The 72,089-nt window shown below is 36.9% G+C and overlaps 1 protein-coding gene across 6 annotated transcripts; it reads right to left on the reverse strand.

The window, feature by feature from the left end:
• Positions 1-4,133: 4,133 nt before the first annotated feature.
• On the reverse strand, positions 4,134-32,907 carry LOC128998312 (uncharacterized). Of its 6 annotated transcripts, none has more exons than XM_054424395.1 (10): positions 32,729-32,907; positions 30,979-31,147; positions 21,760-21,856; positions 19,353-19,478; positions 17,163-17,321; positions 15,182-15,301; positions 13,245-13,379; positions 9,481-9,719; positions 7,210-7,343; positions 4,134-4,778 (listed from the first exon to the last, which is right to left on the reverse strand). In XM_054424395.1, exons 3-10 carry the CDS (start codon positions 21,847-21,849, stop codon positions 4,513-4,515), a joined length of 1,269 nt encoding a protein of 422 aa, XP_054280370.1. In that variant the 5' UTR covers positions 21,850-21,856; positions 30,979-31,147; positions 32,729-32,907; the 3' UTR covers positions 4,134-4,512. The 6 variants fall into 6 exon arrangements, with proteins under 6 accessions (XP_054280370.1, XP_054280371.1, XP_054280374.1 ...); XM_054424396.1 differs by having other exon boundaries at positions 32,724-32,907; XM_054424399.1 differs by lacking the exons at positions 30,979-31,147; positions 32,729-32,907 and adding an exon at positions 28,703-28,775.
• Positions 32,908-72,089: the final 39,182 nt, after the last annotated feature.

Here is a 72,089-nt window from a genome sequence, read left to right on the forward strand (position 1 = left end):
TGCAACTTAATCAATATTAATTTGACACAGAAAGAACGAACAAGCCACGCCATTACATTTGAGAACTATTTAATAAGTTCGTAGACAAAATGACAAAACATTTGTTAATTAACGCTCCAATCAGAATTCGTATTAGTGAAATTGGATTTAGAGTTTAATCTCTGTAGAATAGGCTACCTTATATATTTAACTTAAAGGTAATATTACAAATGTTTTAAAATTGTATTTTTACTATTTGTTTGGATCTACAATGTTGACTTATATGGCTGGATTCCGAGCCACTGCAGACCACAGACCTGTGTCAAAGTGGTAGCGATTGTCAGGGCACACCTTCCCCTCCAACGCCCCACCAACGTTATCCATACCCCTCCCCTTCACAACGGGACACCAACTGCACCGATTGATGGCCGACGTACAAACAAGTTATGGAGGGAGATGGATAGAGAGAGGCGCGAAGCCGACCAATGGTGTGCCGCGCCCGCTTGCAGCTCTGACAAACTGACATCGAGTCTCATTCTCATTCTCATTTGGCTGGCTTGTTGAAGCTATAGTTCTATCTACAGACTGCTTTCCGCAGTGCGGTGCGAAATTACGGCGACACTGGTTCAATGGAGTCCCTTGTGTCCAGGGCTACTGATACGCGTTTACAAAGTTGGTAGGTAGGCCTACACTGTTACTGGGAATAAAACACTATTTTACTACAACTTTAATGACCCTCTACCACTTCAGGTAGACGGCCCACAAGGAGTCAGAAGAAAATCATCAAATTAAAAGTCTTAATTATTAGAATGCAATGCCGCAAATTCAAACTTAAACGAGCAACCGAAACCGAGTCAAAAATGGCAGCCGTTCAAAGATATCTTGAATCTGCCATTTTGAACCTTTGAATGGCTGCCATTCTTTTACTTAAATTTGTGGCATCGTATTCTAATAATTAAGACCTTTAATTTGATGTGTATATGGACCTATGCATATGTGATTTTCTTCCGACTTATAGCAGGCGCCTCCCTGAGGAGGTAGTGTATAGCAATGCAAATTCAATCTTTGAATAGCTGTCATTTTTGACTCGGTTGTTTGAGTTTGGGTTTACGGTATTGTATTTTACTTAACAAAGACCTTTAATTTGAAGTGCATATCAACTTATGCTTCTATTTAAGATTTTCTTTTAACAGCCTTTTTAAAGGAATTTAATTACAAATCAATTGACACCTTATTTTTTAACATTGAACGAATTATTGCCTTAAAAAAGTTATCCTAGTAATTTTTGTAAAATCAACGGTTCAAGGGCTATTTAAGAAACAAAATTATACATGGCCGCCGTTTTGTTTTATGAATTTGGAAAATTGTCATAATTTTTGTAGCTTTGTCTAGTTGTCATAAATGTTTGTGCAAAGTTTCAATTTCATATGTTTAACCACTTTTCAGAAAGAAATTAATAAGTGAAAAACAAAATGGCGGCTGTGTGTGTAACTATGGACTCCTGGACAATTTAAATATGTTATTTAGATATGTCTTAACAATGCCCTAAAATATTGGTAGAGAGTTCTGTGACACCCTGTATATTTTCAGAAAGATCTTTAATTTTCTATTATGCAAGATCATACTTATTCACTGTTAGTGCATTACTGTTGATGTATTTCCAATATTCCAAAGAAAATTTGTAATTTTTCAAAAATAAATAAGTATGTAGAATTTATTTTTTTAATGAGTATTTTAAAAACATTGCGATTTCTAGGTAGGGAATTATATTTCACACAATCTTTACATTTAGATAAAATCGCAGGGCGTCCACATTCTGGAAAGTCAGGGATAGTCATGGAAAAAATTTTTGGTCATTGAAAGTCATGGAAATTGGCAAGAAGTCATGGAAATCTCCAATGATGGATGGATTTGAGGGGACCATCCAATGCTGTAGTTGGCCGTAACCACAGAAAACATACTACTATAACCTATTACCTTACCACAGAAAACGTAGAGCTTTGCCTGTGCCCACGGTAGATGTTTTTTTGCGCCGTAACCCCGACCGTTGTGGCATTTTTCAAGATTTTTCACAAATATTCAAAAAATTCAATTTATTACAGTTGTATTATTTTATGAGTTTTGAGTTTGTTTTAGTTCATTGTTGTAACTATTATACTCCATTGTTATTTGTTGTTACATATTTCAGTATTTTCTGTAAAATAACATGTCTAGGCAGTATTATTTGTGTGTGTATGTTATATTATAATTTTCGAGTAAAGTTCGTGAGTCATGGAAATCAATGGTAAACGGTCATGGAAATTAATGACAAATTTTCTGTGGACACCCTGAAATGTGTAAAAAATTATTTTGTGATTTTCTTGTGGATTGCTTTCAAAATTTATAATTTGCATAATCCGAAAATTTGCAAAATTTTTGATACTACAGCCAAACTTATTGCTAAAAATATATGTGATAATGATGTCATCTAACATTCTGAGGTATCCCAAAAATTGCTCACCCACAGCCATGGGCGTCCGTGGTGATGAGGGCGAACACGTGCTGCGCTGAGCTCTTGCCTCTGCTACTACTACCGGAGACTACTCAAAAATAATTATTGTGTTTGGACCCAAATCTACTGGCGGGAGGACTGTAGGTCATTGTAGTTGACCAAATTGTGGTTTCTCAAGTGCACTGTTCTATATACAGCAGTGCTTCATCTTATTGTGATGATGCAATGAATTTAACTATAGTCCCCGCTAGAAGTCGGAAGAAAATTACATATGCATAGGTCCATATACACATCAAATCAAAGGTCTTAATTATTAGAATATGATGCCACAATTTTGAGTAAAAGAATTGCAGCCGTTTGAAGGTTCAAAATGGCAGTTTCAAGATCTTTGAACGGCTGCCATTTTTGACTCGGTTGTTCGTTTAAGTTTGAATTTGCGGCATTGCATTCTAATAATTAAGACTTTTAATTTGATGTGCATATCAACCTATGCTTCTATTTAAGATTTTCTTCTGACTCCTTGTGGGCCGTCTACCTGAAGTGGTAGAGGTTCATTAAAGTTGTAGAAAATAGTGTTTTATACCCAGGAACAGTGTACCAACTTGTTTGTACACACCTGTTGTTACATGTGTAACGGTTAAGAAAATATGAAGCCGTCCCTGGACTTTTCACCACCCCTGTATTTACTATGATATTATGTTTGTTCTGTAATGAGAGTTTTTCAGAACAGTTGAGCTGATGAACACACTGGATGGCACAACACCAAAGATATAATGTACTACAAAGTTTAAGTTTACTTAACTGGACATTTTATTGCAATGGCGATAAGAAAACTTAACAATGAGTTTACAGGGAATGGCTAAAAAGAATAGTAATTTTTTGAGAGAATTTTACATTTGCCACTTCATGCGGTCAGTCCAATCATTGTTAACATTTGTTGTCCTACTTTTTAGGATTGACTTCTAAGATTCATAAAATATATATAGGTCGGAAGATCTGTATTTAGATATCCCGATCAATAGGCACATACTTGCAGCTAATTTTCCCTCTTTGAAAAACATGTGGCAAGTGAGATAAGTGTGTACAAGTGTACACATATTGAAACAGGGGTCCACTTAATAAGCCTCAATTCATTGACGGCGTTTCATAGGTTCTCTTTTAACATCATAAGAAAATCGCAATCACTGGAGATTATCACAGTATTACTGTTATGCAAGAGGAGCCTTGTAAGTTGCTTCTGTCTACCCCATGGTCTCTGAGCCTGCAATCAGGGTGATTGCCGGTGTCATCCTCGTCTTCCATCTCGCAAGGGAGCAACAGGCGATCTACCGCAGGAGATCTGGAGTAGACACAGAGACTACTGCCAGAGAAGAGCACGACTGCAGTTTCAACCGCTCAACCCCAATGAAGGTACAGTACAGATGTAGCTGGCTGGTTAGTCTAGTATCTCTAATAAGAATCTTCCTAGACTTCCGACACCAGAACTTTCTAAACCCGAAAAGGCCCCAGTCCCAATTAGTTTGGATCAGCGCAACTCTGGTGTTATTACTTTCCTGTAGGGAAATGCCCAAAAGGTCGGAAAAAAGCTACTGTATCTAATACAGAGTTTTGACCTTTATTTGGGTAACATACTTAATTAAAAAATAAAATAAATAACAAGACATACTTTAAACTTTAAAATATTTTTATTTTTGAAACATATAGCAGACAACAGCATGTTATAAAATACCACATACTACTTTAACATTATAAACATACTACTATAACCCAGAATGAAAACCGCATGGTAAAAAGCGTTAAGTACTTTGAGAGAGCTTTCCCTGTCAATTCGTAGGCAGCGCCACCAGCGTTGCTATGAACTCAGCATCTCTCTCAAAGTACATAACGCTTTTTACCATGCGGTTGGCATTCTGGGTTATAGTAGTATATTTTCTGTGAAAATACTGATAACTTCACTTAAATCCCTCTCTGATTTCATGTGAGAAACGGTTAGCAATACATCGGTTTATTTTTGCCCTTGGACTTGATTTATAACTATTTATTTATTTTGTTTTTAGCAAAAAACATATTTTCATAAAATGTTGGAAACCAATTTTGGTGAATAGGTTTTTTGAAGGTATGTTTTCTAGAAGAATTGTGGCAAATGGAATCCTTCCTTCTTTATGCAATTCATTGGAAAGATTCCTAACGACATGTTCAGCACACCCCTGGCCTCGAAACTCTGGATTACTGTACAGGACGAAAACCCCTCCTGAATGAAACGATAATGCAGAGCTAGCCAACTTGTTGTCACTTTTTCTGAACAAACCTAACAAACACAATAATGTAAAAATTGTTTGAAGCAACACATATAAGTAAATAATACATAAGTTAAGTTCAATAAAGGTAAATTTAAATATTAGGGTGGTCAGTAAATTAAGGTCTCTAACAAGCTGTAGTCGAAACTTGAAACTAAGCAAGCTAATTCAAATCTGACTCCAGCACCATCAGTTCTTTACTCCATCCACTTTCATCGACTTCTTTATCACGTTCAAAATTATTCCTTGAAACCTAAAAAATTGGTTTCAATGACCACCCGTGCACATACTTTTATGGGAATACGTTTATATGTAAGCTAAAGATTTATTGAACAGTCACAATGGCTACAGTAAGAGAAATGTCAGACACGCAAAACACCTTTTATGGCTTTATAATAGCCATTTAATGAAGTCTGTCAGAGTTAATCAAGTAGTCACGACAAAATATACTTATTTAAACCCAATCTTTTTATTGTTGGCTTTAACGGCTGTTTTAAACGACATTCACGGAAGGGCCACTTATTAAGGTCGTGATAGGAGATGATTATTCTGATATTTTGGAATTGTATGCTGGTGTTCCGCAGGGGTCCATTTTAGGACCTTTCATGTTTTTGATTTTTATTAAAGACTTTAGTTTTAATATCCCTACTCAATCAATACTTTATGCTGATGATACTACCCTGTTCTGTAAAGATAATAATATTTTAACAGTTGAGTACGATCTTAATCATGCCCTAAACTGTGCTAAATTCTGGTATACAATCAATAATTTGGCTATCAATGAGGAAAAAACAGAATACATCTACTTTTCACTAAAGATCAACCCACTGATGCTTATAAAACAGTCAAACTCTTAGGCATCCATCTTGACAACAGACTAAGCTGGGATAACCACATTACACAACTTTGTAAAAGATTGGCTAGAATAACCCATCTCTTGAGAAAACTTGGATCATGTGTGAGTTTTAACACTTTGATAATGACTTACTACGGTTTGTTTCACTCACAGCTGCTTTATGGTTTGCGTCTCTGGGGTGGTTCACATTTAGCTCAAGAAAGCATTTGTTTGGCAAAAGAAAGCTCTTAGAGCCATGCTAGGATTGCAAGATCATGAATCCTGTTGGGATCACTTTTCCGATTTAAATTTGCTTACACTGCCATCTATGTACATTCTTTTTAATTCAATTCATATAAAAAACAACCCCTTAAAATTTTCTAGCTATTCTCATCCATATAACACGAGGCACAAAAACAACCTAGTCACACCTCAAATCAGACTTTCAAAAACTTTAAATAGCCATTTTTACATCCAACATATTTTCTTCAACAAGCCACCCACTTGTTTTCGTGAACTACCTTTAAACCAATTTGAAAGATAAATTACTGAGATTTTAAAATCAAAAGCATTCTACACGCAGGAAGAATTTCTAAATAGTGACATATCATGTTTAGATTCTAAATGGGATATTGTATGTATTGAAATTTATAATTGATGTATGATATATTTTTAAGTACTATTGTAACAATGCCTATTACAAAATGTTATGTTTAAGGCTGCAATAAATTTTATTGAATATAATTAATTGAAGGAAAGTAACTGTGACCAGACTAGGGGCGAAAAATTATGTGGGCTTAGGGGCTCAAAAACGCTAAATCTGGCCCTGCTTCATCTTAATCGTAATAATCCACTAATGATATATATATATCACTAACCTGTCATCATCTAAGTATTCACTAATTTCATTATCTTGAAAAGAACATGATCTCCCAGAATGGTTACCCAAAAAACAAACTAGCAAACTACGTCATTGCAGAACGCACAACAAAACGTCAGCTGAGTTCTAAACATCACTGCAGCGATGTATGTCAAGCTAGCGCAAAACAAAATATACCACGAATAGATGGTACTAAACACAGTATATTATCTTCATCCTTACCAGCATTATCTTGGATCAATCTGAGTTTAGCATAAATTCAACTATCTTAAAATCTTCCTGCGGTCGTAGTTAGTGTGGTAAATTTAAGCTGTACGAGGCCAAATATTATTATAGCTGTGGAGGTACTGCATGGACAAGTAAACGCGGATGTGAGATTGAAGAGGTTAAATATCTGTTATATTTGCCATCTTGTAAATAAAAAGTCCATAAAAGCCTTTTTGGAGTAAATTTACATTAAAAATTTGATTAGACTTTTTTACAGTCTACAATTCACTCTAAAAGTATATTCTCTGCTGAGTGGAGAATAAACAACCCATAAAATATTGTTGCTCATTACTGAATAAGGTATGAACAATCCATTGTATGTTAACTGATTCATAGAGGGTACGTGGAAAACCACTGAATCAAAACTTCTAGTTAATCATGAACCATCACGTTGTGGTTTCTTAGTAAGTTTTGGTACTTGCTATTTACCTAACATAGAATGTTTTAGTAAACAATTTACCCAGACAATAGTTGTTGGTGATTTGTTGAGAAAGATAGACTTCCGAGCCAGGGAATTGATGTGGCCAATTGCTATTCACTTCAGTGACATGGCTCAGATTAAGCCTTTGCAGATACATGTCCTCAGGCACTGGGCTAGAATACATTGAAATAATGTCAAGTCAGCTAAATGGTAATACCCTATTGTAGCAAAATAAGCAAGCACAGTTTGTAGTTCAGTGGTAAACCAGATAGCAATTGACATTGTCTCATAACTGCTGTCACCTCTGGCTATGGTACTTCAATGTCTTTGGTAGTAAGCTGAAAGATTAGGTACAAGGAATTCAAATGTATGGTTGTAGAAGATAAGAGCTATAAGGAAATTGCACATATCATTCAAGAACTGATTTTAGAGAGTGTTTTTAGAACTATTAACACACATTTTAAATGTACTGGTACTAAATTAGTGGCGAATCCAACCATGAGGCGCAAGGAGCATGCACCCCGCCTTAGACAAAAAAATCTCATACTATCTTGTAATAGTATCAAACAGGCACACTCTAATGAGATAATTACTGAGCTGCAAGTAATTGTATCGCTATCTCTCCTACGATTGTGGCAAAGACTTAAAACCCTGCTATGTTAAACACATCTTAATCATACCCTGTGATTGTGGCGGAATTGACAGCATCTTCTGTGAACACGAAGACTAAGATGTCATCATTGCCTCCCGTGACAAAACTCCCCGCGAACACCAAGGCTCGTTACAGTCTCCTGCGATCTATACAAAATCCTGAACACCTCTGCTATTGTGAAGATAACATCATCATGTTCCACGATAACGGCAAAATCATTCTCGTCTCACACGATCACTGGGAGATTTTTTCCATGTTCAAGGTGAAATTATTGCCTACCGACCAATCAACAGATACGGTACCAACATTTTTTATCCATTTTGGTTTTTTTTTTAAGACCAGTAAACCGAACCCAACTTTAACAAAGTTTTAGTTTTGAAGTTAACTCCTTATAAAGTTCACTACTTTTTTGTTGATAAATAGGCAAAAATCTGTCCGCACAGGAAGTATGCCCCCCCCCTCAACAAACTCTTCGATACCCCTCTGTACTAAATGCAACAAAGAAACCATTTTTTTCAGGATAACCTAGAAAATTTAAAAAATAATGGCAATATGTTATAGAGCAGTTTTGTCCATACAACATAATTGAAAGGGGGGGGGGGAAGTAAAACTAATATCAGTGACCAACACCATGAACAGTTTCCTCACAAGTGTAGAAAAAAATACATGGTTTCCAAAAAAAGAATGCCAGGATTTCAAACGGCGGTTTCTTGGGGACTAGTAAAGATAATTAGATGATTTAAACATCAAATATAAGATAAAAGAATTGAGGTTTTTCATACCTAAAGCAATGTTTGTCATCAACCTCATTGGCCATATAACTGGCAGAGTCTATATGCTTAGAGCTATTGGCAGCTTTAATCTGATGCCTTAACTGAATTTTCAATCTTTTACGAATAACATCGTAGAGTGTCGATTTAGGTATGTTTAACTGAAGACTTCGTCGGGCAATCGTTTTTTTTTAGGCTTCTGATGCAGGATTGTCGGATTTCTTGGACTTTCTTATCACTTCTTTTGGCTGGCCAGGTGAATGTCCTTTAAAAACACTTCTTGTTTCACAAAACTGGTTAAACCAGCAGCGAATCGCTTTATCATTGCATCGGGTGAATTTTGCCCTCTATACGTAAAGCTGCCAACTAACAATCAATATAGTACACACCGTGCTTTGTATTTAGCAGTAAAAATCCTAACTGGTGTTCGGCGTCAGGTGTGTGGGTCGCAGAGGCGGCCAACCTGACATCTGTTTTGCGCATGCCAAGGTACTTAGTTATTTAAACTCCAATTTGACATTTAAATTGTTTAACTAACTAAATCATTTAGTCTGTTAAATTGTATCTTGAATAGTCCCCAAGCAATGACCATTTAAAATCCCGGCATTATTTTTCAGATACTCTCCTCTGTTGTTGGTAAAAAAAAAAACACAATATAAAAGATCCTTGCTCTTTTAAGTTCATTTCAGTTTCAGAACTCATAAATAAATTAAGTTTTATCCATTTCTTTAAACCCTACTTTAATGATACTTGAAAGAAACCGTGGTTTTATAGATAGACCTAACCCCAGGTGCTTAAGGAGAGCTGGTTTGCAATAGTAATTTTTCCTTGGTAGCCTAACTAAACTATAAATGTAAAGAAGGTTTGTTAACAATTCAAGTAACATACCTACAGTCAACTGGTTCTGGTAGCCACATCATGTAGTTTTTCTTCACGTCTAAGTCCAAACCTTTGATCTTAGCTACTTCGCTGACGACTGAAGCAAATCTTTCAAATGTGACTTCAAAAACAAACATTTCAGAATCGCTTGTCCAGGGGATTCTTTCAGTGTTCAATAAGGCATACTTGAGCTCTGATAAATCTTCAGAAGCTGTGTATACGAAGTACATTGAAACAACATTTTGAACCTGAAAAGTAGTGATGTAAATGAATTGGATAGTATGTGGATTTAATATTGCAGAATTTCACATTAACGACAAATTCCAAGCTGTAAAGTTACAATTTTGGAAAATGAAGAAAATAAAGACATTTTTTAAATGAGTCAGTAGTTTTGATGTTATTAACAACTCAATAATGATAAGTAAAATAATCCGGGTCAGAGAGGCAGTGGCGGTTCCAAGGTGGGGGGCTACAGGGGCTAAAGCCCCCCCCCCTTGGACCCTGGAAAAATATATTTAAACGTACCTTTCGTCCTTAAAACACTGTCATAAAACAGACATCAACATCGTTTTAATTAAACTTAATTAGCGATGGTAGGAGTAGAATTAAGTTCCACGGATAAACTTTGTGGACAATAGCACAACGATTAAAACAATATTACGCTATGGAAAGTTGTACGCATGATCCAATTTTTACAGCAGTCAGCTGTTGACATGCTAGGGCAAAGGCAAGCGCCGAGCGTGACAGCGAGGACAGAGAAACAGCTGATTTCCTTATGTTCCATAGTTAGTTGTCAAATTGTCTGCTAGCCACTAACTTTACACAGACATCAATCAGTAATCAGCGGTAGCACCAGTAGCCTATTACCATTGACTATATAAACACTAAGTGTTAAAGTTTATATAGTCAATGCTATTTCTGAATTCGATACTATACATATTGTGACAGATCTATGAAATGGAGAAAAACGTAAGGTTAATAAACAAGTCTACTTGCTTGCATGACATATAACAGGTGAAATGGAATGTTTCAGGACAATTGGACACAGTTCAGTTAGAAATGGCTTTATAAAGTCACCAAACTGCATTTAGGAGATATGGCTTCGCAGTCTACAGTAGGCCTATGTTTTGACATTCATGAATGCAAGTTCGTCATAGTTTGATTTTTTAAATGTCTACTTGCTCAGGACAAAGACAAATGACAGGTTGAATGAGAGATTTTTGGACAGTTGGACACAGAGATATAGACATTAATAATGGCTTTAGAAAGTTAGTAAACAGCTTTTAGGAGGAGGATATGGCCATAGCCTACAATATGTTTTGAGATTTATGAATGCAATTATTCGCACAAAGCTTTACCAACCGTTGTGGATAGATATGGTTGTTATGAATAATTGGGTAGCATACGTACCCAAGAGATGGGCCATGAGCCTATTGTTGGTATGGTCCAGCGATTGCATCACATAGCGGTGAGTAGAAAAAGAAAGTGACACTTTGGAAAAGCGAGTTTAGCATCATCTGTAAACCTCTGTTTCAATCACCCACTGAAGTTGTTATTTTTTACTTTACACTTTACACAACTGCCATTGAAGGGCCGTCAATGATTGGAAATCTTGTTTGTAAGCTATTGGCAACGATGATTTAATAAATGTAACTTTCCCAGCCCTATGCAACACTGATTCAAGGTATATTTCCCGGTTATCAAAACTCAAGAACAATTTTATACACAAATAATCTCTGGATCCTGACCTGGATGATGCCTAGTAATTTAATTTAATTTAATTTATGGTTACACATTATTACACTTGCAATTAATTCAATCTGTGTAACGAAAAACATTTTTAATCTCACTTGGTTTGGATTCGCTTTCAAAACGTGATCGGAAATGGTTGTGTTATTTGTAAACGACATTTAATTCAAACATTTCAGTGACAGCTAGAAAAAATAATCTTGATTCGAACAGCTGTTTTTCATTTCATAGATGAGCAAGTGATAAACATTGGTAAAAAACTTTGGTTTTTTGGACGTCCGTCATTTTGTTTACAAAGTGGTGAGGCCATATTTTGTATGGCCAGACAGACAGAAATAGAGATAAGACTTGTTTCGGCTTATTTAATGTATAAAACGTAAAATTAACCTATAAATATATAATTCTGAGCAATGCACAGACAAAACTCTAATTTTATTTATATAGATAAGGAAAAACTGTATCCATGCAACATGTTTTAAAGGGACCGCGCCGAAGTTGGACAACGAGACACGCGGACAACGATAAACTTGGACTGATTAAGTTTCCAGGATTGTTGTTTGCGTTTTTGAATGTGTCCAGTTTCGTCGTGTCATGCAACGCCAACACTGGAAAACTTAATAATGTGTCCGGTTTCGTCGTTTAGTGCTACAATGCATCGGGACACTAGTCTTAAGTCTCTTGTTTTGGGACCTGACTGTACATTCTACCTGTCAAGTCCACTGTTTGGGATTTCGACCAAGGCCCTGCTGGAAAAAAGAGCCATGCTGCAGGATCCATGACTTCACACTAGTGGATAGATTTTTTGATACATTCATTGCAATATCCCATATGTTTTAGGTAAATAAGCTGGCTGTTTGTCAGACTTTAACGGTAAGATTTTAGTACAACTATCCACTACTGAAACGTAGTGTTGCGCATTGTCGGTATTTTTGCACACATAAAAGTAAAGGAATATTTTCTATTCCCTACTAACGGAAAACAACAAATGTATGTAGTAGAAGTCTACTTGTTAATCGGCGAATAGCATGACAACTAGATCGCCGAACGTTAAACATTTTGTGCTTGGCAGTAGAAGTTCCGGGGATATAGCAAGGGGTAGTTTTGGTGTGTTGCGTGTTGCCCAGGAGTGGTTTTAGGGGCAGAATTAGTGTTGTTTTAGTGTTTGGGGGTGGTTTTAGTGTTTGAGGGTTAGGGGTTTGTTGTTTTTGGAGGGAGTTATTTTTCCTTAAGACAGTGGTATACATGGAATAAATATATTTTCTATTTTGACCTCTTGGGTGTTTCTCTATGACTGGGCTAGGGGATGGTAGGGAGAGTAATTGATTAGTCCATATTTATTCATATATTTATATTTCAATGGATAGCTCTATTTTGATAATGATAAACTTATGATAAAGACTTACGATTAGTAAAATAGTAAGTTTAATAAATTAAAAATAAAATTACAAAAATAAGTAATAGCCAACAAAACGGCAAGTAGCAAGTGAAAAATATGATAATTATAATAAATGTGATTTAACAATTACTAACAATAATAAAATTTGAGTAATAATATAAAGAAGAATAACAGTTTATAAATAAAGAAATACATTTTTCTCCAATAAAAATAGAGATCCTATCTTATGTTTTTAAAATATAAATTTTAGCCGTCAAAATATAACCATTTTCTGCCTGTAACAGAACGGGCAAACGTAAAGCGCAGGCTGGACAGAGCGTGTGGTGGCATGGTGTGAGGACTACCGTTGGTAGAGCGTCCAGGCAGATCTGGCACGTGATTGTACCCTGAGGTTGAAAAAAGAGGAAAAAAACTCTGTACACTAAAAAAAAAGATAAACCAACATTCTATTAGGACCCTTCGCCGGTCGAGTCGTAATATAACCAATGTTTTCCTTCAGGTATTCTACCGTTATCCTGAAAAACAAAATTAACTGTACAAGAGTGTAGTGCAAATTATAATTGTGCAATAGATTTTTTACATAATTAACTATTTAATAGTGATTATATAACAGTGATACTAACCTTACCTCTTGTGTAATGAGTATCCAAAATGGATTGTAAGGCCTTCTCTGGTAATCTTCGTACCTGGAGCTGAATTCTATAATTACATGACCCCCAAGCATAGCTCTTAGCATTTCAACAAAATGGTCTGCTGCCTCTGACTGTAAAAGAAAAAAAAAGATAAACCAACATTCTATTATACGGGGTGGACCAAAAAAACAGGTTCATTTTAAAAATAGAATTACAGTAGACTCTCTCTTATCCGGACTCTTCGGGACCGAAGCCAGTCCGGATAACGGGTTTTCCGGTTAAACCGACGCCCCAAAAACTCGTTAAAACGGACTGTTTACTGTGATATTCAACTTAAATTTAGGAGAGCATTGTATTTAGACATGTGATCACTGGTCTCAAATCTTTCCCACGAGAACAGTCGTTTCAGTACTGCCCACTTCCTGCCGATCTAGACCGGTTAAACCAATGTGCTGATAAAAATTGTCCGGTTAAAGAGATGTAATTTCCGCAGAGTGTAGTCCGGTTAAAACGATGTCCGGATAAGAGGGAGTCTACTGTACTCAATAACTAAACATAATTTATGTTACAAATCACACCAACATATTTACACTGAATTGCCATTTTTACTTATGGAAGATGATGTCCATCAGATGTCGTCCCTCTACCTTCACACAGGCTTCCCATCTTTTCTGCATAGGCCTACTTGCTGTAATCTTTCGCTACATTGTCTGAGAAATCGCAGCGATCTCGTTCCATATGCACTACTTCAGTTCGATAATGTTCTGGGGTGTAGAAACAAAGACTTTACTCTTCAGATAACCCCACAGCCAACAGTCACAAGAGGTCAAGTCCAGGATCGCGCGGACCATGAAACATCACCAAACCGGGAAATCAAATGTCCCAGGTAGAGTTTACGTAAAACGGCCATCGAATCATCTGATGTGTGGCATGTAGCACCATCCTGCTGAAACCAAACGGAGCGTCGGTTGATTCCTAACTGATGCAATTGTGGAATCAGAAAATCTCTGAGCATGGCAATATAGCGTTCTGTGTTAACAGTCACAGCCATTTCTCTATCATTCTCAAAAAAATATGGACCAATAATCCCAAACCGCGCCACTCCGCACCAAACAGTAACTCTTTGTGGATGATGTGGTCGTTCATGGATTTCTCTGGGATTTTCGGCAGACCAATACCGGAAATTCTGCATATTAACTTTACCGGAGAGCTCAAAACGAGCATCATCCGACATAATCAAGACTTGAAAAAGATTCTCCGATTCCACAAACTGCAATAAATAGTCTTTCACAAATGGTTAGGCCTGCACCATAATCCCTCTCATAAGTTCTTGTGCCATTACTATTTTATAGGGATGGAAATTTAAATCTAGGCCTAAATACAATATTCTGTAAACGGATGATTTCGACAATTGCAAAGCCATTGACTGTCTTCGAGCTGATCGCTTAGGACCACGCAGCTCACTCGCGCGAACCATTTCAACGTTTTCCGACGTTCTAACAGTCCGAGGTCTCCCACTAGGTTTGATTTTGAGTGCTGAAGTCGTCTGCCGGAAATTAACTACCCATCTTTGAATAGTTTTTCTGTTTGGGGTTGCACCATGACGACCTATGTTAAAGTGAACACAAAACTGACGTTGAGTAGAAATGATAGACCTATTACTCCTGAAAAAAGTCTCTATGACAAAGGCACGATGTTGCGGTAACCATTGACGATCCATGGTAACTATTTACACAATCAAAAACATCAATTTATGACAACACACAATCTATTTATGGCATCAAATAAACATTCATTTGCCACAACAATAACTATTCAGCCATTGTAACAGCTGAGTAATAACATTAGAAAATTGTCTCTGTTTTTTTTGGGTCACCCCGTGTTTTTAAAGTGAAAATACACCATATTTCGCTAGTTATATTTATTTACTTACATAGGTTATGTGACGGTAGCCGGTTGGAGGCAGTGGAGCTGTTCTGTCCAAATATAAGAGAATATTTTCCCTTGTATTTATGAAGTGGGAGTCAGTATTCACTAGTAGTGGAGGCTCAAGCTGGAATAAATTATAACTATTAGTATAAATAATCGTATTAATTATTTAAGATGGGACGCCAGTAGGAATAAAAGGTTAACACGTTCAGTGCGGCAGGCATTCCAACAGGCGCTCGCCAATGACGGCGAGGCCCTGGCGAAGACCCGGCACGGTACCGTAACAGTGAACGCAATTGGCAATCAAATATTTGAATCTGACGAATAACAAAAGAGCAGCAGCGATTGTACTATGTTAGCCAGAGATTGGACGTAGTTCCCTAAAACACCCAAAGGCAGCAGCACTGCTTGGATCAGTAGTCAGTGGCTTTGTAATATGGGCTTGAAGAGAGAAAATTGCCGAAACCGGGACAAATGCATTGTCAAACGGGAAATTTTAGTACCAACCAATACCAAAATAAAGCTCACATTCTAAGCTAGAGGCTAGCAACGATTTTAACGTTCCCCGGCAATGGCTGATTTCATACAGAACTAATGTAGCGCAACTACATCAATTGATGTAGTCAGCACTGAACGTGTTAAAAGGTACACAAATAAATTACTATAATGATTCAATCCATCTGTGTTCTTCGCACTTCAGATTCGAAAGCTTCAGAAGTTTCTGTTATGGTATGGTTAGAGGTCATCTCTCCTTGCCATAACTGAAAGCCTTCCTGACATATCGGCTCACCACCTCTCTGTAAATGTTTGTAAGTTATAAAAACAGATATAACAGTTATACTTTTACCCAAAAATTAAGAAATAACTTAAGAGAAAAAGAATTTGAAGACTGGAAAAGCCTAAAACAGAAGGGCAAAGGTGTTGGACTTTTCAAGGATTATACTCCTGGATATAAAAGTATTAAATAAAGAAGGCTTGTCAGAATCTGAGTGGGAAGACAGTATAAAAATTATTGCAAATGTGGTGCCAGTATGTGTTCTCCTTGGCAGAAATCAGCGCAATAGCCGCTGCAGGCATGTCTGTGGTGAGATTGAAACTCTTGCAGATGCCCTTGGCTTCTATCAGTTTGATGAACTTCTAAGAAACACAAGGCACCACAAAATAAGAAGTATTATAGCAAATGCCTTCCGAAAAAGGTATAATACATGGGAAGTGCATGAAGAAGTATATTGTCTTTTTTCTAACGGAAGCACTAGAAAAGTAGATATTTTATTGATCGAAAGAGAAACAAACAAAGGGATGATTCTCGATCCAACAATTTGATTTGAAATAAACCTAAATCAACCTAATCAGTAAATGAGGAAAGAATAAAATTTATGAATCTACCTTTGAATATTTCAAGCAAAATTTCAAAATTGGAGGTGATTGAATTGTTTATTGGTTCTAGACAAACATTATCAACATTTTTTGTGAACTGTTGGAAACCATATGATTTGGACATATCCTTTTTGAAAATTATTATCCATGAAACATTAAGAGGTTCATTGAATATAATGAGAAATCATTTATATGGCAAACATCAAAATTAATCAGTCTTAAAGCTGTTATAATCCTTCAATATTTTAAGGGTAGGCTATATTTTTTTCTGTCATTAGCGACCATATTTTATAAGGCAGATGTGTTTATTTTTATAAATAAATTATTTTCTCTCTTCTTTTCTCTTTCGCAAAACTAATGTATTAATGTACATAAAGAATTTCTAGTGACCATTAGTGTTGTTAGGGTCCATTCAATGGTTTCAACCTTGATGTACGTGTACATTATGGTTTCCGGGGTTGGGTAACTGTACCTCCTCATATTTTGCAATTTGAGGAAAGCGCTGGACTAAAAAATGCATACAAATTAATAAGGTAAATCAACAAAAATAATACAGTAAATTAACAAACGTGGGTTTCTTTAAACACACTCTATTATTGTTTACATACCCGGTAAATGTGAATAAATCCGTCCAAACAAAATAGATTGAGGGTAGGGTCGTCATTTAAGTGGCGTCTGTAAGATAATATATCCCTTCTACCATTCTTGAAAAATACCTCCCTTGCGATGTCACTGTTGAATGGTATTACAAGGTCCATTATTCCGTTCTGAAAATAAAAACCTACTTTTATATACAGTTCAAACTATTTATTTAGTGTTGATTATTAAAAGGTCTGGACTGGGCCCCTAAAAGATAAATACAAATAATGTAATATAGATAAATAAATGTAATATAGTTCCTCGATTAATGTCCACACAAGTGAACATTGCGATTATCCGTAGTACTATCCTGATAATTAGGCCACTTATCTAATCACAATGCAAAAATGTAATTTTGATTCCAAAATAAACTGTTGTAATTACCATTGGCTGTATGGTCTATTAATTAATTGCTGCGTCTAAGGAATGTGACAGCCCATTAATAAGACTACAAGATTGTACCACTCATCCTATGCTCCATTCATACTTGGCTTAAAATACCTACACTCATATGGTCACTATTAAAAAGTAAACTATTAATATAGGCATAACCTAAAAAAAAAACATTAGTAATATTTAAGAGGGTTAATGGCTTACCGAATGAGAAGGTGGAATTTCCTCGTCTGAGGAGATAGCTGGGTAGCTGTAAGTCCAGCTAGCAGAAAAAACTACTGAGAGTAACTTCATGATGAAGGCAGAGATTCACAAAGAGTGATGAGGTTTCAATCTTTAACTCTGATGTATACAGACAAAAAACTTGACCCTCAAAATAATCACAATGCTATCTCTTTGACAGCTTGCCAAAATTGCTCTTGCGCTAATTTACGTGGAAACAACCTCCAAATGATTTGCAATCTCCTTGCTATCTCTTGATGACTTTATATGGAGAGTTGTTTGATCTTTTCTATTCAACTTAGGTAGGCCTATATGATTTCCTTAGTCTCTTTTTGTATTTTACATCGTAAAAAATGATATTTTTCTTCTAAGTCAAAACCTGGTATGTAAATTTGAACTTTCTTTGTATAATATTCAAATAAATGCTACTTTTAAAGCTGGTATGCAAATTTGAGCTATTTTGTATTTTTATTTATATAATAGTCAAATAAATGCTATTTTTTTAAGCTGATGAAAAAAATCTGATTTAATCAACAATTTAAACCCACGACATAAGAATTAATTGTAGTAACCTTGAAAAATCTGCTCTCTATTATACTGCTGCTTTACACTTATTTCAAATTTGATTGATCTGCTGCTGCTTGATATTTCAAAATAAAATAGTGAACATTTATATAATTCAAACGAATTTCTAAACCTTATAACAATTTGTATCGTCGGTATAGAAAAAACAAAACAAACAGTGATAACATTACTGCAATAAGAATAACACGGGGACTTTGAAGACTCCTGGGGCAAAGCTCTATGGCCTGACTGGGATATAAAAAAACTTATTTATTGCGTAAAAATAACACCAACAATGAATCTAAAACAAAGACTATTGCTATTGCTTAATAATTGAAACCCCTTCTCCGTGTAATGGAAATATTGTATCAAATGTAGGTTAGTCTTGTGTAAAGTAAAATTTGCTCAGGCGGGGGTATTTGTACTTCTGTAACGGTTTTGCAAAGTATTATCCATAGTGGATTCAGCAACGATAACAAAACAATAGATATAATAATTATTTATTGTGTCACGTACAGTTTAAATGATCATGTTACGATTATAAATTTGACAGCAATTAAATTACAATTAAAAAACAAATGAAAACCACTAACCCAACTCAACAGGTTTAATTTCTGACTAAAAAATCTTACATAATAAAATCTTGAAACTTAAATTGCTGCTACTCTTCAGATTCCCCAAGGTATAGTTCTTTCATAGCTGTATCGGCTATTCTAAATCAAGTAGGGAAACTTTTCCATCAGAAACGTATAATATGTTGTCATTGTGTATATTTTGCTGCTTGGTTCAAATTCAGTTAGCCCAGATCCATTTTTTACCAACTAAATGTAATTTTAGTTTAAGTTTAAACTGTCCAACGCCGGACAACTTAATGTATCCGGGGTCGTCGGTTTTTTTCCGGCGGTCTGTTTTCTTTGTTTGCATTTAACGTTGTCCAACTTCGACATCGTCCCGTTTAAACATATGAAAACCAGGCTTACCAGAGGAAATGCTGATTGAATGATGTAAACTCCAGTTTCAACATCTCCGTACCTAAAGATGGTTTGGACTGGAGGTTCTACTTTTGCTTCCTTGTATTCTTTAAGGACTGTGACAAATTGATTTAACTAGAATCATAACAAAGTAAAATGTCAGCATGGTTAGAAATACGGAATATGAAGATTATGAAGGCCATCTAATGCTCCGGCAAAGCAGTAAGACAATTGTAAATTGTAGGATATACAAGGGTTATTCCAAAAGTAAGGTCCGGTTATGAAAAACCTACATAATTCCCATACAGTTCTTATTTAAACATTTGTCACATTTGTCAACAAGCTTTTGAATACCTATGTCGTATAAATCGGCTGCCTGCAAAGATAACCAGTTGTTAACTGCTTACTAATAATAGGTTAAGGCCCCCTTCACACTGGGCCACCATGGTGGTGACACCGGTGGCGACACCATGGTGGCTACGTTACATTAGCATTGATTTAAATGGGACATCTTCACACTGAGCTTTGGTGGCGCGTCTGGCCGCGCGACCAGAAATGCGGTGGCTCGGGGTTGCGATTTTCAGAGACACCAGTCTGGTGGCGCCACCACGTCGTACCATGGTTTCTTATAGGACTGTTCACATTGGAGCGACTGAGAGCGCCACCAGTCACTACCAGCGGGCATTACTCAGTATACTAGTTTACTAATCTTTTGAAGTTGTTAAGGTAATAAATATGGGGAATTGATATAACAAAATGTATAGGTACTCTATTTCATTTACATCTTTTCGTCATTGCAATGTATACATTGAGTCAAGGTATTACAGTGTTATTAATAAATGGTATATTAACTATGTTTTTATTTAATTTTCCACAACGTTAGTAGCAGTTTTTCTTCTGGAGATATTTTATCTTTCAGACGTCCCAGAAGCTCATCAAAACTTAAAACACTCATTCTTGAGTAATTAGTAATTGTGAAACGTGTCAGGGTTGTGAATGAAAAAAGTCTCTCTGGTACTTATATCTAATAAAAACGGATGAAAAAAATATGTTTTTTTCTTATGTTTTCACAATTTCAAAAAAATATACACGCTAAGCACCTGGCTCTTCGACGTCCAACTGTGAGCTTTGTGGCTGCAGCTGCACTGGTGGCTGAGCTGGTGGTCCATGCGCATTTTGACCAGCCACCAATGTCACCACCGGTGTCGCCACCATGGTGGCCCAGTGTGAAGAGGCCCTAAATACCTTTTTTACGTCTTTTTATGATGACTATAGTTTCAGGGCAATCAGCCCCATTGTCAATTCTTCTGTCTTGTCAAATCTTCTGTTTTTGTTGGATTGAAGATGTAAAAAAGGTATTTAACCTATTATTAGTACTCTTTATCAATCCAGGAGGCAAAACATGGATAAACTTAATTGCTTCTTTCACTTCATCATCTGTGTCGATGTGCCAGGATCGCCATATTGGTTTATAGCAAACCTGTCTATGTACCAGCATATTTTACTGAAGCAATATCAACATTTGACTATTAATCATTGTGGCTTTACTTTTCACGACGGATGCTACAGTATAAAAACATAAAACACCTGTTTATGTTTTTATAAATTATAACTTACTGGTAAATAGCAGAATTTTGAGCACACGCACAATGGACCTCGCTACTTAACAGTGTTGAGACAAACTTTTAAAGCATTGTATATAAGTTAACAGATTATCCATGGTGTAATACTCATGTTCATTCGTTAGTATATGTTGTTTAAAAAATAATAAGCAACTAAAGTTAATTGTTTACATCAAATTTGGACAAACACAAACAGATTTTTGAGTCGATTAAGAGCGTACTGGGGACTTATGACTGGCGCTACAATTCCAAAAGTTATATATGAAAAATAATTTTACTCAAAATAAGATACCCAGTTATAATGAACAGCGTATTCTGCCTTTTTTTGCAATTAAAAACAAATAGTTGAAACCAGACTCAATTCAATTCTAGAACAAGGACAGTGTGATTGTCCCGAAAAAATTGTTTCACCCATAAACTAATATTTATAGCTATCCACAATTTACAAAGAGGATAGTATAAACTTTAACTAAGAGATAATTATATTTTTAGAAATTTTGATTATCTTGATCTCAATTAAAAAAATAAAGTGAGATTTTCTGGAATAAATTGGTTATAGATCATTTCAAAATGTTCAGCAATACCCAAAAAAGTAGAGGCTGGTTAACCATTAAAATTATTTGGTTCAGTTTTGAACATTTGTATTGTATTTTAAGTATCATAAATGTTGACATTGTCTTGCCATTTTAAGGTGTAATGACACTCTGTATACAATGAATGAATAACAAATTATGCTTAATTTTTCACAAAACCCCTCTCAAAAATGAAAAGTACTAAGTAAACTATTTACTTACAGGAAAGTATTTAGATCCATGTTTCTCAAACGTGTTTAGAACCTCAGGTATTTGTTCTGGACCAACAACTTGTAAAACATCTGGAGCCATTGGTAGTCTACAACAAAAACTGGATAAATATTGTGAATATGTGTTAGATCATTAGAAGCAAAGCTGCAACTTGTAATAACAATCATTTTTACACTTTTAGACGTTAACCTAACTTGAAGCTAAAAATCAACTAGTGCCTTTTAAATATTTAATTGATTGATTGTAAAAAATCTAATTGATAGGCTACTACATGAGGATGGATGTTCGCTTAAAGTCGATCACCTTCAATCAATTACTATCTTTGTTTGACAACTTATTTACAGTTGTGTATTTGTAGAGTACAATAGGCTTAGAGGAAGAGATTCAATTTGTGAGGGGTTTTGAATGTTTTGATTTAACATTAATCTTTATTTTATGATAACTCAACTAGTCAAATGCCTGTCTACAAAATAATTAACTGACAAAATCATTAGACAGAATGTTTTCAAACCCTTGATATTTATACTCAATATATATATTGCCTATATCTACATTAATATTTTAAATATATTTCAGCTCTTGTTTGTCAGTAATGTTTAAGATACAAGGCTCACAAGGTTCTACCGATCACTTATTACAAAATATTTTGACAGTTGGGCTCCATCTTATTTTATTGTAAAGACCTCCTCACAAAATGTCCTGGTAGGTAGTCACAGGCTGAACACTAAATTTATTTGCAAATATGTGTAAAGCAAATTATGTGTTTTTTCTCTTCCAATAATATTGTACTTACATACTAACACTGGCAAAGTTTGTGACAAAGAATAACTGGTTATTGAAGATCCACTCAAATTTGAGGAAATAAAATACAAATTATTAATTGCAATTCTTAATAGAGATTACAGTATTACTAGCTTGTCAAAGTGTGATTCCATGTCAACTTTGATCAAACACAGAAATTTAAATGAAAAATGTATGAAATGTAGCATTAATAATTAGATTTGTTAAAATAAGAAAGACAAACTTTTTATATATACTAAATACGTGATAATAAACTGAAAAATGTGTCAACGGGCATAAAATACTGACATTCAATTAATTTTGTTGCATTACCATTTGTCGACATAGACATAGGCCTAATTACAAAAATATTAATTTATCTTTTACCTTTTTTATTTTTTTAAATTTTAATTATTTAGGCCTATGTTTGTTAATTCTCTACATGTATGGACAAGTTTTACTGAAAATCAATTTGATATTAGGTACCTAGTTTTGGTATTTTTACCGCAGGTATTAAAAGTAAATTCAATTTTGGGACTATAAACTATAATAATTCCCTGTTACTACTCTTATGTTTTCAAATTTGATTATTTAACAGGCAACAAATATTTGAACATCAACATCACATGACATCAAACAAGCTAAGTTGCTTAGTACAGGTTAGGTTATAATACTCAATACCTTTTTGAAAAACCCAATGAACCTATGATTATTCTTGACTATTCAGATCTTCTCTTGAGAATTGTTTTAAGCAATAACTGAGCAATATTTCACATCATAATAAGTCACAAGTATACTTACTTACCTAATAACCTAATAATATTAGTTTTGTGGAAGGTCTCAAAGTTCACTCCCAAAAACAGAAAGTAATAGAAGGTTGAATGAGGTTGTTGGGAGTGGGAGGTTTAAGGTTATCATGCATTCAAGATGGCCTTGAGTGAGCATTTACAGAGTTCTACTTGATTACTGATCTCAATGATTCTTCTTGGCTTACTGATAATTTAAACAGTTGGCCTTACTATATTATCTCATCTTACTGTTAACCTCTCTACAGTTAAGTTATGATATTAGTTTTATTAAGCATAATAACATATTTTCCCAATAATATTCAGGTTTATTTTGAAGGTATTTGTAATGTTTAATTTAGTTTATGTGCTGTAACATAAATAAACAGATATCTTATGAAGAAATATTTTTTTTTATAAATAACCACACACTTTTACTAAGATGTAAAGGGAAAAACATGAATTATGCAAAAACTGTGAAAATGAATAGGTATAATTTTTGAATGTTATGGATTTTACCTACAGAAAAATGTTAATATAAGTAAATATCAGCCTATCATCATAAAACTGTAGACTATTCAGTAAAAGATTTCTGCATCAATTTATTAAACAATACATATAGATTAGAACAGAGTTAAATAAAACATAATTATTTGTAAGATTAAAAAAATATGATTATTGGAAATTTACAAGCTGGTTTGCAGTTTTGAGTTCCTTACCACTCGGTCTGCAGAGTTCAACAAAAGGTAAACTTGAGTACTATAAGTATAAGCTTTGTGCTAAGAAGTACAATTCTTAGGCTTCCAAGCGTAGTCACCTAATAAAAATACTGGTGTGCCTCAAGGATCAAACCTGGAAGGTATGGGGGTTTAGGGAGTGCGAGAACCTTTTGCATGCGGGGTTGGTTCGGCAGATTGGCCACACTTTAGACTACAACAATCACTTGTTAGCTGCGTAGAGGTACCATTTACAAGGAAGAGCAACCTTGACCTCGCTTGAGTAACAACTCTCTTTGGTAATCAGATCCAGGTTAAGAGGGAGTTCAAGTACCTAGGAATAAGGCTGGACAACAAGCTCACCTGGAACAGCCATTTGGCACATATAACGCATTGCTCTCAGACCACACTTATGATGATGATACGGGTTGTTGGGGAGACCTGGTGTCTAAGCCCACAAATGACTTACTGGCTATACATTTAACAGTTAGTCTCAAGATTGCCCGGATTGTACTCTTATGTATGGTTAAGATCTTTTCGATGTTACTTGTGCTTGCTGATCCCCATGCGGTGATACCATATTTTATGTGGGAATGAAAAAGCGAATGGTAGGCCATTACAGCTACGTCTTCATTTGTGAGTGTGTGGATTCTTTTTATCACATGCCTTGCAGATGACAGTTTTTTGGATAGGTATTTTATGTGATCTTCCCAGTTGAGGTGTTTGTCGACAATTATGCCGAGGAATTTTGTGGAGTTGGCCGTTGGAATGTCCAGGTTGGTCCAGTCCTCTTCTAGTCTGTTGTTGTTGTTGGGTGTGAATTTTATGTGGGTCATCTTGTTTTTATTTATACTCAGGTTTATTGTGTTGCAGTATGCGGTGGCCTTATTAAGGGTTTTATTGATGATATCGATGTTATCTGTTGTTCGGTCAGTGGGAAGTATGATTGTCGTGTCATCTGCGAAGAGTATGTATCTGAGTTGTTGTCCAATTTCTTCCGGGAGGTTATTTATATATACTGTAAAAAATAGTGGGCCTAAAATTGATCCTTGAGGCACGTCTCTGGTCGTTGTTTTTATCAAAGATTTTGGGTTGATTAAGTTGTTATTAATCTGATGTTCCAATTCTACATATTGTTGTCTATTGCTGAGATAACTTTTTATCAAATCAAGTGCTTTGTCGTTGATATTGTATTGTTGAAGTTTTAGTAGCAGTGTATTCCAGTTGATCGTGTCAAATGCTTTTCGTAAGTCTAGAAAGATCCCTGATGCACACTCTTTCCCTCCCAAATGTTGATTATATCCTCACAAAGTTGTGAGATAGCTGTTGTTGTGGTACGCCCTTTTCTGAATCCGTGTTGAAATGGTGTTAGTATATTGTTTTTGTCAAAATGTTCAATGAGTTGATTGTAGATTGCACATTCAAGTAGCTTGGAGATGGTGGGGAGATTGGAAATGGGTCTGTAGTTAGATGGATCTTGTTTGCTGCCTTTTTTGTGTTTAGGGTAGATAGGTTATTTTTAGTTTACTGGGTATTATTGATTGTTGCAATGATGAGTTTATGATGTGGTGAATGGGTTCTATTAATTCTTCTTGGCAGTAGGTGACCATTTTCCCTGTAATTTCATCGAATCTCAATGAGTTTTTTGAGTTTAGGCGTTTAAACAAATCTTCGAGTTCTCGCCTGGTTATGGGTTTAAATGCTGTAAAGGTTGGAATATGGTGTTTCTTGCAGTTGTTTTCCTCCATGACTTCTATTACCGGTAGGTCTGAGTGTAGGAATATTTTGTTGAATATGTTGTTGATATGATATGTCTTAGGTATTGATTTTTTGTTATGTAAAAGGCTTATGTTATCATACTGATTGCTATGTTTGTTTCTCTCATCACTGATAACCTTCCAGATTTCTTTATTTTTGTTTCTGGCTTTATTTATTCTGTCTGCTGTGTGTTTTGGGCGTTTTGATTGTAGGTCCTTGTCATAAGTTTGTTTTATTTACAAGTAGGTTTTTTATCTTCATCTTTTCCTGTTAGGTTGTATTTCTGTTGCGCCTCCTGGAGGTTCACTCTTAGGCTTAGTGTGTCATCGTCCCAGAATATCCATTTACTTGAGATTGTGATCGTTTTTAAACTTTTGGCATTGTTTCATTCATTTTTGAAGTTATGATGTCAATAAAATTTGCATATTTCACTTCTACTGAGGTTGGTTTATATACATTGGTCCAATCAGTTGATTTTAGTTGCATTTTGAGATTATCAATGTTTTCTTTTGAGAAGTTTCTTGCATTTTTTGTTGATTGTACATAACTGATAGTGGTGGTTGGAGATAGGATTTTCAAGTGCTTGTACTTCTAGTTCATTTTTTTTTATATTAGTATAGCATCCATCTATGCTTGTGATTGTGGTGGGGGTTTTACGAGTTACCGGTATTTGTCTGATATGGCATTCATGTTGGGTTAGTAGGTTCTCTAGGTTTATTATGATTTGGTCTTCTGATTTTAGGATGTTGAAGTTTGTATCGCCAAGGATCATTAGTTTATTTGATGCTCGAGTAGATGGCCTAATTTTTCAAGGAATGTGTTTTCTGTATTGTGGGGCTTGGTGATCTCTAAATTACAATTAGTATTATATTTTGTTTTTTTTTATTTTAATTTTAATTGCAATTGTTTATGTAGTGTTAGTTCTTCTATTACAGTTTTTAGGCTCTCTTTCTTGTATAGAGCTATACCACCCCATATATGTGCCGTTCTACAGAAGTTAGTTCGTAGTGTATATCCTTGTATGTTGGTGTTTATTAAGTCTTCATGTTTAAGGCAATGCTCTGAAAGTACTAGTGAGTCGGAGTTATGTTTATCTATTTCAATGTGAAGTCTGTCTATCTTGTTCTGTAGTCCTCGTTGGATGTTTAAGTGGAAAATTTGGAGTGATTTATTTGTCTTTGCTGTATGTTTTTCTTTGTTGTTAGGCCTATTTGTTTTGTTGGAGCTACCTTGTTGTTTCAGTTCTGGTTGGTTTGTTATGCTATTTGTGGTTGCAAGGCTAGGTTGCAGTTTGGGTTGTTTACGTTCTCTTCGCTAGGTTTGGGTTGATTGTCGATGATTTGGATTTGGATGATTTGGATTGAACGCAGCAGCGATTTGAGAGGTGGGTATTTTTGTTCCTTCTTGGCTGAGATGTACCCCATCCCAACATAAATGGTTATGGTTTAGTACGAGGGCTATCCAGAAAGTAGATTACGTTTTTGTCTGTATCCACTAGGAGCGGGGCTAGCGCGAACATCTTGGTGTTAGTTCGTTAGGCAGCTCAGTCGGCATCTAGCCGTGCTAGTAAGAGGAGGTTTCTGCTGTACTCCGTTGAGTTACTGTGACAGTTTTGACCGTGGGAGTGGGAGACGATGACGATGCCTATAGGCCGCATAAGATTTTCACCATTGGGACTTTTCTAAAAGTTTATTTAATCAGTTGTGTTTGTTTAAATTTGAATTGGATTGAACAATTGTGGGGGAGTGTTGAATATCAATTATAATGTACATGAAAATATTGTTTAAATGTATTTGAATTTGGAACATATGGTATTATTTCATATGTTAAATAATATTAATAGTGATTGTTCCCATGTTGTAAATAGTTGGTTTCAGTCTTCCACTTTTGTAAGTAAATTAAACCTTTAATCCAAGTCTAAAGTTTCCACTAATTTATCCCTTCCTACTGTAGAGTGTAACATAGGAGACGTTAATGTTTTCACCGTGATCGGAGGAGATGAAGATGATGTGATCAACCCTCACCTATCCGCAATCGCGCAAGATGTTCACCATTTATCCGCGGCCACATGAGTTGTCCATGATTGTAATCAAAGGAGACTAAGATAACGTCTCAGCGCTCGCGAAAGAAATTAATAGACTTTTTTATTAGCTAGTCTTCTCGGTCTTTTGTTTATGAGATTGTTGGAAACAAAAGGTCAATTCATCGAGTTGAAGCAATAACAGTGCATTTCTAAGCCCTTAAGTTCCAACCCTTGAAGAATCAGCATTATAGAGAGCTCATTGATTTTAAATGCGGCCCTGATCGAGTTGTATTTTAAAAGTAATGATTCAGTCATCACATCTCAGCAGCAGTTCCGTGCATTCTTTCAATTAGGTCAACATGGAGAAGTTCTATCGCGTAGCCCAATTATGAGGTGGGTTACTAATTTTAGAACAAGAGGTGTTGCATTGTTGAAGCCAAAAGGCCGTCCAAGGTCAGCTCGGACACCAGACAACATTGATAGAGTTTGTGCTGCTGTGGAAAACAGTCCTCGTAGGCCCACCCTTAAAAAAGCGGCTGCATTGAACATGTCTGACCACTCAGTTAGATGAATTTTGAGGTTTGATCTTAATTTTCATCCATACAAAATGGCTATTGTTCAGCAATTAACACTCTCTAACCATGCAAAGGTCTAACAAACATTTGTTGCACATATTATTGACTCAAATGCCGATAAAAAAGTTTTTATATTTGGGACGCACTTTTCTTGCACTGGAAAAAAATATTAAAAGTGCAGTCGCAAACGTTTGCCGAGGATAGCACAGCCTACTATGGCTGGGTAAAGTTCCAGGGTCTGCGATAAGGGAAACCACTAGGCCAAAAGCTGGGTCTAACCGGTATAGGACTAATTACCAGCAGGCCTAAGCCGATTCTCCACTCTCCTAGGGGGTCGTTGCTGACTACGCAACTCGGGCTTCGTCCTAACTATCCAATAGTTCCCAGAGTGCCCAAAGTCCAGTAGCCCAGAGTGCCTAAAACAAAGTGAGTTACACGACGACTTGCCAATAAAAACCACAACGCGAGTTATCACCAGGCGGGGTCCACTCGGCCACTATAATCCAATACACAACTCTAATGCCCAAGCTAACAATCAAACAGTTCACTCAATAATAATACCATATAATAATACAAGTACACTATAGGCGGAGTGACTAAACCTCTAATAGGTGGTCTCAATAAATACCAAGACAAACAAGCAAAACTAATTGCCAATTGCACTACTATTAAATTATTGAGCTACTTAGTAGCAGTAAATTAATACTAAATACTTCCCAAACACTAGATAAATATATCTGATAGCCGGTACTACGCTATCCAAGATATGTTGGATTAATAAACAAACTGTTCAGGTTAAATTAAATTCATAAAATGATTCACCAATATAAACCCTACTGCTACTACTACTTCTGCTACTATCAACGTTATATTAGTTAGCTGGGCCTCTGTCAATAGGTTAATAAAATTAGCCACTAGCCTACTGGCTTTGTGCTTCCAACTACGCAAGCCGAATCGTGTAGGCCTACCCTAAGGCTTGTCGGGCCTCAGAGTTATTAGTAAAATAACTAACTCTTGGTAAAACGCAAAATAATATCTACTAAAGAAAATAAAACATATTATTTGCGCTTTTAGAGCTTGCCCAGAACCGTCAGGAATATACTTTAATATTATTCCTGACACCTGTTAACCCTAACTACTGTGTCAGGATTATACCAGCACTGTAGCAACTCTAACCCTTAATCAAGGAATAATATTATTAGTATTAAATATTAAATCTTGGATTAAAATTATATTATATTATAACGTCGTCCACTCACCACTAGCACCCCTCTACCCAACTCAACACCAACACTGTTCACCAGTACCACCACACTATTCACGTACACCAACGACACCGATGTCACCAAAGCACTCGACCAAGTTACCAACCGCCTTTCACTCACCGTCGGCTACCACTCAAATGTCGTCCTCGTCTATCCTGCCGTAGTTCCAGGATACCCAGGCTTATCCGAACTGATAAGCTGGATCAAAGGGCGCTAGCTAGCTTCGCCGCTGTCGCTTGCTTATCTCAACAATTGCGCAGCCAAATAACGAAAATTTACCCCCCTAGGAAAAATAACTCGTTACACATTTGGTAACGAGGCACATTTTCATCTGGACGGCTTCGTAAACAACAGAACTCTCATATTGGTCATTTACAAATCCCGAACAGTTACATGAACGTCCTCTACATAGCCCCAAAGGCCACTGTGAGGTATCAATGAGATGGCTGGATGTGGTTTTTTTTTTGTTTTTGCAAAGTAAAACAGTACATAGACACTATGTAGTATGTTTTGTTTATTTTAAGTTCATATGTTGAACTATGAAAGGCAATGGCAGATAATTATATCACACAAAAAAATCCTAATCTTAATAAAATGATTTTGTAATATGTTCGGATCTAGGAAGCCGTCCTCGTACGGTAATTTAATTTACATTTCAGTCTTGTCCTTGCGGTATCCAAACCAAGCATTTATTACTCGTGCATTTATTTTCAGTTTTAACAACTTTATTTCGCTAAGACAACAATAAGAGTTAAGTTAAGTAATATGACTTGCTAGACAGGGGTGTTATTGTTATTGATTCTGACCCACTAAATAATATATATGCTCCCAGGAACTTCAATAAAAAGCCTGACACTTTGAAAGTTCCTGAAAAGCTCGAGTCGAGCCAATTAGGCTACTAAACACTCGTTCAAAAACTTCCCTAACAAAAATTTTAAAAATTATAGGCTATAGCCTATGTTAATTAATAAGATTATAAATAGGCTAGCCTACTTCATTATTGCTCACCAAAACATTACTTTTTCTTAAAAATTAAAATAAAGGGTAGGATAGGCTACTAATTGTCTCATTTTTTTACTTTTTTTTTGTTTGTGCTTGCTTAAAATATGGCAATAGTGCTAATTTGTACTTGTTTTAAATATTATAAATAACTGTTTAATTGGTATCAAGAAAAACTTTCTGTGGTTTATGTAGCCTATTCGGTTTTAACTTAAATCGAATCAAAATCAAAACAAATGATCCTTTATTCATTTTGTACACAATATACATAAATAGTGTAAATACAATAATCGTGATAAAATATTTTACCTTGCTGATTATTCTGCAAATGTTTCAGAAACGGGAACAACCCTGTATTCTATCACCCTGACCTTCAACATTTGGATAGATTTTTCAAGCTATTGGTAGGAATCATTGGGTGAACATTGTTGACCTTGGCATACAGGCATTCCTTTTTCTGCGTCAACATTTCAACTACCTATAACAACAAAAAATGGGGTATTAAAAATAAATGAAGATATAAAAAAATTTTGACAAGATGTCTAAGTAGGAGAAATTAACCTTCATTTATAAAATAACACTTAAATCTTTTAGTACCTGACTGAATCAGAAATGGGTGGATTCATTAGGATGAACCTATAACTAGTGTCTATAACAATATTCTAAAAACATAAAACACATTTACGTGGTCAGGTCACTATGAACCTGCCAAGCATGTTCACACCATGGAACAGCCATACTTCCCTAACTTACATAGCCTATTTAAAATGTAACGCAAAAAACAGTAAATATATAGGCCTAATGTTTTGTTTAATGAGCATCGGCCTTTGCTAAAAAGGAATATGCTTTTACGTATTTTATCAAAGGTGTTCATCCCAATAATCTGTATTAGATGCCCGAGGAAACTGTTTTATTTGGGTTGCCGATGATGTTGCGGCTTTGATAGCTGGATAATGTTGAGCTGGCCCAGCTAAAACTAAACTGAGTCATGGATCATCAATGCATGGATGCCCGACCACAGTCTCTTGCTCACTTAGAGCAAAACTGAGATTGTCATTCTGACCAATAAACGGACTGACACCATCGAGCCGTTGCTGTCACTCCTCATCACGTGTTTTGTACAAATACGACTTTATAAGAATAAAAATTAAGCCCCCTGATGACAATGTCCCCGCAATAGCGGGAATGTTAACAAATTCACGGCAAGCATGGGGAGATTCCACCAGAGGGGCAGAGGCCGCTTGGGATAATTGGCTAGGGCCGCAAGTACACTAAATTCAGCGCTGGGATTAGCCTTATCTAGTAATTCGATTGCATTGTTGGGACCAAGAGTTTGCAAATTTCACAACAAACCCCATTTCGTTAGTCTGGCATAGGCTAACTTAACAAGCACCAATGTGAATAGCCTAGGCTAGTTTACCCAATCTAATAAATCAGTTACCCCTTGAAAAAAAGCATAAAGAGGACACCAGAAAATATAATTTTTTTATTTAGTTTCCACAGTTACAGTGTTAAATTCTGTAACACAAACTGTATTCCGTCTTGGGTACAGTACAGTTTCTTAACCAACCTACCCTAATACGTACTGATTGAAGCTAACTTATCGATTCGATTAGTAAACCTTCATTCGATTTTCATCAGCATGTTTGGTTAGTTAGGTTAGGTTATGACAGTTTGATTTTATAATTGATATAGGCTGGTTAATAATATTGATTATTAATCAATATTTTCAAACAATAGCCTATTAGCGTAGCCCAGTTAAGAAACCTCCGTCTATGTTTTTATTTTATCAAGAGATTAGGCTCTAATTTGTTGAACTCAGGACTAGGCTTAATAGACCTAGGTTACAGATTTTAAAATAAAAGTTTTCCAAATCGAACAAAAAAATCATATGTGTTGTCAAACACCTTGTGGTGAACCCCAAGCCAACAGCGCACTTATGATAGGGCAAAGTAAATTGTGGCAAAACTCCTTCATTTTTATACACTATAATTTAGAGGAAATTAGATATTCTAAATGATCAAGGCATTAGATAAAAACAAGTTATGTCTTACCTTACCTGTTAACTTAATTGTCACTAAGTTAAATTCGAACTCGAACTGGATAAAACCGACAACTGTTTGACTTTCGACTGTTTGTTATTGTTTTGTTTTTAAATTAATTTTAGGTTAGTTTATGTTTCATCGTTTCATGTTCACCCTCCGATTCCGATACTTTAGTAAGTGAACTAATGGAAATGGAATGCTAATGCTGCTGGCTGAGACTGAGTGCCGATGCCGATAACATCTAACATCTAACATCCTTTAGTTTTTTTCTGACAAGTAAGTGAGAGCAAGAAGAAGTGAAAAACAGAAAAACAGATGTTAGGTTGAGTAAAAAAAATGTTCCATGTAACTCGACTGTTTCTAAGTCTATAAATATAACCAGCTCTCTTCCTAACTAAATTACTATATAAAATGGCTATTAAATTTTCTGGGACAGTTTTTGAATCGTTTAACCCTAGGTTATTATGCTACAGGAGGATGAACGGGTTTAAAATAATCAGCAAGAAAAAGATACAGTTAATATAAACGCACTCCACATATTATGCACGGCCATCTTTAACTCCAGGCCGCGGCTTTCGAAGTGCAACATCGCAAGTAGGGTTTTAGCGGCTGTTTATTTGGATGCAGCTGATGGTATTTTTGTGTATGTTCTTAGGAATATGAAAGCTTGGTTACTGGGCTATAAAAATATTGACTCCACTTTGTACAAAAATAGTTTTTCAATTTAAATGTTGTTTTGGTTTTTAATTCTATATGTTGTATTTTCAATCTTTTAATAAATTTATGTTCATAAATTTAAAATTAATAATACGTGAATTAATAAACTGGTGTCACCTGTCTGCTATGTTATCCTATTAGTCTGGGCGTCATCTTTTTGGGATTTGGAAATTCGGGTGGACAAAGGTTTTTTTAACTGATTTTGATTCTGTTTTTTGCACTGAATATGAATATGCCGGGTGCAACCTACGATATTAGCTACTTCCCCATAGAGAATCGCTAAAATAACCCGAAAGGGATAACTGTAATACAACTAACTAACGAATCAAATCGTATACTAAATTGTCATTCGTCCACTTATCTACATTAGACTTACTTGCTCAACCGGAAATGTTCAAATTCAAATGAAAGAAAAAAAACTATGTTCGCTTTACAGACAACTCCATTCACTACTTAACCGTAATTTAAATCAACTGAGTGATAGCAAAGCGGGCGAATGCTGTGTACGTGTAGTACAAGCCAAAGGGGCAATCTACTTGAATGATTATTAGCCACTCCTCGAACCCAAGTAATAAGGGAAGCGATTCGCAGCTATGGTAAGAATATTTCTATCTGACAATTATAGTCAGAGAGGGGAAACGGAAGCGTTTAAAAGATCGCTCGAGAAGGAGTTAAAGGAAGGATTGAGATTTTTACAAAATTCATGTAGGATGAAACGGGATTTTCTCGACCTGAAAAGTAGGATTTTTTGCCACGATTTTGGCCATTAGTATTAAACCCATAAACATGCATTTGATATAGGGAAAATAGGGTTTTCGTTATTTAGGTTGTAAATGGTACTGAACATGTATTTCATATTTGAGTTAAAAGAGTAGAATGACGTTCCCTGTGTGACTTAATGACTTATTAATGACTTGGCACCATTAGTGAATCCCCGTTGAGGGCGAGATCCCAAATATAAGGGTGAGAAAGTCGTGGCATCAGCGAATACAATTTTTATTTCACAAGAATTAATGCCAAATGCCTTCATTTTAGCGAATTTCCCATATAGGGATTAAGCCATTGCCGTACGTCTCATGGTAGATTTGGACTCAGGACCGATTTACTTTTTTGTTTCGAGGTCACCAGAGGCAAAAAACACCAACCATTCGCATTCATATATGTATATATTTATATATGTCTTTTTTTAACAGAGGGCTAGGCTTACAAGTTACCATTGGATTGCATCGCAGCTAGAACAGCTTATTGTGCACCCTCGTTCACAGATCCTCATTCTCCGTCAAATCTCAGGTCCTTGGTGAACCGTGAGAGCCTTTTAACTATGGTAACCTGTTCTTCCCTTTGATCTCCTATCAATAGGCCAAGGGATCTCATATGCAGACCTTGTAGGGCTGGGCACATAAATATACCTTCACAGCTTTCACAAGGTCTCTGGCTGGGGCAAGCCGTAGCGAAATTTCCCTGAAAGGACTCAGCTCTTGAACTTGCTTGACCAGCCAATCCTTTGTGGCTGCGTCAGCACAGCCTCCACCTTTCTTCCTGGAGGCTTCATTAGAGTCAGCTTTGGGGGTACCACTCTTGCCCTGCTTTTTCCCAGCATCCTAGTTCCCGGAGGAACTGGCTTTGCAGGGAGCACCTTTTCGCCTTTGGCTAAAGCATCCGCTATCCTCCATCTTTGCAATTCGCCCCTGATAAGTCGTTTGTCGTTCCTTTCCGGTTTCTGCGAGCTTGTCGTCATCGTCAGATTTCAGTAGACCTTCCTCCTCCATTTGGGTCAGTTTGTCTACATTGTTCTCACGAATACCGGGTATCTAAGTCTATATATGTGTCTGTTAGCACGATAACTCGAGCAAAAATAATACGATTTTGATTAAATTTTGTATGAAAGTGTAAACCTACAATTCATACGAACGAGTTCGCGAACCAGGACTATGGGACTAAGGAAATGGGGGTTTATAGGGGATTTTATGGGATAAAAATGGGGTTTTCCCATTTCTCAACCTAAATTCATACAATTTTGCAACAATCCTGATAAAATACTGTACTGTACCACCAAACAAACTGTCGCTGTCAAACTACTTATTATATAGCTCGCCCAGCTTATAGTGCTCGCCTCACAATCTAAAAGTAGTTGGTTCGATCCTGTCAGTAGCTTTTTGATGGTTCGAAACTGGACCAGCTGTTTCTGATCATTTGGCTTATAAATGGTCTGGTCTTGGCTAATGAAACAGCTGATCACAGTCAGTTAACTAAGCTACACTTTCATCTAGCTACATTTTACATCCATTCTTCACTCATAATATTTGGATTAAGATACCCGCCTAGGAACCGTCCCCATCGCAATTGATAATTGTCCTGTAATTCAAAAAGTAGACAAAATTAAATATTTTAGATTGCACTTAAAACATCTGTGCGTGTGTTTTAAGCCGAGTTTGAGTGAATGATATCTTCATTACATTAACAATGTCATATTTATTTACTATTCAATTAACAGGAGTGTCTAAATTTGATGCTACAAGGAGGATAATCAAGGGAGTTTTTAGCAATATACAGGGTGGCTGAAAAGTAACTTGCACCCCCCTTAACTTTTCAACCATTTGAGATATTTGAAATCTGTTTGCCGCAACCTTCTTAGGTATGAGCGGCTACAATAATTATGGTAAATTTTGAAAATTTTGCCCCTAGGGATAATGGGGTAGAGGGTAGCTCAAAGTTTTCAAATGACAAGTATAGTCGAGTTTGGTATCATTTTACAGGTATTGACGAAACATACAAATTGACACAAAGAAAACCAAAATCGCTCCACTAATCGAAACTTTCAAATAGCAAGTATAGTCGAGTTTTGCATCATGTTACAGGTCTTGACAAAACATAACAACTAACATAAAGAAAATTGAAATCGGACCATTAATAACAAAATGGCAGTTCAAAATTACTTTTAATAACCCTTGTCTTAACCATTTTTAGCTGCCATTTTGTTATTAATGGTCCGATTTCAATTTTCTTTATGTTAGTAGTTATGTTTTGTCAAGAACTGTAAAACGATACCAAACTCGAATATACTTGTTATTTGAACATTTCGAGCTACCCCTTACCCCTACTACCCCTAAGGGCAAAATTTTTCAAAATTGACCATAATTATTGTAGCTCCTCATACTTAAGAAGGTTGCCGCAAACAGATTTCAAATATCTCAAATGTTTGAAACGTTAAGGGGGGTGCAAGTTACTTTTCACCCACCCTGTATAAACAGCTTAGTACTGTATAAAATAAACAAATTTACCAACTTTGATCAAAATATACCCACAAACAAGCAAACAACAGTTTCTCCATAAAAATAACATGGGGATTTCAAATTTAAATTGTTTTTATATTTTATCCGTACAATTGGACACAGAAACACTTCTATAATAAGTTATTATTTTGTTTGTATATTCTATTTATTTCTATATTAAGATAAATTGTCAATGCTCGTTCAAACTGTAATTTATATATATATATATATATATATATATATATATATATATTAAAAAGGAAACAAATAATTGAGCATATTAAAGAGTTTTTCATCACTCTGTATTTGAAAATAGCCCATTTCCATTATGATATCCATTCTGATATCTTAGAAAATCTTCAATTTCCATACACCAGATAGTGATCAGCTGTCTTTTCCTGAAATGAACAATTCTTTCGCTACACAAACAGTACTTCGCTCGGCATCAACAAAGTTACAATCTGCTGAATTTTACACAAATATTAATCGTACCCCCGTGTCGTGTTTAGATTAGAAATACCCCCGCCGCAGAAAACCTGCAGACTAAGCAAATTTCCATTTGCCTGATTATCAATAAAAAAATAAACTTTTATTCAGTTGGATTTACACTAAAATGTCTCCTTAAAAATATCACATTTATTCCCTATTTAAATACAATTAGTTTAACGAGTATTTAGGTTTGCTGCAAAAGGGTGGATAAAATGTGTTTGTTGTTGTAAAATGTTAATAGTTAGTAAGAAATTAATGTAGATTCCAAATTTGATCAAAATATGTTCAAACAACCAAACTACAACAATTGACTTATTCCTCATGAGAATAACATGGAATTTTAAATTTACAATTTTTTTAAATTTTCTCTGTAACCATTAGGCACATAATAACGCTTCAACATACAATATTATTTGTTTTTTAAGGCCTACAAAATGGGTTGGAAATCAATTGTGAAATTTTGTGTTTTTAGGGCCAAAAATGGGAAAAGCCTTTTTTTACCCCCATAAAACCCCCCACAAATCTCCGGTCCCATAGCCCCATCAGGCTGGTTTGCGAACTCGTTCGAATAAATGTAGGTTAACACGTTTATACCAAATATACCAAATTTCATCAAAATCGGATCATTTTTGCTCGAGTTATCGTGCTTACGGATAGATTTGAACGGATGGTGTTTTTGGGCTCTAGGGACCTCAAAACGAAAAAGTTAATCGGTCACGGGTCCAGGTCTTACCATGAGTACTACGGTAATAGCTTATTTCCTATATTGGAAATTCGCTAAAATGAATATATTAAGAAATATCAGATAATTATGTTAAGTTTTATGAAGTATTTTTTTATCGTGATAAAAAGTATCGTTCAATACTCGTCACGAAAGTCCCATTTCGGTGCGAGATAGTGTTTTTTACATGCGAGTCAATAGTAGTGAAATATACCATTTGCACGGTAATAGGTTATGGAGGAAATAAACAAATGTAAATATTGTAAAAAAATGTAAAAATGGAAATTAAGTAAACTGTTGTAGTTTGGTTGTTTATTGATAGTTGTTGATCAAATTCGGCAAATTTATTTGTTTCACCTTATGCTATTAAAATTGGCCGAAAACACTTCGGTTTACCTTCTCGCTTTACCTTCTCTATAGCACTAAACTCAAGTACTCTTAAAATCTAGAGTTATTTAATTATGAAATAAAAATGCCTATGACTTGATTATGGAAATATTTTAGTATGAATCCAATCCAATGCGTCGAATTTAAACTCACTTAGGCTGCAGGTTTGCTTTGACGGGGTATTTCAAACTTCAAATAAGTATAGGCCTACCTATTTAGTTATATTCAAGACATTCTAATGAAATGTTGCTGGTCGAAAGTGATGTATATATGAGCATACTGATCCCTAAAAAGGTCGTTCCTCATATGTTAAAGATAAGTTACAATTGTTTACTATATTTACATTGAATATTTGTATCGTAATACATCATCCATACAAGAAGCAGTCTAATTTGTTTTTTTTTAAGAATGTTGTTTTTGTAACTTGACTAATTTATCAGAGAGATTGGGTCAGTTATCATGTATGTTGTTGTACAGCCATAAGACTAACTAACACGTTTTATCCATGGTACAGCTAAGAAAGATTTAATTAGGTGTCCTACTTCCTCCGATTCATTACGTGCTAATTATTTATTCCATCATTAAAATTAATTTGGAATAGAACATTTATATTAATCGTCGAAGCGTGAGCGTGATTTTTATGTATTATAAGCCAATCTTCGGCCTCAAGTAAGAGACACGAATCTCGGCTTCTCAAAGAATGCTCAATTCACTCTGCTCCTTTGCAGGTGAAGCAGCAAGACGTAAGCAGGCAGACGAAGACACTCAGCAAGTTACCGCTCTGCGAAGTCTTCTAGAAGCTCTGCAAAAATCACTGCGAGAACCAACGCCTGTAGAGGCTTTTTCGTTAACCGAAACGACTTTAAAACAGGAGGAAATACATAATATTTTGAGTGGTTACCTTTTATTTCATAAATTAAAAGTAAGGTTTGTTTATTTATGCTTTATACAATTTAAACTATTCAAAATTATGTACCACTACTGTGATAGATGAAGGGATCGATGTCCCTGCTATCTAGTGGTGACTAGACGAACTGATTGAACCTGAGCTCATCCTCACGCCTATTTACAGTTTGAAGGCGTTACACTTTAACTATTTGTACAACAATCAGAGAAGGCGACTTTCAAGGACTTTCCTATTTACAACTCTTGATTTGTTATTTAATATGTATACGTCATAGCTATTTTTGCTTTCACCTGAAGTAAAAAGCTAAATGGTCTGTCACTACTGTTTGGTTTATATTTCATTTAAATGTAGATAGTCAATGGTGATAGTAATATAAATAAATAATTATTAATAATATTATAGTATACATTTTGGAGCACGGACCTGAGGATTCGTAGAAAATGAAATAATAACAGTACCGTATAAACCTTAAAAAATATTCACACTTACTTCTAACACGCCACAATATGTGTTATACATGGAAACATACTTCGATAAACTTTACTTTTACATTCTAAATTTAAGTATTAACTATAGTTTTAGATGTTTAACTTTGTCACCCAAACAATTGCCGTTTTTTGGAAAAAAAAGTACAAAAAACATCTTGGTGTAGAGAATGGGAGTATTTGGGACAAAAGTGCAATTTAGTTTTCAAGATCTCGATCCGGAAAGGTTGAAACAGAATAATTGGCGGGTTTTAGCCCAGTATTTTAGTAGTGCTTGGAAATATCGGTGGGACATGAATTCAATTTACAGATTTAATTTTGTTCATCAAATTATTATTTTAAAATCATGAGACTCGCTGGGAATCGAACCGATCTATTTTATAAAAATTAATATTGCTTTTATTTTATGATAAGATAGTTTACGAGCTGAATTTAAATAAAACATATATCGTTATTTGAATAATGCATAGTTAAATAGGTACTTAATGTTACAGTTTTTAAATATACTCTTTCACAACAGGGTGCCAACCAAATAGACGATTTTTTGTGTGTTTTTTTTATTGCTGTAAACGAATTGTGAAAAATAAAGCATGTTTTCTTCTTTTCAAGTATAAATTACCTCGTCAAGTAATCCTAATGTTGTTGATGTTAGGTTAACAACCTACATGTTTCACCGTTAGTAGGCATCGTCAGAGTAAAAAACATAACACCATTACTGTCACACTTACACAATAAATAAATAGAACGAACGTAGCCTACATTTAGATAGACATATCTCATGACGCGGACGGTCCCGGCGCAGGTAGTATTTTCTGCAGAGTCTCACTTTCCTTATTGTTGTCCACGTTATCATTAGGACAAAGGTCAGGGGGTCGGTTAATTTAGTTTCTTAAAACATTGAACATGTGAACGGAACTGAACTGAACTGCAGTTATTCATTGAGGATATTGTGTCCACTGGCGGTGTTGTCGTGGTATTAGGAAGATTTCAAATCCTTCTAGCGTGTTAAATTTACTACCAAGCATACATGTAGCACCTCTAGACCGTCAGCAATCCCACTCATATTATGGTTTAGGTCGATTAAACGCCGGACAAACGCTGATTTTTGTTTGAGTGTGCGTGGTTTGGGCCTGTGTTCAACGTGTAATAAACCCACGACCCGTTTGCCCTACATATTTATTGGCTTGGGAAATTTTGGCATTTAATTTTGTAAACATCTGTCAGTAAAATTTTGTCTCTTGATCGGTCAGTTTGTGACAGAATGTTACGAGTACGGTTTGTAGATTAAAAGTTAAGTTTAGAGAATCAAAAGCAGGTGTGGTTACGTGGTGTTCCGTTCGAGAAATGACGAGTAATTGTAAAGAATCGATGGGTCGATCGTTGAAGAAGTGATATGTGTCTCCGAACATGTGTGAAACAACTCTACAGAAGTGAAGAAGAGAATAAGTAACTGCAAGAAGATGGCTCGAGAAGAAACAACCACTTTATCCGACATATAGCTATGGAATTGGAACCCTTCATAATAAAGGTAATGCGCAGATTCAATTATCATAATTTTATATTTGTTTTATAAAATTAAACTTCATTAACTCCTTTTAGCGAATTTCCCTATAGGGAAGTAGTTATTACCGTAGTATTCATGGTAACCCTGGGCCTGGGTACGATTTTTTTCGTTTTGAGGTCCCCACAGAATAAAAACACTATCAGTTAAATTATTTATATGCATTTATAAGTGAACTCGAGTAATTTTTGTCAGATTTTAATGAAATTTGGCTTGAAGGTGTAGGATGGGATAAACTTGAATAATTTCGCAAACTAGCAAGATTGGTCATGGGAACAAGGTGTTTTAGGGCGTTGAAATGATCAAAAATTGGTGTTTCCAAATGTTTACACTTAAAACATGCAAATGCCTGATTTTCAATACAACCATCGTTTAGAGCTTAGCTATTTGTTCTTACAAATAATTTCGAACATTGAAGCTTTGTTGTAAAATTAATTTTTAAGAAGAAAATCCCAAAACAGGACACTTTTCCATGTTATCCTTATAAATAAAAATAAAACTGTTGTAATATGTTAGCTTATGGATGTATGTTGGTCGAACTTGGCAAATTTACTTATTTCATCCTACACTACTACAATTTGGACAAAATCCCACTTTTTACCTTTCCTGTAGAAGCAAACATAGGTACTTATTAAATCTATGTTATTTAAATGGAGAATAAATATGTCTTGTTTATGGAAATGATCTAGGAGGAATCTTACCAGTATAATTATATGTTATTACAACTACAGTTCGCAACAGTTCGTCTAATTGCCGCTAGGGGTCACTAGCATTGGCGTTCGCACAGTTCGTCTAATCACCGCTAGATGTCTCCCGAGTTGAACTTTCAGTTTTAATATTCCATCGTAGTCTATTTATTTAACAATATTATTAATTCTATAAGGTGAAATTAAAAACTGAACCTTCCCAAACAAATAACCCGTATACTTAATACAAATAAATAGTATACTTAAAACGCGTCTTGCAGTCGCTGAACGAAGGGGGACAGACGATGAATGTGGTTATGGTTCAACCAGAGCACTTTGAGGTAACACGGTGGTGGTCCAAGATTAGACATTTCAAGTCAAGACAAAAGACAACCTTTGACTATACAGGGTGGAACAAAAGTGCCGGGACGGTTAAATATTTCAAGAAGTGAGCATGCTATACGCTACATCAGACATATTAATGACACTATTCCATTAAGATCCATTAAATATTGAATAGAACCTTTCCCAAACAAATAACCCCGACATATATTTAAAATACCCCCGCCGCAGCAAACCTACCGACTAAGCGAATTTCCATTTGTCTGAATTGATTTTCAGTTAAATATATTTTAATAACATTAGGTTTAACAAGCTTGTAGGTTATTAGCTTGTATTAAAGTGGCAAGGGGTGTTTTTATGTTAAGAAGACTTAAATATTTTGTTAGTGTAGAAGTTTTAAAGGCTGTGTACTTTGCTCATATTCATAGTCATCTATAGTATTGTATTATTGTTTGGGGTCACTCTAGTAATTTAAAAAAAACTCCTAATCTTGCAGAAAAGAGCAGTTTGAGTGATGCTTAATGTTAGATCTAGGACTCATTGTCAGCCTTTGTTTAGGGAGCATAAAATATTAACTGTTGTGTCTTTGTATATATTGGATTGTTTAATGTATATCAGAAATAACTTGGATGATTTCCCTACAAATGAATCTGTACATTACCACAACACCAGGCAGCACTCTTTTCTCAGAATAAACCAGTGTAATTTTAAGTCTACAATTGTAAGTTTTTGTGAGTTTTGGAAAAAAAGCTTTTAACTTGTTGCCGAGTAATAGCATATGTCTGAATTCTAAGTCTTTCAAGAACACCATAGTATCAATGTTATGTAATTTAGCTGTATACAATGTTGATGAATTTTTAGATCATCTAAGTTCCTTAAAATAGTTTTTAAATTTTTACCTCGACGTTGCTATACAATGTATTATTTGTTTTGGCAATAAATGATTTGATTTGATTTGATTTGATTTGATTTAGTTTTGGTTCTGAAGTTTTGTCAAGAACATAAGAGCTTCTGTTTCTGCAACTTCCTAGATACATAGAACCTTGTTGAACCGAAATAATTGGGACGGGGTAGTTCGGACTATTGAATGATTCGGATTACAGAACATATTGTCGTTTTTACATAACAGTAGCTGGAACGTGGCTTAAATGGATTTTAATTGTTACGGGAAAGGTGAAAAAATATTTATAAAATAAAATACAGTGGTAAACATAGTGAATAAGCTGTACTGTATATTACAATAGAAACAATTACGGTGTGTGTATCTATAAATACAGTATACAATAAAGAACTACTGTACTGTGTATATAGCACAGAAATTTGGCGTTCGGCTTAGTGGACTTCGGATTACAGGGGTTCGGATTAAATAGGTTTTAGTTTATCGTCTTTTAGAGAAAATTAACCAAAATGAATATGTGATTTGATTACCAGCTTTCTTCTCAGACTTTTTGGGATAATAAAAACCCCATTCCGGACCAGAATTTCAACATCCAAAATAGATATATCGGAGAGTACACTCCAACCGGTGATACAGAAGAAAAACATGCAAATAGTAGAAAAAAGCAAGTAGTAGTAGTAGAAAAAAATACAAAATTTGATCAAAATTCACCATAAACAAGCAAACTGCAACATTTTTCTTTTTGGGAATTTTATATATTTTTGTTATAATTTTCGCCTTTACCGTACAACAATGCTTCAACATACAAAGCTATTTTTTAGGTCTACAAGATGGTCGTAATCAAAAATTGGGCACTTTCTTGTTTTAAGGGTTATTTTAACATTTCACAACCCCAAAGTACCCCGTTCCTATAACCTGATGTTGCTGGTTCGCGAACTAATTCAAAGTCATACTGTTTTACACCTTTAAGTCAAATTTCATCAAAATTGGACCAAAGTTACTTGAGTTATAGTATTCACGGGCATATAAAATACATATACTGTATAAACATTTGAATGAATAGTGTTTTTAGGTTTAGCCTCTGGGAATGTCAAAATCAAAAAGTAAATTGGTCCCGGGCCCAGGTCTTACCGTGCCACCTACGGCAATGGCTACTTCTCTATCGCTAAAATAATCCGAAAGGGATCACTTTAACACAACTAACGAATGAAATCGTAGTAAATTCAAATTGTAATTCTTTCATTTATCTTTGACTTATCTAGGCATATTAGGAAAGTTAGCAGAAAGTTTAGGTACAGTCCTAATCATCACTTTTATTTATGTTTTTTGGGTCGCTGAACACGAATATGAGGTTTGCTGACAGATATTTTGCCTGGAACATTGGTTATTTTGTGAAAAACCTTAAAATTTGGGCACTTAATTTTTTTTTTCGGGAAAATCTCGGTAAGTATGGGTTTTTGAGAAAATCCTGCTTTGTAAAATTAAAGATGACAAAATTTACTACAAGTTTCCTATACAATGTTTGTTTCTACGACGAACCGTTTCGCCACTAGAGCACACTAAAAAAGGCCAGAAGTACGAAAAATGAAAAACATTGCTAAATGTTGCCGTTTTACATTACGTTTCCATGGAAACAACCCATGTTACAATAATTTTAACTATTTATTCATGATAACAAACTGAAACTCACTTAAAAATACCCCCGCCGCAGCAAACCTGCAGACTAGGCGAATTTCCATTTCCCTGATTGGATTTACACTAAAATGTCTCCTTAGAAATATCACATTTATTCCCTATTTAAATAAAAGTTTAACGAGTACTTAGGTTTGCTGCAACAGGCAGGGTAAAAAGGTGTTTTTTGTAAAATGTAATAATTTAGTATAAAATGAATGCATTTTCCAAATTTGATCAAAATATGTTCATAAACAAGCAAACTACAACAGTTTACGTAGTCTCCATTAGAATAACATGGGCATTTTAAATTTACAGATTTTTGGAATTTTCTCCGTAACCATTAGGCGCATAACAACGCTTTAATATACTAAATTATTTGTTTTTTAAGCTCTACAAAATGGTAAGGAAAGAAATTGCTAAATTTTAAGTTTATAGTTCATCTTGGGCCCATAAAAAAATGGATGGAATGCCAACCTTCATCCCGAAGAGAGTGAATTACATGATCCTACCAACCAACCTATTCATGAGGTTATTAACATTATAAAAAGAAAGATTGTCTCCATTTTCCACAATTTAATCCTAAAAGACGAGTATTTCTTTCAGGTGGAGTTTTGTGGTCAGAAGACACACTAGTTAGTTTATTAGTGAATTTCCCCTATAGGGAATAAGCTATTACCGTAGTACTCATGGTAAGACCTGGACCCGGGACCGATTTACTTTTTCGTTTTGAGGCCCCTAGAGACCAAAAACACCATCCGTTCAAATTCATATATGTGTCCGTTAGGGCGAGAACTTGAGCAAAAATCATCCGATTTTGATGAAAATTGGGACAAACGTGTAAACCTACGTCTATTCGAACGAGTTCGCGAACCAGCATGATCGGACTATGGGAACAGGGATTTAAGGGGGGTTTTATGGGGTAAAAATAGGTTTTTCCAATTTTTGACCCTAAAAACACAAAAGTTTACAATTTCTTTCCAAACCATTTTGTAGAGCTTAAATATTGAAGCGTTATTATGTGCCTAATGGTTACGGAGAAAATTCTAAAAATCAGTAAATTTAAAATGCCCATGTTATTCTTATGGAGACTACGTAAACTGTTGTAGTTTGCTTGTTTATGAACATATTTTAATCAAATTTGGAAAATGCATTCATTTCATACTAAATTATTACATTTTACAAAAAAAAACCTTTTTACCCTGCCTGTTGCAGCAAACCTAAGTACTCGTTAAACTTTTATTTAAATAGGAAATAAATGTGATATTTCTAAGGAGACATTTTAGTGTAAATCCAATCAGGGAAATGGAAATTCGCTTAGTCTGCAGGTTTGCTGTGGCGGGGGTATTTTTTAGTGTGCTTCAGTTTGTTATCATGAATAAATAGTTAAAATTATCGTAACATGGGTTGTTTCAATGGAAACGTAATGTAAAACGGCATCATTTAGCAGTGTTTTTATTTTTTTGTACTTCTAGCCTTTTTTAGTGTGCTCTAGTGGCGAAACGGTTCGTCGTAGAAACAAACATTATATAGGAAACTTGTAGTAAATTTTGTCATCTTTAATACGAAGCAGGATTTTCTCAAAAACCCATACTTACCGAGATTTGCCCGATAAACCAAAAAAAGTGCCCAAATTTTAAGGTTTTTCACAAAATAACCAATGTTCCGGGCAAAATATCTGCCAGCAAACCTCATATTCGTGTTCAGCGACCCAAAAAACATAAAGAAAAATTATGATTAGGACTGTACCTAAACTTTCCGCTAACTGTGACTTATATTCCTAATATGCCTAGTCTATTACTTGTTCAACCGGAGATGCTGAAATTCAAATAAGACAAACGGAAAACGGAAGGTATGTTATAATCATACCTATATTTATATTAGCATATCTATAGGTCTTAGCATACCTATGCTAATTATAATCATAAATTGCCCAAAGTTGCACTACAAATGTTTTTGAGTTGAATATGGTGTTTTGGCAATATTTCATCAAGTTAAAATATATATGAGTATCTCATGGTCATCAGATTGGCTCTCCTATATACACATTGACTTACTATTACTTAGAGAATTCGTACCAAAGCCAGTAATTTAGCAGCTGAGCTGCCAGAGGAAGAAAGAGAAAAAGTCACTATGAACATAATGCTTATTATACACAATATAATGTGTCTTAAATGCATACTGATTTTAATCAAGTAATGCAGTGGTGAAATTATATTTAAACCTGATAGAATATCAGTATGCTGCATTTTAAATAAAGTAATTAATATTAATAATATTTTAAGTATCAAAATATAAGTCACAATGCACGATTTTATAATTTGTTGTAACAGTATCGATTGAAATTCAATACACCTATCTGCTTATATTATAAGAAGTAGGTACCTTGAAAATCCTTTTGCAATACTTCATTAAACTGTAATATTCTTTGCAACAAATAATACAAAATATAGGTAGGTAGTAAAAATAAAAAAATCCATTATATGGATTATTGTAAATTTATTTTTTACTATAATACATACTATATTTGCGGCTTGAATGAAAACACACGTAAAAAACTAACATTGATTTATTAAGGAACTGTAAATAAGAGAGAATGCATTTAGACTGTTAAAATTTTACATTAATCTATAACTAACTCCTATAACATTACCAACAAACCTAACTGAATCTAAGTTTATAACATATAAGCTTTGGCTATAGCAAAATGGTATGGTATGAGTTAAAACAAGTTTACTTTTTATATAGGTACCAACTTTATCAACTTTAATAACACAGTAATTTTAACACATATAAACGCACTTGCCATCGTATTGCGTTTTTCTGGCAATTAAAACCGCCTTTTTCAGGGCGTCCATTGTTAAACCAAAATCAAATTCAAGGAAAATTCCAGGTTCAAAATTAATGTTTTCCAGGACTAAACTTTGCCGCCCAAAATAACTCCAGCGTACTTCTTTACATCTGCTAGAACATTAAAAGCCCTTCGGTGAATTCTGTGATAATTTCTCGTGATCACAGTCACATCGGTGATATTATCTTAAATCGCGGCAAAATATGTTATTGTTGCGGGCTTAACAGGTTCTTTACAATAAAAACTTGGCGATTTTAAAATAACTATTTATTCACACTAATTATTATCTATTTACAAATATTACAATTGCCTAACACCTAATTAACCCTATCTAAACCTAGCTAAAGCCTATTCTAATTTACAATGTTTCTACTTACAGCTAGCCTCTACAGGATTTATCACTACTTCTGTCACAACACTGTCACTACACTGTCACTAGTGTCACTACACTGTCTCTACACCGTCACTACACTGTCACTGCCACTAGCACTAACACTGGTCACTAACACCGACGGGCGCTTGCTGCGACGATTCTCGGAAGGCTCAACTCAACTCAACTGCCGTGTGCCGGAAGACGGTCCCTTATATAAATTTACCGTGGAACATTCTGGAGACCCCTGGTATCCTAGACAAAGGTGTTTACGCCGTAGAAGTGTAGAAGGTTCTAGGGCCCCTATTGAGGTAGTACGTTGACATGGGTCTATTGTCTATCAGTGGTGCGCTAGGAGAAACCTGTGTAAACAAACAACCCTTTTGAGACGGCGCCTGGCTATTGTTGCGCGGGGCTCCTGACTTGTAACACTGCCCCCTCCTTAAGACTGTTCTGTCCCAGAACAGATTTCCCCTGAAGCTTGCGATCTTCTGGTCCACCGGAGGTTCCCCATGGGTTGTATACGCAGACCACAATGTCAATGCCAGTGTCCTCGAAAAGCTCCTGCACCATGTTTCTTACAGTCTTCCATTCCAGTCCGTCGTAACCACATCCCAGCCTTGGAATAGCAAGCTTTTTTATTCCAATCCCAAGGAGCTTGTCTCGCAGGTCTTGCAGGCTTTTCTTCAACGATTCGTAGGAGGGCTTCTGGCTTGACGCTTCCTTCGTAACGAGGTAGAACAAATGCTGTCCATTGCGCTTCAGGTGAAGGGTGGTGCCAATGGCGGGTCTCTGACGCTCAAGGTCTTCAGTCCCTCCAAACTTTTTCCTGAAGACTGTGGCTAAACCTCGCGACGCTCTCAGGTCTTCTGCTACGCAGTGGGCCAAGGCATAATCCACTGGCAAGGTGAAGAGGTCCTTATATAACAGTTTCAATTCCGCCTTTCCACGTTTCTCGGGCACGACGTCTCTTGGTTCGGTTGAGATGTTGCGAACTTGTTGTTCATCTTGTTGGCCGTGATCTCCTTTGTAGGGTGCAAGCCTGTTGAAATGGACTATTTTGGGTTTGCCATTTGGTTGCTTCTTAATCCGGTAGATGACGTCATTTAGACGGGAAATAACTTCATAAGGTCCTTCCCACGAGTTCTGGAGTTTTGGTGAATATCCACGACGCCTTCGGGGATTGTGTAGCCAAACGAGGTCTCCAGGTGTGAACCCTCCTTTCTCGGCCTTCACGTCGTACCTCTCCTTCATCCTGTCACATGCTCCAGATATGTTGCGACGAACTTTCTCATGTATCTCGTCCATCCTCTTCCGCAGGTTGGATACGTAGTCCTCGCCAACCACACATTCATCTGGCTTCAATCCATACTGCAGGTCGCATGGAAGACGGAGCTCTCGGCCGAAAACTACGTTGGCTGGAGTCTGGCCGGTGGTTTCGTTGACAGAACTCCTATACGCAAGTAGGAACAGGTGCAGGTATTGGTCCCAGTCCCGCTGATGTTCGGAGACAACTTTTGACAGATATCTTCCCATCGTCCTGTTCATGCGTTCTACCATGCCATCTGACTGTGGGTGCAGAGGTGTTGTTCGAGTCTTCCGGATACCAAGAACTTCACACATTCTGGAGAATACTGCTGACTCAAAATTTCTTCCTTGGTCAGAATGAAGTTCGAGCGGGACGCCAAATCTGCTCACCATTTCCTTGATTAATATATCTGCAACTGTTACCGCTTCCTGGTTAGGCAATGCATAGGCCTCTACCCATTTGCTGAAGTAATCCATTGCAACCAAAATAAATCTATTTCCAGAATCAGACATGGGGAACGGTCCTGCCACGTCAATGGCGATGCGCTCAAACGGGGCACCTACGTTGTATTTCCTCATTGGGGCTTTTCGTTTGTTGACAGGGCCATTTGATGCTGCACAGGTCACACATCTTCTGCACCAGTCTATGACGTCATCTTTCTGATTAGCCCAGTAGAAGCGCTCCCTTACTTTCACCAGTGTACGATGTACCCCTAGATGGCCTCCAGAAATTCCATCGTGCACTTCCCTTAGCACTTCAGGAACCCTCTTCCTTGGAATTATTATTTGGAGTTTTCGGTGTCCCCCTTCCTCCGATTCGATGACTCGTTTCAAAACTCCTTCTTCCATTAAAATCGAGTTCCACTGCGCCCAGTAGGTCTTGACGTTCTTAGAGAATGGAGCAACATCCTGCCACGATGGTCTTCCTTTATTATCCATCTTCCACTGCATGACGTGTCTTAGGTCTGGGTCTTCCTTCTGGTCCTCTGACAGTTTCTTGCTGTCCCATTCGTCGTCAACGGCTGTCACACGATGAACCGATGCACTTTTGTTTTCCTTGCGTGTGCAGTGTATGCAGGTGTCTCCACATGGTCTTCTTGAAAGTGCATCCGCATTCCTGTGGCTCGGTCCCGCACGATGGACTGATTCGAAGTCATACTCCTGTAACCTTTCCAACCATCTAGCAACCTGCCCTTCTGGAGACTTGAATCTCAAAAGCCATATCAGTGCGGCATGGTCCGTTCTCAAGAGAAACCTTCTTCCATACAAATACTTGTGAAAGTGTTCTATGGACTTCACCACTGCCAAAAGCTCCCTCCTGGTGACACAGTAATTTCGCTCAGGTGCTGACAGTACCTTACTGAAGTATCCGATCACATGTTCTTCTCCATCCTGAAGTTGAGAAAGGACTCCTCCAATGGCGGTATTGCTGGCATCCGTGTCTAGTACGAATTTTCCGTCTGGTCGTGGATAGCTCAATATGGGTGCGCTGCATAATTTGGCCTTCAGCTCTTCAAAAGATTTCTCGCAGTCGTTGTCCCAAACAAAGGTTCTCTTGTCTTCGGTCAATTTAGTTAGTGGTTTGGCAATATTAGCAAATCCTTTTACAAATCTTCTGTAGTAAGCGCACAGCCCAAGGAAGCTCCTAACTTGGTGTTTATCCTGAGGTATTGGCCAATCAGTGATAGCTCTAATCTTCTCCGGGTCCACAGATACTCCTTTGTCTGATACAACATGGCCGAGGTAATTAACCTGTTTGCGGAACAAGTTGCACTTCTTGGGGTTCAACTTGAGATTAGCCATCCGCAGTCGCATGAAGACATTCTCCAGGTTCTTCAGGTGGTCTTCGAAAGATTTGCCTAGGACGATAATGTCATCCAAGTATACCAGGCATGTTTCCCATGACAATCCCCTGAGGACGTTCTCCATAAGCCTTTCAAAGGTAGCAGGGGCATTGCAAAGTCCAAAAGGCAGCACAGTGAAATGCCAAAGTCCTGTCCCAATAGAGAACGCTGTCTTCTCCTTGTCCTCAGGAGCGAGCCCGACCTGCCAGTAGCCACTTCTGAGGTCTAAGGTTGAGAATATCTGACATCCTCCCAGAGTGTCGAGTGTGTCATCAATCCTGGGTAGAGGGTAGCTGTCTTTCTTGGTGACATTGTTGAGAAGGCGGTAGTCTACGCAAAATCTTGTTGAGCCGTCTTTCTTTTTCACTAGTACCACAGGTGACACCCAAGGGCTGCTAGAAGGCTCGATGACACCATCCGCTTCCATCTCCTTTATGATTCTCTCGGCTTCGTCACGTTTTGCCAGTGGGAGTCGTCTAGGGGCCTGACGTATGGGTTTTGCATCTCCGGTGTCTATCTTGTGTTGTACTATACTCGTTCTTCCTCTAGGGCCACTTCCGTACTCAAAGACATCTTGCCATCTAATAATAAAGTCCTTTATTTTTGCACTTTGTTGATGCGTCAGCTCCTGACAGGTGCTCTCCACGAAATCTTCTAGCTCCTTCGGTAATCCATTTGGAGATGGCGGGCATGATTTTAGTTGACGTACCACCGAATTAACAGCCACGCACGTTCCGATCGTTACTCCTCTTTTTATCGTAACAGGAAAACCATTCAAGTTCATCAGTTGCACCGGATTTTCATGTCCTAAGTTAAATAAGGATCTGGCGACAAAGACACCACGTCCAAGCTGGGATTCACTGTCACTTGCTGGCTCCAGCAGAACACTTTGCCCACTAGTCCAATCTCCTTTGACTGTAGCTTGAACGATGACCTGGCTGCGCGCTGGTAGCGTTGTGTCTTCCAGTAGAAGTACGCGTGCAGAGATATCTTTTCCACGCCGAAGTATGACATCTTCGTCTCCGAGAGTCACTAGTCCTCTTGACATGTCCAACTTCAGTCCATACTTCACCATTATATCAGTTCCCAAAATCACGTCCTCGTCTATGTCGGCAACTAGTGCGCAATGTTTAAATACGCAGCCGCCAATGTGGAAGGTAGCAACCGTCTGCCCATAGACCTGAGCCAGCTGACCTGTAGCTGTACGTAGAGACCATAATGTTGGTGAAATATCTTCAGTCGACACAGTGTTGGGATTCAGGATGGTCATAGTCGCCCCGGTGTCCAGAAGACAGCTTTGAAGACGCCCGTTCACCTTTCCATCTATGTAGAAACTGCTTGACTGACTTCCAAGTGAAGCAACTTTAACACTTTTCCTCGGGGCTTTCAAATCGCGGGCTGACGGTTGCCCCTTTCCATCAACCCTCCTTAGTTTTCCTGTTCCGGTTCTGATGTGGTTGAAGGACATTTACTCCTGGGATGTCCCATCTGTCCACAGCTCCAACAGCGTATCTGCCGGCGACGTGTTTTTAGCGCCTCCAGAACTCTTTTCACCAGCTCCTCGATGTCAAGTGGAGATGTAGTTTCTGCGTCTGCCACACGGACTCGTGCCTGACCTCTCACCGACTGCCGTACAGCCTCGAACTCCAGTGAATGTGTCAGTGCGTCACTCAGGGTCTTTGGTCTGGCGAGCTTCACTGCCTGTTGAGTCTCAGGTTCACGTAGACCGTCGAGGAATTTATCCACCGCCAAACTCTCGTAGACATCATCCGTGACCGATGGATAGGCGTTTCTCACCAGGCGAGCAATGTCGGCTTCAAACTCCTGAAGTGACTCGCTGGGTTTCTGGATCCGGTTCCGCAGTTGAGATCGGTAAAGCTGGTCCATGTGTCGATGCCCAAAGCGCATGTCCAATCTCCTCACTAGTTCTGGGAAATTCTTCCGCTCCGCCATTGGCATAGCATGCAGAACTGCTAACGCATCGCCCCGTAGTGCAAGGCACAGTGCTGAAGCCTTTGTCTCCTCTGTCCACCCATGGACCATAGCCGCTGTCTCGAAGAGAAGCATGTAGTCCTCCCAGGGGGTTTTGCCATCGAAATGAGGAACGATGTTCTGAGGGACAGCGGCAGCAATGGTGGGCGCTGGCTTGGAGATCGTTTCTGGGGCGTTATCCTGCCGAAGTTCGTCGGTGCTAGCTGATGACGAAGGTGTGAAGCTCCCCGATGCAGCCATCTCCTGCCTAAGCTTATCAACTAACCTATCTTCTAGATTCTTTTCTATACAGTTAACTTTCTCATCAATTTCATTTATCCTACTTTCTAAACCATCAACTTTGCTAGAATATTCACCTAATTTGTTCAGCATTTTTGATTCTACATTTGACATTTTTGTCTCAATGCTAGCTTCTAAGTTTTTGTTATTTTCTGACATTTTTGCCTCAATATTAGCTTCTAGGCTTTCTAACGTTTTACTAGTTTCTGACATTTTTGATTCTAGTGTTTTACTATTTTCTGAAATTTTTGACTCTAATGTTTTGCTATTTTCTGACATTAACTCTAATGTTTTACTATTTTCTGACATTTTTGACTCTAAGTTCTTAAGCATTTTATTCATATCTGATGTTTCAAATAAAACGTTTTCTGGGTCTTCACCTGCATCAATTAAAGCTTGTTTAAGGCGTGCCTGAAGGGCTGATTTAGTTCCACTAGTATCAAGATCTCGTTCTTCTAATTCTCTCCTAAGGTCAGCTACTTTTAACTCATCAAGTTTCACACCTTTGAAAGCCATTTTTATGCCAAACAAATAAAATAATTTTACAATAAATGATTTTTTTTCTTTGTAAACAAATTTACGACACAAATTACTACTATGTAACGAAGACCCTGAATCTTCCCTTAAAATATCTAATACAACTAAAATTAAACTCAATATTTTACAATTAAAATCGCCAAAATAATGCCGCTTTCTGACACCAATTGTTGCGGGCTTAACAGGTTCTTTACAATAAAAACTTGGCGATTTTAAAATAACTATTTATTCACACTAATTATTATCTATTTACAAATATTACAATTGCCTAACACCTAATTAACCCTATCTAAACCTAGCTAAAGCCTATTCTAATTTACAATGTTTCTACTTACAGCTAGCCTCTACAGGATTTATCACTACTTCTGTCACAACACTGTCACTACACTGTCACTAGTGTCACTACACTGTCTCTACACCGTCACTACACTGTCACTGCCACTAGCACTAACACTGGTCACTAACACCGACGGGCGCTTGCTGCGACGATTCTCGGAAGGCTCAACTCAACTCAACTGCCGTGTGCCGGAAGACGGTCCCTTATATAAATTTACCGTGGAACATTCTGGAGACCCCTGGTATCCTAGACAAAGGTGTTTACGCCGTAGAAGTGTAGAAGGTTCTAGGGCCCCTATTGAGGTAGTACGTTGACATGGGTCTATTGTCTATCAGTGGTGCGCTAGGAGAAACCTGTGTAAACAAACAACCCTTTTGAGACGGCGCCTGGCTATTGTTGCGCGGGGCTCCTGACTTGTAACATTATGATATCCCACAATCGCAGCAACGTCCGTTATGATTTAACAGCGATGTCAAATATCAGTGCTCATGTATTAAAATCGTCACAGAATCTGTGAGGATTTCCCACAATCGTGGCAATCCATGATTATTTCTTACGATCGTTGCCGAATCCGTATTGATTTCCCGCGATCGCGGCCACATCCTCGATTATTTCCCGCAATAACGGCTTTGTGTATTCTATTTTGAGATCATAGCCTTAGTTTGTAAATGTACAATGTTAAAATAAATGGGCTAAAAATAAAGTTATGGATCAAGACTAAAAAAACTGATTGTGGCATTGTAAACAGGGTAAAAATCTAGTTAAAATATGGTGAATCCAAGCTGGCGGCCGGAAATGACCACCTTGTCAAAATGAAGTACTTACTACCCAACAATGTTTGGAAGTGGTCTGGGATTGATATTCGAAAAACATGTAGAAAAAAGCTGGAGGGGAGGACAATTAAAACTCACCCTGTATGTCACTAAATAAGTTAGGCCGTCGGTTTAGGGAATTTTTGTACTATAATGCCTACCGACTTGTAAGACTGTACACAGTTGTCGGACCGAATACAATCTTAATTACAACAACGTTTTATAGATTCCAACACAAAGGAAAAAAAGCATATACACTTGTATCAGTAACGCCGCTCGCATTTACTTGTGAATTGTTTTTGAATAAATAAACTAGTTTTAAGATGCATAACATCGCAGTTACACGTTGGTAGCACTACCAACGGACTAGGAAACCATTTGAAGAGTATTAAATCCGTTATAACAGTATAATTGGTTTTACATATAGAATTTTTGATCTATGATTTTAGTTGGAATACAAAAGGTTCATTCGTTTGGAGAATCTTGATCAGACTGACTTTACATCGGGACCCTCACAAACCACAACGCAACGCTAAAAACATAGAATAAATACGTCCTCCAAAACTTAGCCTAACACCAGCCAGGCCTGTGATTTTACAGCTCACCAACTAAACAGATTATGTGATTTTGGAATCAATCACCAGCATATTGGAGATCTTCACCCGAAAGAAGACGACAATGCCCTTTGGTATCACTATAATTATTATACAGTATATTGGAGGACAAGATGAAAGGTTATTGCATCAGCGCTATGCGGTATTAAACTAAATTGTTCACCTACTGTTGTCGAAGTTAGTCAATAAACTGAATTGCATGTAGTCAAAGAATTAAAATTGTGAAATCTTATCACGCAGAGAACAATCATTTTTAGTACTTCGGGAAATGTATTCATCCTTGGTATACATTTACAATGGCCAGGAAGCTTAAGGATTTAAAACAGTTTAAAAGTTTTGATATGAGAAACAGTTTAGTTGTGATGTCACCAACACATTTCAGCCTACAAATACTCAAAGGTTAAGTTCCTTTTACTTAGCACAAATCATATAACCAAAACTAACATAAACCGAAGACCTTACCAAGCCCAACTGGTAAAACAATGAGTGTTAGAAATGTTTACTAACAAGTATTGGTGGACTTCAACTTATCAGGATAAGGAATAAAAACCATGTATTGATACGTAACTACGTTTTTGAATGTAAAACGTATTGATACTACAACGAATCTTTACGATTTCATTATTTATTTCCCAAAAGAATTCTAACTTAAAATTAGTCATTAAATTCGTTATAAATTTTGTGTTGAGGGTAAAGGGATAATCTGACACACTGAAAGCTCTCATTTAAACCGGTGGCAAGTGGCAATTGCCGATATGTAAAAAATGAAATTCATCTTTCACCTTTGAAAACGGTTACTCATTCTTTACGATGACTTTATGATATACTCTTTTGTAGGAGAGACTGAATTATACGAAATAATCCCAAGCTGAACATTTTCCGTATAGTTTGTAAGCTTTTAGCTTTTTAAGAGGTATTTATTTCATCCAAGCAACTTCTGTGTTCCTAGGGCCCTCTGCAAGATTCGTGCGTGAGTCAGTGATCTGGCATGTGTGTGTGCAGTGCAGTGTGCATTCAGTTGACGGACTATATTAGTGAGACGGGGCTCAATCCTAGCGGTTGTAATGTAATTTGGCAAGCATGCAATAAAAACTGCCCCTCCCTTGCTAGTGGCAGCCTATTATTTAGCCAGCGCTGTTTGTAAGCAGCGATTACGCTCGATCGAGTGGCTCACACCCGCTCACCGCTCGCCGCTAATCTTCTGGCCCGCTAATTTAGTCAGTAATGCTGTTATTGCTATCGATTTTCGATTTCCTTCCTTACACATTGGTCACGGCCCTGTTCCGGGTTTCGCCCTTGAATACGCGTGACGTTTGAATTATTGCTTATAAAAGGGAGTTTTGGGGATTGGTTTGTAGGCTCCGCCACATTGGGAGGCCTGAAATTTCCAAATCGGCTTTGCTGTGGTCAATGATGTAACAACTCATACATTACGCGTATAGAATGCAATGCGTAGTTGATACTGGTTAGGTAAGTATACAGTACCGTACTACAAACTATATGACTCATAATTTCATAATAATCGCTACAAAGTAAACCTCAGACGAAGAAAATGAATATTCATGTTTTCAGTGATGCAACTATTTCATTGGAGTGACGTATAATTTATTCATCACTCTATCATGAAGTGAAACGAGTAAAATACCTAAACTTTAATATGACAACAGAGAGTTTATACTTACGCGATGACCATATTATTGATGACCACAGTCTACCATAGGGACGAAATTAGTAAGTCAAATTAAAAAAAATGAAATCATTGAATCGGCATGTCAAGTAGGTCATAGTCATGGACGACTGGGCAAGCCAGCCTCTTTGGGTTCTACCCAAAGTGAGAGTTCCCAGAGACATTCCTCCATCCAGGTTGGGGGTGTTCAGCTCTGCTAGTGTTGGCTTTTGGGAAACCCTGAGGGCCTGTCAGGGATGTTGGGCTTGATGGGCAAACGAAGTAGATCGGGTATTGGGATCAAGCCCGCTAGGGGTATCTGGGGATCTATCGCTCTGGGTATCCCTGGTTTCCCAGCAATGGGTTGGCCTCGATCGGGTTGTGGTGGAAATGGGTGGTTGTTCCCCTTCTTCCTGGCTTTGATGGCGGGTTCTGCCTGTCAGGGATTGGATAGGTCCCGAGTGTTGCTTGCACTAAATGCGTCAGGGCATTCCATTATGGTCCTTCAGGGTGTCGTACCTGGGGCCATAATGGAATGCCCTGACGCATTTAGTGCAAGCAACACTCGGGACCTATCCAATCCCTGGCAGGCAGATCCCGCCATCAAAGCCAGGAATAAGGGGAACACCATTATGGTCCTTCAGGGTGTCGTACCTGGGGTTCCGCAGGGGGCCCATGCTTGCGTGGGTACGTGGCCTGGCAACCACGCGGACCCTAGCTCTTGACCCCCAGAGGGAAGTTAACTGCCCGGTGTTGGAACCAGCACTCAGGTAGACCACAGCTATGGACGACTGGATGTGCCAGCCCCTTCGGGGGAGCCCCCAGTGACATTCCATCATCCAGGTTGGTGGGGTGTTCAGCTCTCAGTGATGCCGCTTCTTGACGCCTCTCCTCATCTGCCTGTGGCTGTGGTTCTTGGGCTTAGTCCTGCCTGATGTGTATGACTAACATTATGTGTGGCATATCCTCGGCTCTGGAAGTAGCCTCTTCTTGGGAGGTGAAACACGGGCAAGTAAGCCCCCGAAGGGGAGGTAACTATCCGGTGTTGGAATCGGCATTTCAAGTAGGCCATAGTCATATACGTCTGGTAAGCGCCAGTCCCTTAGGGGGAGCCTCCAGTGACACTCCTCCATCCAGTTTGGTGGGGTGTTTAGCTCTCGAAGAGGTGGAAGTGCGCCATCAATCTCCCATCTACCTGTGACTATGGTTCTTTGGGCTTCGGCCTGCTTGCTCTGTGCGACCAGCATTCTGTGGGGCAAATCCTCGACTTTGGAAGTAGCCTTTCCTGGAGGTGAAATCGGAGGTGAAACCGTAAGCTCACGGGGACACTCTATGGGAACGTAACTTTCCGCAGTGTGAGGGCAACGGCTGGGCGCACTCCATCAGCCAATCCCTGTCTCTGAGACCGGAAGGTATGGTTATCTAGAGTGTGGGGGTTCTCCCTGGAATCTTAATTGGGCAAAGGGTGTCGCCACCTTTGGTGGATAGGTTCATCCGGGTGGGACTCACTTCTATTCCTGCCTCCTTTTGGGAAACCCTGATGGCCTGGCAGTGATGTTGGGCTTGATGGGCAAACGAAGTAGATCGGGTGCTGAGTTCAAGCCCGCTGGGGGTGTTCAGGGATCTATCGCCTTGGTCACCTCTGGTTGGTTTCCCAGCAACTGGGTAAGGCCTCGATCGGGTAGTGGTGTAAATAGGTGGTTGGGGTTCCCTGCATCAACTTGCTGGTGGTCCCCTTCTTCCTGGCTTTGATGGCGGGTTATGCCTGTCAGGGATTGGATAGGTCCCGAGTGTTGCTTGCACTAAATACGTCAGGGAATTCCATTATGGTCCTTCTGGGTTTCATACCTGGGGGAACCCAGGTGGAGTGACGCTTAAACAAGTAGCCGGTATCCCTGGTTAGGATTGAGGGGCAACCCTCTCTCCGAAGGGTTGCTTCGGCAGCCGGTGAGCCTGATGACCTTAAGTCATCCTCCCATGGTGTGCCAAAGGTCGGTGCGTATGTTTCGGCCTACATCATGGGGCCCGGGTATGTTTAATTACAGGTACCGGGTTTGCAGTCAGGGAGCTTCTGGCTCTTATGATAAAACGAAAACGAAATGGAAATGTCGTACCTGGGGGAACCCAGGTGGAGTGGGCGCTTGACCAAGTAGTCGGTATCCCTGGTTAGGGTTGAGGGGCAACCCTCTTTCCGATGGGAATTACCTTTGGCAGCCGATGAGCTTGATGGCCTTAAGTCATCCACCCCATGGTATATTCAGGGTTGGTGCGCAAGCTCCGGCTTACGCCATGGGGCCCGGGTTAAGGATATCCAGGTACCGAGAAGTCGTCGGGGAGCTTTGGTTCTCATGACAAAAAGAAATGTAATGTAATATAATGTAAATCTAATGTAATGGTTAGGTAAGTTTTCCCAAGCGAACTAATACAGAGAAAATACCAGGTTTCACTGGCATACTGCTTGGTAATATCTACAATAACAAATGGATATTTCCCCCAGGAAAATGCACTGGAGGAAGTAGTTTGGTACCAGGGCTCGGTACTGGGTACCTTCCATGGTAAAAGAGAGACTCAGATAGCCGTGTCATTTGGTTTCTGGCCCTATATTGGTTCTAGCCACCGGACGGGAGTGTAGAACCCCATCCACTTGTTCCTTACCTTTCCTCCAAGTTAATGGCCGTGCCGAGTTTTCGCCGGCTGCAAGGGCGTGTTGTGAACCCTTACCTTCCTGATCTTTTCCTGAGGTGCCCTAAATGCTTGGGTCACATGGGTTCGTGGAGTCCTCAGCATTTCTTGGGTTACCACCCTCACCCCCACTCCTCCCTTTGGACATCATATCATTGGGATCGATGTCTGTGTAGCGGGATCCGTCAGGGTCTAGAGTGAGTCACAAGGCAACGGACAACCACTGCAGATTACAGAATCAAAAACTCTACTAACATGATACGACGCATCGAGTGAACTACCGTGTTGCTGATGTCTGCTACCTTGAAAGCCGCTTTAGTGCTTCATGACACATTACTCACCAACACGGGAAACCTTTATAGGGAAAATATAGACAATATCGATCGATGAAATTTAAGAGAAGCTACAAAAGAAATATTTAAATTGTCACGGTTGGAATCAGACAACTAAGCGTGTGAAGGCCGAAGGGAATGACTATTTTCATGTAGTATGCTTAAGCTATATCATTTAGAAGTTGGGACAAATTGTGCACAATTACTTGGTAAGAATCTTAATAAATTATTGTATGGAGTTTCGACAGTAATAACTTATAATAAAAGTTGTCGAGTGGAAGATTTGTTATTCATAACAACCTGTTTAACGAACGGGTGTTCTTCGTCCTCTGACGCTACAAAGTAAACCTCAGACGAAGAAAATGAATATTCATGTTTTCAGTGATGCAACTATTTTATTGGAGTGACGTATAATGTATTCATCACTCTATCATGAAGTGAAACGAGTGAAATACTTAAACTTTAATATGACTACACAGAGTTTATACTTACGCGATGACCATATTATTGATGACCACAGTATACCATAGGGACGAAATTAGTAAGTCAAATTTCAATTCGAGGGGTTAGTGCGAGGGGGCCTAAGCAGAAGACAACCATACTCCAGAGTGATCGATTGAGAGAAAATCCTCTACAGTTGGGTCGGCCATCTGAGCCCTACCAGCAATAGCGTCATACCCCCTATACGGAGGCTGTCGGTGAACAAAAACCATTATTTCCATAAGGTTTACACAGAACAGTCATACGATTGAGCATTTATACCGCACATAAGGGGCTAAAGTGGTAAACTATTACTAGTGTTGAAGGGGTCCAGTTCCAAGTGATACTTTGTTACCCTGTTTATCAATTGGTGAGAACGAATATCATTGTTTTGATATTAGTTCTGAACTCATTTCTGAGCCATTTTTTATTAAAGAAAAAAGGTTTAGGGTTACATGGTTGTAACATGTATTTCTTAACATTATATATTATTATTTAACAAATCTTACCTTTTTATTGTCAGTATGCATATCCAATACAGTGGATAAAATGTAGCAAAAGCTTAAAAACTCTTGTGTAACAAGATGAAACAAGATTAAAATAATGTACATGATAAAATTAGATGTTATATGAAGCTCTATCAGTTGCAATTCATATACTCAATTATGTCAACTTAATCTGAAATTTTTTAGACCATGAACTCAAATTGCAGTGTCATTGTTATTGGATCTATATCTAATATATACAAAACATCGTTGTTACTTTATTCATTGAAATGGTGTACCAATAACAAACAATACATGTGCAAGTAATTCAGACGTTAAAAATAATTAATTCATCTTTAGTTAAGTTTAAGAAACAATGTAGTTTTCTAATTGAATTTTTTAGTCAATATACTTTAATGAGGGGTTCAAAATCCATGTTCCACATATTAAAGAAATATTAGTGATCATTCATTTACAATCCTTTATAACAATATAGGATTTTATAATGAATTTAATATACTAATTCGTTTTCCAGCAAACTTTATATTAGTATCATAGTCTTCATTAAGTCTTACCTTTTGTTAAAATTAGTTTTTAATTAAACATAACTCTTGTTTACTTAATAGTTATTTTGACTCGAGGACCATTAATGGTTTATTTGTAATTTGTTAATTTATTTAAAATTACATTTTGTAAAAAAACACATTGTGTTTCTTTGAATTTTACAATTTTACAAACAAAAGATTGATTACAGCAAAGTTGGGGTTTATTGTTGGTACAGTAGTGCTTTTAAATCTAGTGACTAATAATTTTATGTTAATCATCTGAAGAATTGGTAATTGATTGTATGATAACAATTATGCGGTAATGTGTATATTCCATACATTAATTGTGAATTGTAAAATCTTCCACATATTTCTTATAAACATTTGAAGAACATTCTGGAGATGTATAATGTGAACTCACTTTTTATTAATGTATAAAGTATGATGTATTATTTGTTTAGTAGGAAGAAAAATTTAGCCTTGAAATCGCAAATGGGGTGTATCTTGGAAGCTACCAGAAAATGCACGATCCGTACAAAGAGTATATATACTAAAATTACGTCCCTTGAACCCAAAACCATTTCCCAAAGCTGTGGAGGGTGCGACCTCTGATCCTACAGCAAGCAACAGCTGAGAAATGAATGTGAAGTTTACATTTTGAATACAAACTCCAGCCCCTGCTAGGGTGGTGCAATGAGCCTGGCCGTGCAAAAATCACCGCCAAGAGAGCTTGATAAATGAATAAAATAATCTGCTTAGTTAGGATAGTTAAACTATGTATCATCAGTCTTAAATGCTGAGAAATGTTCTCCACAAAATGCGCATGCAGAAACAACGTGTAAAATAACACACCCTAGATTTAGGGGGGTATCTTTTTTGGGTTAGATTCGGTTTTTTAGTGGCCTGCAACTACCGAACAAGGGGATGATAAATAATAAATATTAAAATCGACGATCATTGCTCATATTGAATAGTTTCTCTGACTTCCTGTGCAAGAGTAACTTTAAGCGTTTGTAGCTCTTTTAAAATAAAATACAACTGGAATAGGAAACAAATATCCTATTAAGAATGCTTTTATTCTCATACATTTACGCTGTCTCTATTTGAGGTTACGGTGTCCCTATTTGGGGTTCTGCCAGAACTCATCCCAAAAATAGTAGGCCTTTCTTTAGAAGGGGGAATTAGCAATTTTTGGACTTAATGGGTCTTTTAGAGAAATATTTTGTTCATAGGATCTAATAATACTCCTCTGTATTTACATTTTTTATAACTCATGTTCTTTGGCAAAAGTAACAATATCATTAGTTCATTATCAGCATCCACTAGTTCCAGACTATTGTAGAGCTACCGATTACAAAACTTTCAACTGGTTTTTATAAAAGAATATTTGTCACTCATTACTTATCCTAGGCTAGTTTATGCGTTCTCTGACCACATCGAGTTTGAAATGCTACAGTACATGAAAACTTGACAATTTGCTGAGAGGGGTACAAATTCAAGATATTCAAAGAAGATTACTCGAATGCATTACAGTATCAGTATTCCCTTATGTATTTGTATGTATGTATATGCATGTGACTGCTGTAATGTTTTTCTACAAGGATATGCCAATGATTTGTCAAAGTATCAAGGCAATGAAGTAGATTGATAATTTATCACACAATTACCGTATATATATACATATTTTATCGAACGCTCTATGGATTATTGACGATCTAATTGGTGAACCATCTAAAAAATAATGTGGATATGTGGCACGATTGGAAACATATTTCACTATATTGAAACATACTGGACCGAGTACAAAAATAGCAAAATTACTTTGGAAATATTAAATATTTGACTCCAGGCCCAAGGGAGATAAGTTTACTAGTCGTGCAGGCCTACAGAGTATGGAGTAGTCCGTATCAGGACGGTTGCACATGGTTCTTATCAGTAAAACGACCAACAACTGACTCTCCCTCACCCCCTACCCTCTGCATCATTCCACCCTCTGCCTTCGACACATCTCCTAGGGGATGACTCATTTAGGAACTACCACATCCAAATATAGATATAAACCATCGGAAACCGAAGCATATGCACATCATAGACTGAATAGTAACAACTATAATATACATTGATTTATTGTGTTAAATTATGAAAATGTGTGAGTTTAATTATTCATAAACGACTGAAAAAAATATTTCAAACTGTATGATTAATATAGTAACTGGGTAGAGAATATCAATAAACATTCCACATCTGCAAATGCATGTTTAGTAATTAAAATATTTAACATTTTTAAGACAATTGACGATTATGCACACTTTTTAGGTCGTGTAAAGGAATAATTGCATTTAATCTATATTAGACCTGTTTTACGAATGCTTTGGTTTTCACAATACACCTTTATTTGTCAATATCATACAGCTACTAAAACAGAATTACTGTATACACAAATCAGGTCAAACGTTAAAATACATTGTTTATAGTAACCAAAACAAAATGCATTTTTCTCAATGTAATTCATTAAGGCTCCATGGCAAGAAATAGTTTATTGATCAATATGAAGCAACTGTTTCATGTAGATTTGTCTGTAGCTTCATTTAAATGGTTCAACTAACAGCTGTAGGAATGTTATTATTATTTATTGCCTTCTCTGCACAAATGTAAACAATCTGCACAAATGTAAACAAAATAAGTGTTGAATATTTAAGGTTTTCAGAATTTTTCACCGAAATAAATATTATACTAAAAGATAATATATAAGGTACCAAATAGAAACTCTCCTAGTTATTTTGGTGGTGGTACCACACTGATCGGTAAAAGAATCACAGAGAAATTAAATATTTTAATTACTAAACATGCATTTGCAGATGTGGAATGTTTATTGATATTCTCTACCCAGTTACTATATTAATCATACAGTTTGAAATATTTTTTTCAGTCGTTTATGAATAATTAAACTCACACATTTTCATAATTTAACAGAAATAGTGTAGGACTCTAAAAACTCTCTAGATTTTTTACTAATCTTCACTGTGTAATAAAAAAAATAAAACAATTTCGGTTGACTTTTTGTGCAGACAAACCTTGTACAGTATGACTTCTGCCTTTTTTTAGGCATATGCATATTTCCATTTTTTTTAGATAAATAAATTGATTGACCATAACTATCAATCTCAATTCGTAACCAAAACGAGATTAGCTATTTCAGTAAACAACGTATAAAATGATAATATTTGATTTAATATAAAGTATCAAACGATGTAACACACACACACAGTTTTCAGATCTTGAATTATGTTAAAAAATCATAGGCCCTATAATCAGGTATGAAGGAATTAGGAAGTGGTTGTTTAAAGTTCTAAATAGGTAAATTATTTGGGAAATAATCAACACTTTCCTTTAGAAAGGTTGGTAGGGTATGTACCAGTTTGATTTTAAATGCATTAAGAACTAGTTTTAACTAACATGGTGAATTAATGGTTCTTTATATACCTATTATTCTACTTGGCCAATCTATTGTTATTTGGGGAGGTCCCATGAAATCAATTATTAGGTCTAATGGGTTTACTATTTTAAATTCAAAACTTAGATATTTTAGTCTTACAAATGATTAATTATTTAAATGCAAATAGTACTTAAACATTTATTTGTTTGTATTTTTTAGGATTAGAGTTTCTCCCAAAATACTCAACATTTTGAACGACTTGGTGTTGCCGGATAAGGGTTAAAATAAAAATTCTGACGGAACAAAATTAAAATGGGTTTACAAGAAATATCTAGCTTTAGCTAAGCTAATAATTTATTGGGTATGTCATCAATCTAGGAATATACCATAGGGAAACCTGACCTAGTATGCAGTGCATTGATCCAGAATTATTATCTAGGACTGAGCTCAATTCTATTTAACATGTTTTGTGTTTGTGTGTGCTCAAATGTATTGAATTTGCACGCTGAGTAGCTAATACAATATAGTTTACTGAAGTTTTAAATCTGTTGCAACCTTTGTCAACATGGTTGAAAACTCTGCATATAGTTAACTGTGCTAACTATGATATTTTGGGTCCTTGAAGCTAACAAAAGCTCCCTACATCCAACCAAACAATTAATTTGAACAATAACTCTCTTGGTTCCGGATTTGTATGCACCACTTCACCAACAAATAATGGACTATATCAGTTCGCTGGCCAATGTTCGATAAATTTAAGACAAACCATCACTGTATGCTTTTGATGATGCAGGGAGGGAGGAGTGGTAAGATGGAGAGTTTCACCTTCTTGACCGCATCAACCACGTACAGATGAACTCAAATACCCGGGTTCCAAGCAGTTCCAGAGGAACACAAGTACCCGAGTTCCGAGCATAGAAACACAAGTACCAGAGTTCCGAGCATATCCAGAGAAACACAAGTACGCAAGTTCCAAGCAGATCCAGAGGAACACGAGTTCCCGAGTTCCGAGCATAGAAACATAAGTACCAGAGTTCCGAGCATATCCAGAGAAACACAAGTACACAAGTTCCAAGCAGATCCAGAGGAACACGAGTACCCGAATTCCGAGCATAGAAACACAAGTACCAGAGTTCCGAGCATATCCAGAGAAACACAAGTACGCAAGTTCCAAGCAGATCCAGAGGAACACAAGTACGAAAGTTCCAAGCAGACCCAGAGGAACACAAGTACAAAAGTTCCAAGCAGTTCCAGAGGAACACAAGTACCCGAGTTCCAAGCAGACCCAGAGGAACACAAGTACCCGAGTTCCAAGCAGACCCAGAGGAACACAAGTACCCGAGTTCCAAGCAGACCCAGAGGAACACAAGTACGCAAGTTCCTTGTCCACGCTACAGGCGACATCTGCGGCTAGTCCTACGGGACTGACACTGTAGGCATCCCCTTCCTGTATCAATATTTGCGGTAAACAAATCATGGAAGCACTTCGGGCAGCGGCAACAAAACTTGTCCCGGGGGGTTTCGCATATGTCGTCCTACAACTACAACTGTTCCCTTGGCTCACCCCACATCCCGTACCACGGACACCACGGACACTCGTGTTATCGATACCCTCGATGGCGAAGGGGAGGTTTAACGACCGCAACTGTAATTCGCAAACTTTACAAGATAATGTGATACGCCATATGGTGTCGCCGTGACGACTAAACGAGTACGGAATAGTCAATGAACGAATGGAGCTTGCGCTACTTGGTCATCAACGTCAAGGGAGCATTCACGGTTCAATCGCTATATTATTACTATGAATTATAAGGGCTACTAGTTATTTGCTGACTAGTCAAGGAGTAGTTTAGATCAATTTAATATTATTTTTTTATCTGTTACTTCCTAACAAGTAGAATAATATACAAAGATCTTAGTTATATTCCGTAACATAAGCTTTTTACATTTTAAACCACTACAGTTTTTATTTACTTGTTATTATGTTTTAAATAAATATACGGCTGATATATACAATTAAACACATTGTACATATTCGGAAAAGAACGTAAGACTATATGCCTATCACTAACTAATATGAACTCAATGAAATCATAATAGCTTATATATTAAATTATGAATTCACTTATACCAAACATAAAATACGTCGATATATAGGAGAAACGAAAAGCCATATTCAGATTTCCGGTATTTTACCAGTTTTTACATGCATATACAGGGCGAATAAAAAGTCAAGACCCCACGAAACTTCCTGCTAATATTGCACAACCACCAAAAGGATATCTCTGTACATTTACTTGGAAAAATATTATAGGGGGGGGGGTCTTGACTCTTTATTCGCCCTGTATAGTGAACAGGGAACCTAAGAATAAACCTAAATGAAAACTACGAAGGTATAAATGAAACTAACTGACTTTTAAGGTATAATACAGGTTGATTAAAAAGAATACCACAACTTTAAAGATGTGTATTTAATGAAAAAGACACAATAGAACCTTCTGTTTATACATAATTACAAACTTACACATCTCTGAACTTGTTTTTGAGTTTAAAAAACATGTTTAGTACTCTTTGTAATGATGTATAACAGAAGGTTCTATTTTGTTTATTTCATTAAATACACATTTTTAAAGTTGTGGTATTCTTTTTTAATCACCCTGTGTATTTTATTTGTGTCCAACAGTACTAGTAACGTACTAACTAAAAGACGAGTTGAACTTGAAAATTATGAAATAAAGTGTATAGATAAACATGTTCAACTAGTTTTCTGAAAGCTATTTTTAACATCCGAATTTTCCATTTTCAATTAACTATTTACAGACTTCCAATGTTTATTCATTCTGAGAATCTCGAGGCATGATTGAACAATTAATTAATATCATATCTTGAAATTTCCTACAAATTTCCACTAAATTCAGTGTTAAGAAGGTAGCCAGATTTACGAGCAAGATAATCTAATTCACTGATAGGCTACGCTGATGGGAGATACTGATACAAGTCGAATATGCTAACTTTTCAACCATTTCGAACCGAAACGACTATTTATTGAAACATATAACACCTTTTATGTTATATTAACCATTACAGTAACAGAAAATAATAGATAAGATAGAAATGTAAACAACAGCAGACCTTGTGAGTGGTACAATCCACTATGTACTGTTTAAATAAAAATATGGCTACAGTAGATGAAGTTGACTTCAGCACCGAAAAAGCAATGGTACAAGATAGCAAAGCTAATACGGTGTGTTTGATAAATAATGGTGCAAAACTAAACATGTGTATTTTATGTATGCCCTGATAAACACAGCTGTCAATGACATCGATGTATTGTGAGCCTATTTTCTGTTTAACTGCGTCAGAAAAGTGTATTAAATGACTACTAAAACCATTGACTATAAATCCTTAAACGCAAGAAAAGTAGTCTTGTGTGTCGGAGATTGCTCGAAATTCGACGAAATTTACAAAGACTTAGAAAGTATCCTCCTCATTGTAGCTTTATTTTTACGTTGATTGAGAATGTCCCTCACAGTTAATCAAGAAAACAGAACAAAACATGGCCAAATAAAAAAAAAATATAATCATGCATCCATTGTTAGCACTAACAGCCGTTTTTATGGAGGCAAAGGAAAGATTCTCTCTTTAGTTTTGCACCATTATTTTTTGAAACTCGTTTTGAACAATATTATTGTCTTTTAATGATTTTTTACAACCCTAATGTATTCCACGATAAGAAAATAAAATCAAAATGAATGAATGGACCGAAGGGTGTGTGTTGGTTGGGGTGGAGGGTTGCGAACGCTATCAGCCAGGGGGTGGTGCGCTACAGCGCTTATCTCATTTCCTCATTGAGGGAGTTACACTCGAAAGGCGATTACCAGCACAAATATTGCCGATATCCCTGTCTCGGGTGGTACAACTTGCAAACAGATAAAACTGAGAGCGAAGTCACCCTATTAGCCACGGGGTGACCTTTGCACTGTGTATTGTACAAGTTATACAATCGTGTCAGTATTGTCAACGGGGTTGAATAACGGCATAGACACGTAGGGATGGTTGCAGGTGTGACCTTTGCACTGTGTATTGTCACCAGTTATACAAACGTATTAGTATTGTCAAAGGGATTGTATACCATTGGCACGTAGGAATGGTCGCAGGTGTGACCTTTGTACTGTTTATTGTCACCAGTTATACAATCGTGTTAGTATTGTCAACGGGATCGTATACCAGCATAGGCTCGATTAGTATTGTCAATGGGATCGTATACCAGCATAGACACGTAGGAATGGTCGCAGGTGTGACCTTTGTACTGTGTATTGTCACCAGTTATACAATCGTGTTAGTATTGTCAACGGGGTTAAATACCAGCATAGACACGTAGGAATGGTCGCAGGTGTGACCATTTTACTGTGTAATGTCACCAGTTATATAATTGTGTCAGTATTGTTAACGGGATCGAATACCAGCACAGACAAGTAGGGATGGTCGCAGGTGTGACCATTTTACTGTGTAATGTCACCAGTTATACAATCGTGTTAGTATTGTCAACGGGGTTGAGTACCAGCATAGACACGTATGAATGGTGGCAGGTGTTTTAATTACATTGGCTACGCTCTACGCGATGCAGTAATATTTTTACGAGACTGTTTATGCGTAATGTGCATAAAGTAAATAGTAAGGCCGGGACCACTCATCTTACCTAGCTGAATTTTATCTACGGGCATTACATGTGGGTTTGAGCGATACATTACGGTATATCGGGCAGGACTAGAGTAAAAACGTCTGTCAACGCGTTTACCAGTATCGCTGGTTTTACCGGGGCATTGCGGCTTGCGGGAGTGAACACACTCGCCTTATTTCGGAGATTTTTTCCCCACGGGTGTTCTAGTTTTAACAAGGCGGATTTACTGTGTAGTGAGTGTTGGGGGGGGGGGGGTTCGGATCACGGATAAGGACGATTTTTAACTGTTTTACTTTCGTCACACGTGAAAACGAAAAACCCAATCTCGCTGGTTAAAAATTACAAGTGCAGCCCCGGCCTAAAGCAACTGTTATAGGGGAGCAGCGTACCTGAGGATTATTTAATCCCATAATTAGATTATATTTTCTATGTTTAAGTTTTTCAGCCATAATATAATACTACATGTACGTTTTGTACAATATGCTACATTGTTATCCTTATTTGATGTTAGTCCAATTAGAATTGTTTTGTTGTTTTGTTAATGGCTCTACTGTTAGAACAAACAAATAAATAAATAATAAATAACAACAATTCGCCATAAAACCTCGACAGTATAGTACAATTTCAACCCCAGACTTCCACAACAGAGTGACGTACAATCCATTCCTCTGTAGGTGTATGTGTGGTTATAATAAATCATTATTTGGACCACGAGAGTCCAAAACCGTAATGTAATTCACCTGCTGTTTTGACGTTTTGTTTTCACCTTGAGACGCATGCACCACCTACAGATCACCGAAGGTGTAATGAGTTTAAGGACTATACAACCAAAGGGATTCGGCGAGTAAGACTAATCCTAATTTACATAGATATTGCAGTACGCACATCATGGTGTTGCAAGTTTTGATTAGTTTTGATTCTGTCAGATGTTACCTGGTGCAACTAACTCTCCTACTCTCCTCACACTACATACTGCATCACACACGCGTACAATGCAACTCAAAACAGAAGAATAGCACATTAAATTACCTGGGACTAAAGTGACTCTTTTTGGCCTCAGCTAAGAGTCAGGGAGTGTACGTACACGTTATATCAGTCTGATTACTATATTTTTCGTCATACTCATACTGCACCATTCTTTAACCTAAATTCTCAAAATGTAAATGTTGAGCTCCCAGAATGCAATTAAAAATGAACAGTTAGTTGTTACTAATATTTAGTTGCGACTTGTATTACCTAACAAACACAATTATAATTTTTAATGATACATAAATTCCTGTACATTTTAATCTTTGTTAATGGGGTATATTATAGTTACACACACAATTCGTCAAGATAATTAACATAAACATTTTGATAAATATTTATTTCTAAAATATCATTATTCATTAACTAAATACAGTTTACACATACAACAATTACAGTATTGACAAATAGAGTATTACATGAGACACCCAATTTGTTTGTGTTGAGCAACTGTTACAATCTATAACAATTACTGAGAACAAAAACAAATAATATATTAACGTTCTGTTTAAACTCTGAAACGCAACTTTTTTTATTACAAAATCAGCAGACGAATTTTACAGTAAGAAAATTTACAGTTGATGTCCTCGACCCTATCTGACTAAATCAATTGAAAAGGGCTTTTACACCACACTACATTATTTTGACGAACTTCCCACGCAAGGATTTAGTCCAGAAAACAGCTGTTTACCGCCAGCTTATTCAAATGGGGTTTCATTGCGTAATACTGTACTGCAATGAGTTTTACCGGACACCAATCAGCTGATTATACTGTATTTAGGTGGCAGTGAGTGGTTATAAACAAAAACATAACCTCTCTTAGAGGTTATGACTAGTGATTTTTAGTCCTTTAGTCGGTGGAAATATATAAGGATTTGTACGGATTTAGTAGAATGGCGCAAACTATCGTACGTAACTCGTCCAAAATGTGTGTACCGGACTCGTATGGTAATCCCGTACTC

The sequence above is a fragment of the Macrosteles quadrilineatus genome, unplaced genomic scaffold, assembly GCF_028750875.1.
Source record: "Macrosteles quadrilineatus isolate MER2022 unplaced genomic scaffold, UCM_ALF_1.0 Scaffold_7__1_contigs__length_78375512, whole genome shotgun sequence".
Taxonomy (NCBI): domain Eukaryota; kingdom Metazoa; phylum Arthropoda; class Insecta; order Hemiptera; family Cicadellidae; genus Macrosteles; species Macrosteles quadrilineatus.

Bases quoted from the DNA above. Each gene is read 5' to 3' on its own strand.
- LOC128998312 (XM_054424395.1), bottom strand. From the start codon at position 21,849: ATGGCTCCAGATGTTTTACAAGTTGTTGGTCCAGAACAAATACCTGAG. The intron at 19,479-21,759 runs GTAAGTAAATAG...TTATGATTCTAG, and splicing joins ATGGATCTAAATACTTTCCT to TTAAATCAATTTGTCACAGT. The intron at 17,322-19,352 runs GTAAGCCTGGTT...TTTTATTTTCAG, and splicing joins TTCAATCAGCATTTCCTCTG to AACGGAATAATGGACCTTGT.